Source organism: Telopea speciosissima, chromosome 7, assembly GCF_018873765.1.
Source record: "Telopea speciosissima isolate NSW1024214 ecotype Mountain lineage chromosome 7, Tspe_v1, whole genome shotgun sequence".
Taxonomy (NCBI): Eukaryota; Viridiplantae; Streptophyta; class Magnoliopsida; order Proteales; family Proteaceae; genus Telopea; species Telopea speciosissima.
In genome coordinates this window covers 4,344,144-4,412,875 of record NC_057922.1, presented here as the reverse complement: position 1 = coordinate 4,412,875, position 68,732 = coordinate 4,344,144, and the positions used below count along the sequence as shown (strand labels likewise).

At 37.2% G+C, this 68,732-nt stretch overlaps 5 protein-coding genes and 1 long non-coding RNA gene across 6 annotated transcripts; 2 read left to right on the top strand and 4 right to left on the bottom strand.

Moving 5' to 3' along the window:
- Positions 1-11,405: 11,405 nt before the first annotated feature.
- Positions 11,406-12,351, bottom strand: LOC122669083 (FCS-Like Zinc finger 6-like). Its single transcript, XM_043865734.1, has 3 exons — positions 12,075-12,351; positions 11,811-12,023; positions 11,406-11,593 (listed from the first exon to the last, which is right to left on the bottom strand). Exons 1-3 carry the CDS (start codon positions 12,173-12,175, stop codon positions 11,437-11,439), a joined length of 471 nt encoding a protein of 156 aa, XP_043721669.1. The 5' UTR covers positions 12,176-12,351; the 3' UTR covers positions 11,406-11,436.
- An 8,916-nt stretch (positions 12,352-21,267) lies between these two features.
- Positions 21,268-24,362, top strand: LOC122666587. The gene is made up of 3 exons (XR_006333687.1): positions 21,268-21,407; positions 23,614-23,619; positions 24,350-24,362. It is a non-coding gene; the product is annotated as an uncharacterized LOC122666587 (long non-coding RNA).
- Positions 24,363-27,541: 3,179 nt separating this feature from the next.
- Positions 27,542-31,594, bottom strand: LOC122667384 (sulfate transporter 1.3-like). Its single transcript, XM_043863648.1, has 13 exons — positions 31,207-31,594; positions 31,056-31,104; positions 30,762-30,969; positions 30,463-30,637; positions 30,310-30,375; positions 30,102-30,215; positions 29,906-30,022; positions 29,676-29,802; positions 29,249-29,535; positions 28,968-29,158; positions 28,554-28,639; positions 28,372-28,448; positions 27,542-27,685 (listed from the first exon to the last, which is right to left on the bottom strand). Exons 1-13 carry the CDS (start codon positions 31,543-31,545, stop codon positions 27,542-27,544), a joined length of 1,980 nt encoding a protein of 659 aa, XP_043719583.1. The 5' UTR covers positions 31,546-31,594.
- A 6,097-nt stretch (positions 31,595-37,691) lies between these two features.
- On the top strand, positions 37,692-54,960 carry LOC122667383 (uncharacterized protein At4g22758-like). Its single transcript, XM_043863647.1, has 4 exons — positions 37,692-37,981; positions 51,213-51,414; positions 54,073-54,082; positions 54,835-54,960. Exons 1-4 carry the CDS (start codon positions 37,774-37,776, stop codon positions 54,958-54,960), a joined length of 546 nt encoding a protein of 181 aa, XP_043719582.1. The 5' UTR covers positions 37,692-37,773.
- Positions 40,858-44,933, bottom strand: LOC122669626 (sulfate transporter 1.2-like). The gene is made up of 13 exons (XM_043866426.1): positions 44,592-44,933; positions 44,441-44,489; positions 44,147-44,354; positions 43,848-44,022; positions 43,693-43,758; positions 43,484-43,597; positions 43,288-43,404; positions 43,058-43,184; positions 42,569-42,855; positions 42,288-42,478; positions 41,887-41,972; positions 41,708-41,784; positions 40,858-41,001 (listed from the first exon to the last, which is right to left on the bottom strand). Exons 1-13 carry the CDS (start codon positions 44,931-44,933, stop codon positions 40,858-40,860), a joined length of 1,983 nt encoding a protein of 660 aa, XP_043722361.1.
- A 2,755-nt stretch (positions 54,961-57,715) lies between the features above and the next one.
- LOC122667382 (sulfate transporter 1.3-like) lies at positions 57,716-61,884 on the bottom strand. Its single transcript, XM_043863646.1, has 13 exons — positions 61,549-61,884; positions 61,398-61,446; positions 61,104-61,311; positions 60,805-60,979; positions 60,650-60,715; positions 60,442-60,555; positions 60,246-60,362; positions 60,016-60,142; positions 59,510-59,796; positions 59,229-59,419; positions 58,820-58,905; positions 58,638-58,714; positions 57,716-57,931 (listed from the first exon to the last, which is right to left on the bottom strand). Exons 1-13 carry the CDS (start codon positions 61,882-61,884, stop codon positions 57,788-57,790), a joined length of 1,977 nt encoding a protein of 658 aa, XP_043719581.1. The 3' UTR covers positions 57,716-57,787.
- Between the last annotated feature and the right edge of the window lie 6,848 nt (positions 61,885-68,732).

The window sequence follows — 68,732 nt, the reverse complement described above, 5'->3', positions numbered from 1 at the left end:
TTTAATACTACTTTTATATCGTTCTTCCCATAGTCCATTAATAACATTGAACCCTCAGTATCTCTAGTATTTCTTGCAGCCAAGATCTCATTACACCTCCGCCAACCCAATAATTGGAAAAGCCGACAAGGATAGTATTTCTTTCTTTTTTTTGGGGTGGGGGGTATATATAAATATGAAAAACCAAACCGAATGGACCAATAAGAACTCAGGAGAAAAGATAGAAAACCAGAATCGAACCAGACCAAAACTAAACTTCACCCTAGCTGTTCAGCTTCGGTTTGGGCCAACGCATGCCTAAAACTGACTCAAACCAAACCAACCTATTGACCACTACCTCAATATCCTACTGTATTTGATAATCTCTTATTTTCTTTCCTAAGCTTCCGATTTCATAGGAACAACTCATTATCAGAAGTCCTATATGTCTACTTGATTGTTTCCTGATAGTGGTGTCAATTTGGCCGGGCGAACCTGATCTAGACAGAGCCTCGGCCCATTTTTCAGCCCACAGGCCGGGATTGGGTTTAATTTTTTTTATGACCCTGGCAGGGGCGTATTGGGCCTGGGTTTAATGAATCTTAAACTTATATTTCACTTCAATTTGGCAGTGTTTTCCAACTAAGTCTTTCACAGCCCAGTCCAGCCCACCCCATCCACAAGCCCGGCCCAAGGTTATTTTGTGGGAACTCCATTACACCCTTGGGCTGGAATGCTGGATTGGGATCGGCTCGGCCCAATTACATCCTTTGTCAGAATTTGTGTTTTTTTTTTTGATCCCATATGTCATTTAAAAAATGGGTTTTCAAATAATATCTATCTCATTACAATTTTTTTTATTTTCTTAATTTTTAAATTTTTTTGACCAATACTGGCCGATACCAGAACCTATCTTGCAAAACCAAGCTTTTGGTCATTTTCTGCCGACATAGATCGATTTTGGGTGATTCAGACCGGTACTGGATTGGTATCAATTGAAACCAATCCCGATTCGATACCCAAGAACTTGAACCATACTTCCCATTGTTAGTATTAGGTGAAAGTTTTCATTTACAATAGGCGAAAGGAATCTTCCATCGGAATACCATAATGACCTTCCCCTAAGGGTGTTCATCTATTTGGTTTTGATTCGATTCAAAGTATTAAGGGTAGAAACAAGAATTGAACTGTTTATTAAATGGTTATAATATACCAAATCAAAACTAATTAATAAATATGGGAGGTTCTATACCTGGCAGCGTGGCCCCTACATCAGCGTGCAAACTAATCACAACACGCAAGAGAGCATCAACAGAGGTGGAATTTTTCATATTGATGGGCTGGGAAGGTTATTTCGCTTTCCTTCGTGTTTGGGTGCAGGCGCTGGCTGCACTACTAGACAAGAATCTTTTTTTCTTTTTTAGTAAATAATTTTGGATAAATATATATATTTTTTAATCTATTTTGACTTTGATTTTGTTGTTGATTTGAGTATACGGTAATTATCAATTTAATATCGGTTTGAGTAAACGATTCTAAGCTAATCCTTTCCATTATTTCAGATTCCATCCAAGCACTAAAACCCACTAGTGAAGGGATTCTCTTTCATCACAAGTGATACGTTTAACAGGATATATTTTTTTAATTTGTTAGGGAAGCAGTTTTCTGTACGGTAGTGTGGCCTACACCAGCACTCTCATGTGTCTATCTCTATCCTCCTTAAAACAATGGGGTAGAGATGTCTTTTCATATGAGGAGGACAGAGAGAAAGACTCATGGGAGTACTGGCATAGGCCACACTCTCGGATAGAGAACTTTTTCCCAATTTGTTAATAGGTCCTTATCAATCCATAATTGATTGAGATCTCGTTTTCAAAATTTCCCAACAAAACTTCCTTCAATTCTCCCTGCCACTCAACGGTCATAATCTTTCCTTCCCAGTTCCGAAAGGTCTATGCTTCGCCCCTCAGCTCTAGTCCTTCACAGTTGTTTGGGTAAAAAACCAACTGTGCTGGTATCATGGTTTCAACCTCTCAGGGCAACCCATCCCTTAAAGGTCTCAACTAAATTAAAGAGAATGAATTATACAGTTATACTTTAAAAGCGTTTGAAATCTTTTAGTGAACTTTTTGAAATTATGACTTTGTTTGGTATAATTTCATGGAATGCATATCAAAGGCAAACCTTACATTGCAAACTCTTGTCTTTCATTTGGAGTCCCAGCAATTCGCATGTATAAGAAGAAGAAAAAAATCAAGATTTATACAAAATTTATTTGATAACTTTTTTTACATGATTTTTATCTAAAACATATGAAACTTAAAAAGTGGTAAGAAAGGAAAGTTCTACCAGCTAACGAACATAAGAGCTTCGACGGTGGCTCTTTTCATCAATGACATTGTTAAAATGAACTAACCCTTAAAAATCAAGTTCAAAATATTGATAGTTTTTTATAAGAATGCATTTAGCTCTACTTTGATGATGTATATTGTATGAGTCAAAGATTGATTAGTCCAATAACTTAGTAAAATGAATAATATTAATTAGTAGATTATTATTTGTTATATTGCTTAAAATTTAAAAATTCAAATGAAAGAAATTATAAAGAACTAACTAAATTTCCATTTTTTAAAGTTACTATCCTTTTAGTTGAACATGATGGTATTTATCATGCCGCGTTACATGTAAATTAGGTTTAATAAAGTTCTTTTAGCATATGGTAGTCTATAATATTGGTGACATGTTACAAGATCCTTATTGAAGGCCCTTCATAAAAAATATATCATCTTCGTACATTGATGTCATGGAAAAGTTAATAATACAATTACAATTTCATTACTTTTCATATAATTTATGTTATTAATATTATTAATGTAACAATCACAATTACACGAGAATTAGGAGTAAAAAATATTTTTTTATTTGGAATTATTGTTGTTGCTTTTTTCTTCCATTTAGAAAATAAAAAGTGGCATAAGAAGTATAAATACTTTTTAAATCATGTAATATAGATTTTGTTTTGATCTTACTCCTTAGCCTATGACCTTGTCATGAGTAGCGACTTCTCTATCATGAGGTGAACCTAAGAGTGCTTCAAAACTTTCAACTTAGAATTAATCAGAACAAATAAATTCTTATTATACGCATATTAAGTCTGATCACGCTAGGCTAAGTGTGGCCGATTCAAATTTGATGGAGATCGATCTTGTACTTGATTGCAAATTTTTATATCTAGACATTCTAGAAGATTAATTTGTGTTAAACATTTTCCCCTCTACCTTCAATGATCAAGAATTATTCCAATATCTGTATTTCCTTAACAAATCAGTACAAGTTGGTAAGGGTGGACCTTTTAATGTTGAAACACCCTCTAGATGCTCTTCTCTTTAATGTAGTTGGAGCAGATCAGTTTGATAAGCATTAATTATATGGTTCCATTTGTTTTCCAAGTAAAAAGGTGGAAAAAGAAAACCTTTCTAGAAAATTCAGTCAAAGAAGAACAAAATCGCTTTAGAAAATTTTTGGAAATTTCAGTCAAAACAAGCAAACTGAAATGATTAAAGAATTGGAATCCAAGATATTTCAATGGAAACCAGAAGGAATTTATAACTTAGATCTGGTGAAATGGTCCTCCTTGTGTCCAACCCATTTCCTCTAGATTTTAAAACAAGTTGGGATTAAACTACTCAGAATCTAGGGGAAAAAACCAATAAACGTCATCAGCCAGGTTACTCTTTCGATCTCTGTGGTTTTGTGGGTAGAAGTTGAACTTGAAATTAAAGGGTCAACTTCAGTTGCAATGGGAGCAGAATTGGTACCCTGTAAATGGAACATGTCTAGCATTTAGATAATTAGATGCTAACAATAACTTAGTAATAATATTACTTAAGAATCAATTAACCTATTAACCTATCACCTATGTGTGCAAACTACAAAGAATAAGACAAGTTTGGTGATGCTTAGAAGAACTTTAAATGGTTTTTTTTTTTATATAAAAGATCGCCCAGGTTTCGAGTGGAGATTCCTTTCCACGCCCTATCACATGAAGAACTATGGGGTTTACACTGATATTGTATCTCATCGGACAAAATGTTGGTTGCTACTGAATGAATCCATCTCCTGTCTTCTCATTGTTGTTGTTTGTCTGTCTTCATGAGAGACCTCTAGATTTTTCTTACAAAATAGGATTTTTCATATTTTGTAAGAACGTAAAATGCAAAATAAAAAAAGCATTAAAAAAAATGGTAGAAAGAACGGTAGCTGGGCGTAAAGGTGTCAATGTGTACTGACTATCGTATAACGATACTATTTTTGTACCGAATTATCTATGCCGAACCATACTACTGTATACCGATATTCAGTATGATATCAATATGAGATACCTATATTGAGTCGGTATCGGTAAGGTATCAGTATGGGGTATATGTGTAGTGGACTGTACCGACATCCTGAAACTGTACTGATTGACATCCTTAACTGGGCAAGTGGGACCCTAGCGATCATTTCACGCGCACCTATGTCTGGCATAGGGATAGCGCACCGCACGTGCCTAGGTAGTGTTCTTTTTCCTTAAAAAAATTTACATCGAGGAAAATTTTCATATAAATTATTATTTGAATAGAAAAAAATTACAATTAAACAAACAGGATCTTGGAAAAAGAATCACCATGATGTCAGATAACTATTTCTCTCTCACATGTGGTTCTTTATTGTTTTCTTTATCTAGTTTTGACATGTGGGTCTCATGTGTATGATATCGTTCTCCATAGCATCATTGGTATGACATATAGATTCCATCTCACATGGTCGTTGTGGGAACTCTCTCTCTCCCTTTTTTTAATGAAAAAAAATTTAAAAAAAAAAACCAATGAAGGGAAGAAAAGCCTAGAGGAGAGCGAGCTAGGTCCAAACTAAAGAGAAAGAAGATGTGGAAATATAGTCCAAAGGGAGAGTGGGCCAAATGGGCAAGGGCCAATTAGTTAAATGTCCACAGAAATAGGAACCGTTAACCAGCATGAATCCAGCTGCGAGCGATTGACGTTCACGGACAACTTTGCAGACGAAGGAGCTTATGTGTAAAGCCAGAGATGATTGGAACTTGGGGGCCCATGTAAGATGTTGAGAGCCCACGAGGCCCACCCCACACACCCTGTCCTTTTCTCAGCCTTCGCTTTTATTTGTTTAACAACCTTGAAAATGATTTAGCCATCCTTACTAACTGTTTCTCTATTTCTTTTATTTCTTTTTTCTTCTTAAGTGATGGTTCTGTTAGAAAGGGTTAATCTATTTTCCTTTTTTTTTTTTTAAAGCATGGAAACAAAGGGTACCTATGTCCTATCCAATTAAAAAAGAAAAAAAAAAGTAATTTAGAAAAGGTCATGGTCAAGTAAAAAGAAAATATCTATTACTCAATTAATTTAAAATTCATGAACCTAAAATAAAATAATATTTATAGTTTATTTAAATTATTTTGTGTAATATTTTATTAAGTTTCTAGAAGTCATACATAATACATTATATTAAATAATTATCTTAGTACTCTTGGTTCAAAGGACAAATTTTTCTTCATTTAGGCCTTGTTTGGTTAAAAGTGAAGTCGAATTAAACAAAAATTTCTTTGTGAAAGTGAAGTGATATTAACTTTATTGGTATCTATGATGCTGAAGTAAAATCATGTCCAAATGGAAATTAATAGCTAAGAACAGAATTCACTTATTCAAGCATAAGGGAATCTATTAAATATCATTTGGGGAGGGAATAAAGTGTTTCTATCCTAAATAAATGGCATATTTAGGTATCAACTTCTTACATATTTAGGCATTACAAACCAAATTGGTGTATTTTTCACTACTAGGAAGCACATGCATTGCAGATACCAACTCAAGAAATAATTGGTAAAGGCTTCTTTACTATGTAACTTCAAAACTTTTTCTCTTTTCTTTTCTTCTGATCTATTTGTTTAGGAAGAATGTTCTCTGTGCTGGGGGTCGCAGGCTACGCCCAAACACATGGGGGTGACAGGCCCATATGTGTGAGCGCAGGCTGCGCTCTGCGGCACAAAGAACATCAGCCCATTTGTTTATTAAATCATCATCTTGACAATAAGGATTTTGTAATCTTCTTGGCGCGGGGGGAGGGTGTGGAGGTATATCAATCAAAGTTTCCTATAATATATGTAACTTCTAACCTTTTTCTTCTCTTCTTCAATTTATTTGAATATTAAATCATCATTTCAACATCAAGCGTTTTGTAATATTATTGGAAAGAAAAAATACTAATGTTGTGGTTCCAAGAGGACCACAAGTCATCATAATTGATGAATTCTTGGAAGGCTAGCTCTAAGTAAAATCTCTATTCTTTGATGTTCTTTATTCTTTTTTTTTTTGGATTGTCAAGTATTGAAAGATTTCATTTCGTCACAATTTAGATTTTGTTTACGTCTATAGGGTCCATATATATTTTCATTTTGTCTTATTATTTTTATTTCTTGCTTCAACAAATTAGTCAAATGAGCCCATTCATTTCTCCATCAGGCAGTAAGTTTCCTACATTAATACTAGCCATGTGGAAGAAATAAAAGCTTTCAAAATTGGTGATCAACCCAAATTTAGATTTGCTATATATGACTGAAAATATAGGAAAATTCAATACATGGTCAGCCATATGGTTAAAATGGAACCCAACGATTTCTTCAAATTTAGATAATCAATCAAAAAGTATATTACCTATCCATCGACATTCACGCTTCCCAAGGACATGTAAATAATATTTCTCCCAAATTAATTCATGTTCTCTTCTTCTTTCTTTAGTTGGATCTTTAATTGGGTCTAGGGAGAGAGTTTAAGTTATCTCCTTACATATGTTGAATTATTTCTATATTTTTTACAATGCATGATGCATTCCTTAATTATAAATCTTTTTGATTGTTAGGGTATTTTTTTTTTTTTCTAGTCTGATTTATGGGTGGTAGTATATAATTTTGAAATTGACATGCCATAAAATAATAGTATAGTATTTTTCATTTTTTATTTTAATGTTTGTACAATGAAACATGCTGTTTCATTGGTACATCGCACATGATCCCATCCCTTAGAAAATACTTGAGACAATGAAATATGAGTGAGGAGAGAGATAGACTCATGGGAGTGCTAGCGTAGGCCACACTCCCGAACAGAGTTCTTTTTCCCTATTTAATATTATCACAATTTTTTAATTGTCACTATACTTGTTTATATATAGTATGTATTATCTACTCCAACCATAACAAGGTCACAAGATCTTAGAAAGAAGAAATGTTAAAAAAAAAATCAGATGCTTCATTAAATAATAGATTCTCATTTATAGGATAATATAGATCCATGGGGACTCCACACTCCACAGCCAGTCTTTCCTTTTCAATCACTTGTTTTCTATTTTATTTATTTATTTTTTTGTGCAAGAGAAATTCCACTCAAGCACACCCTATATATAAAAGTTTAAAACATAAGTTAAGGGAGAGAAAAGAACTGCAAGTGGTTGCAAAGAGACAAGTAATTAAGATGTCTCCCTTGGCCTCCTCTTAGTCTCTTCCTATGCTTGGACAGCTCGAATTGAAGTGTGCCTAAGCTCCAAATTGTGCAATTAAATAGCAAGTATAAGTTTAAAATGGGACAACTTACAACACATTCATGCTTACTATCTTAGTTGGTCTCAACATTTTGTATTAGTTCAAAGGATCCAGAAAGGAATTTATTATACTCAATACTAATTTTTGGGTAATTGTTTGTTTTAATTAATATAATTTAGAATCACAGGATCAAGTTCATGGATTCATCGATGCGTCCTAATTAAAGTCGAAAACATGACAGAGATGTTACGAACAATGGATCCGACCCATTGGAGGAGGTGGGGTATACCAAAAGGTCTATGACACCATGAAATTGGAATTTTCTTTTGAAAGCTACTCTCAAACATGATAATGTGTATTATAAAATGCTAATTTAATTTTAACTTCAAAGATGTATGTATCTTTTCTCGGATTTACGTGGTTCAGCAAGATTGCCTAAGTCCATGACGAAATGAGATCTACTTCACTAACAATGAAAAATAGAGTTATAGCCGCTCGTCCTCACACCTCTCTTAGATTAATTCACTACAAATATATAACAAAACCCTATACAGGTAATTTACCGAAATACCCATATAACCTGATAGTGCAAGTTGATGGAATACAAAGACATCTTACCCCCAAAACTTCTCAAACCCAAGAAATAAAAAATGGAAATATGAGTGGTTGTCAAGTGATAGGGTTTTAATTAAGTTAGATTAAAGATATGTGGAGGTTGGAAGAAATTAAGAACTAAGTAATGTGATACTAAAGTGGTGGAGTGTGTTTTTATTAGTAGGGTTTGGGTGGGTTATTAGGTTACATATGCATGGGTGTGTGAGTTATATACATGGAGAAGAGTACGTAGCAGTTCAAGTAAAGGTTTGTAAAGCTAAAGCTCTTTTGTTGTAATTAACATTGTTTGTTAATTATTGTGGGGTGGGTGGGTGGGGGCAATGGCTTCAAGATCCTGGACAGCAAAGGCCGAAGAGAAATGGGGGTGACACCCCAACACCCAACACCAGCATTTGAAAGCAATCAAAAACCCAGAAACCCATTTGCCAAAGCAAGACATATAATATTGCTACTATGGTCATTACTTTATTCTTATGATACTATATCAACCACTTGTTTGATGTTTACAAGGAAAGAGTGAGAGAAACAAGAGAAAGAGAGAAAGAACTCCAAATTAAGACTTGGAAAAAGAAATGCTTTCCAAAGTATTCTATGATTCGATCCCTTCCTCATTAATTAAGCTTAGCCCATTGACTCCATTGAAGATTGACTCTCTCTCTCTCTCTCTCAAGTTTCTCTGAAAGTAGACCTCACCTTTATAAGCAAGAGGAGGGTGTCTGAATCCTAATAAGTTTTCACATCGGACTATTCATATCATGGATTAAGGTATCAGTATTAAATCAGTCAAAACGTATTGGTATCAGTCGAGGTCAATATCGATACTTGATCGATCCTAAATTAGTTATTGATATCGGATCAAGGGTAAAAGCATAAAAAAAATTCAATTTTTAATGCAAAGTAAGGATAAAATTGACCGATCTGGATCAATATCGACGATATCAATATATTCACATAAGATTGTTGCATTTGCATGAAACCCTAATAATTTCCCTCTTTACGTCGAAATTAAAATGTTCAGTCGAATGATTGTTGTTACATTTCGACTCTAATACCACTCGTTGAAACTTAGAAATAGACTGAAACTCATCTTCAAAAGGTAGCCACTAAAGAGAGGGTGGAAAAGAGATCATTGCTTTAAAAAAGTGATTACTCAAAACTTCTCAGTTTTGTGGTGGTGAATTTCTGATTTCATGGAATTGGAATAAGAACCAAAATCCCACCAAAAAGACGAATAAGAAGCTAATCTCATTAGCTTTCTCGGCAGAAATTTCCATTGCTTCTCAGTGTTAACAATAAACAATAAGGAGATAATAACGAGAAATTAAGAATTTCTTGTCTGTGAACATATCGTCTCGTTTGTAAATTCATTTCGCAGTAAATTTGTTTGCAATGGAGCACCAAGAGAGGAGACTTTTGTCTGTGTGTTTCCCCAGTGGTGAGGGATCCGCAGCCAAGTGGGTGGGGCCCCGATTGTGACGAAAAAGGATGGGGACTTTGAAATTGCATATCACGGGTCCCACCCACCACCCTCAGTGGACCCCACCCGTATAACACAATTAAAATTGAATCTCTTTCTACTTTTTATACTGCCCACTCCATGCAAGCTGAGAAGCCACGGATTCCATTATTACTATTCCATTTATACCCTTTTGGGGGTATAGGTATAGGTAGGATCTTTATCTCCTCCAGTTCTCTGTCCGACTTAGTTCCCCAGTAAGGGAGACTGAAATGACCACCCTACCCCTGCCTAAACACTCTGTCCGAATGGTTATCAAAATATTTTGCATTTTGTTTGAGGAAAGAGATTGTCAGTATAAATTTTACGGCTCATTATTTATATAACAGAATGTGAAAAAGAATCTCTACTCCAACGCTATGGATCCTTTTCCCTTAATTCCCACTTAGAACAAATAGAATCTACTTAATTATATCTATAATTAAATTTAAAATAAAGAGAGAAACCATCACTATCACCTTATATTTGATCTAATTAAAAAGTGGAAAGAGAGATCAGTGGAAATTATTTTTGTGTTATGATAATCAGCTTGCTTGTACTTTTAACAAATTTTTAATTTCTCATTCAGCTTCATGCTGTCGTATTAAATTATCAAAAAATAACCCTAAAGTACAAAATCAAAGTTAAAATAAGAACAAAGAATATTAAAGTCATATACTCTGATAGAGGTGTTTTATGTTATGATACCACACATACTCTGATACTTATGGGAGCGTGTGGGCAACCAGAAATCTCACTCATCCTGACCATTAAATAAGTGGGCCATATCAAGAATGAGGACATTATGAGCCAAGAATCAAGTTTATAAGGTAGAAGAAAAATATCTAAATACATGACAATGACATGTTATACTTAGAATTACACAACTCATATATTTTAGCTTAATTATAATCTTAATTAAGCTATTTGGGCCCCCATCTTTGAAAAGGTAAGTTGCCCATGTAACCTATTGAGTGGGCTTTTCCATCCCTTTATTGAGGGTCATTATTTGATTAAGAGAATGGATTTTTAAAAAACTTGAGACCAGTGTTCTATGTATTGGCATCGTATCGGTCAATACACATTAGTATCGGATAGTTAGAAACTGATTCAACCGATATCTATCAGTATTTTAACCCATATCGACGGTGACTGATACGATACGGTTTTTTGTAACCTTTGTTTGAGAAGAGGGATGTTTGCTTCTTGTCTTTTCACACACACGAGTGGTATGTGAATGTGATTTATGGTAATGGGTAGAGAGAGTGGTAGGTATCCGGGTATCCGTGTGGTTTACACATTAAAGCATTAAGTAAGGACAGTAATCAGGGAATTGACTAGAAAACGATGGGAATCTCGTGGAAAGTTGAAACACATTCATCCACAAAGCTGAGCAATGGAGACTATGGCGATCAATTTCTTGTTTGAGAAACCCAGAAAAAAAAAGTAATTAAAACCTGCAACTTTCTTCCATTCATGATTGAGAGAAGTGAAATATAGAAACAAACATAAGAGATTCTATCTTTGTATATGAAAATCTGGATTAATCATAGTAACTAAACTTAGCTCAGTTGCATGTTAAGAAAAAACTGAACTTTACCTTCTAATTTCATATTTATAAGTTTTTTCCCATCACAGAACATCTAAAAATCTTCCTTTTTCACAAATATATATATAGAAAGAGAAAGGGAAACAGATCATGCAGGGACTTTAATCTCTCTCTCTCTCTCTCTCTGCAAGTCTATGCAGCTGCGACTGTCTCTCCTTTAGAAGGGGAGGATTCTGATCCAGCGGTAGTCGATGCATCTTTCTTCGAAGCCAATGCACACTTCTCCTTGCGTTCGTCTAGGTTAATCTGCTGCTGTCGACATTCTAAACTGCAAAACGCGCTATCTCCTCTGCAAAATTTACAAAACCCAACTTTTGAAATTAGTATTAATGGTTTGTCATTAGAACTAAATATAAGTTAATGATGATAAATTATAATAACTCTCAGAAACGAAACTGGTTTATGATTAAAGCTTTAAAACCCATAAAGAGAAGACCCCCAAAAAAACTTCCAGATCTCTCTGCTGGGATTTCACACAGAAGGTGGAAAGATATTAAGATACAGACCTGTACATGTAGATGTCACGGCCAGGGCCAAGGCGGCGCTTGCAGAGGTTACAAGCTCTTAAGAAGTGAGGTGTTTCGATGAAATTGCTCGAATTCCTCTTATGGGTTGTTCTGGGAGAGATAGTAGCGGCCATGAGCCGGTAATCGAACCCATCTGACCCAAATCCACCACCACCACCACTACCCTGTTGGTTCCTTCTGGAAGAACCTTCATGGCCTACAGCTTTCTGCCGCTCTTTCATGGCGTTCTGAACCATAGAATCAGAGGTTGCCGGAGCTTCTTCTGGGTTGCTTAGATCCATATTGAATTCCGTCAAGCTTGTCGTTCTCCTCATCTGAGGACGAGGTCTCTTCCCCAACAACATATTTGTATTTTATGATCAAATCAAATCAAACCCACTAAGAGATTTAAACCCTTAACACCTAAAACCAAGAAACACAGAACAGAAGAGAAAAAGAGAGAAACTTGGCGAGCAAGAGAAAGAGAGAGTGAGGGAAAAGGGTGGAGAGTGGAGAAGGAGAGGAAGAGGGAGAGGGGAAGATAAACAGAGGGCCAGAAGATGGATTCATGGAGAAGCAAAATCTAGACCGTTCCTTTCGGGCCCTCCATAAAGTATTACACGTCAGCTTTCCAAGTTTATTTTTATTTCCATTTATATCCCAATATTCATTATAGAAACTAAGCACTTACATGGTAACCCGCTTCTGACCACTCAGATCGGAATCCCGAGGAATCCCATAATACGCGTCTCGTGACAGTTTAATTTAGATTCTAATCTAACAATTAGAAACTCACTCTCACGTGAAGACATTGCTAGTTACTCCTGTTTCTGTTTGTACAGTTGGGTCCACAAATACACTACATGTACCCGTTCTAACAACCATTACATTAGAATCTTTGTGTCCGTTCAATAAATTGAGATTTGCACTTTTCACATGCGACGCGGCTAAGAGTGTAAGACATACCGATTCAGTGTTACTTATGTGGAAATATATATCTTTAGTGATACAAATGCGGCACACACAATCCATTTCTAATTCTAAAAAATTCCGAAAGAGTGTTATTTTGTGAGGGTCCATTGACTTGATTGTGGACCTCGTATAATGAAATATTTTTATCAAAAAAACAAAAAAAAAAAACTTGATTGTGGACCCTGCCTCCATTCAATGAGACTACTAATTGGTCCCCAATTTAACCCACAGACCGGTTCGACCAACAGAAAAACAGAACCGCCTATATCTTTTCTTACCATAAAAGACAAAATAGACATTAAAATCGTCTCCAAAAATCAAGGAACCAATTATTTTTTTGCCATTTTCTTACCTTTATTTTCTCTTATTGTATATTCCCCAAATCTGGGGTCATAAACGTCAACCAATAAATAAATAAATAAAGGTATGAATTATATCACAATCTTTCATTCCAAAATTAAAATTGAGATGGATCCCTTGATTGTTGGAGACGTATTGGTATGGGCCGGTAACAGACGGTTTTGTCCTTAATGATATTTTTTTAAAATAAAATTATTTTTTGACCATTTTGCCCTTAATGCAAACTGAATTGATACATCATAGCGGTCAAGTATCGATATTAAGAACCAATGATATTGATCCTCTGTTGTTCGCTGCCCGAACAGCACAATGTTGTCCCCTCACATGGGGCGCGAAATGATGACTTAACCTCCCTCGGGCAGTGTGTTCGGGCAGGGAGATTAAGTCATCATTTCGCCCCCATGTGAGGGGACAGCAGGTATTATTCGAGCAGCGAACAATAGAGGATAACGATTCCAAGACTGAGCAAATGAATCAATTTAATTAAATGATTCTCATGGTCTAAAATGATCTTGTTTACCAAAAAAATTAAGATCTGAAAGGATCTTATTTTAATGAGAGGTATATGTATAGTTTTAAGTCATCCAAAGGAAACCAATCACTAATGAGAAATTGTATGTATATGATTGGACGAAATCCGAATCCAATGGTACATTTTGTAAATATTTACAAAAGGTTTTGAAAAAATATTAAATTGTATTAATTTTATTTTATAAAATTTTTGGGGTCTAATCAACGATTCATATTTTCAATTTAGAACAGTGACGGTCTAGGGTGGTGACAGTAATTGATTTCATGCCCTAAGACCTGTTATATAGTTTTGTTAAGTGAAGGGACTTAAGCATAATTAACCATTAAATTCGAGAGATGTATAAGAGTTATAAAATATCAATCTTAGGTATACTTATTGGTAAATATGTTTAATTGAAAATTAAAGATATTATTTGATAAACACCTTTAATGGATTATCCCAATATAATCTACATCTTTCTTAGTTTTGGCAATCTTTGATTGTATTTAGCAATTTTATCATGATACGAGAAAGAAAGATAACAATAACAACTCAGCCTCATCCCAATTGAATAGGATCAGCTACATGGATCTTTCCAAAAACAAATTAAGAGAAATGAAGAGGAATACAGGTTAACAATGAAGAATAGGAGAGAGACGGATGATTATCCTAAATCAAGGTAACCAATAAGGAACCCCAATTGTTGGGATTTACTAATAGAGATCATTAAAGGGATTAGCGGAGGTAGCCAACAATTAAGTCCCTTTTCCAACCCCCCCCCCAGGCATTGCATTTGTGATGCTCAAGGTAATTTTTCTGCCTTTCCATGAGATAGATTTGTTGAATGTTTTATACTTAAATGAAGATTGATCATAGGTTTAATGAGATTAGACACGTGAAATTTATTTTTATGTTGTATTCACGTTATAATCCAAACATTTCTCGTCTGCACCTATCTATGGTTGGATTTTCAAACCAATTAAACATACACATGTTCTATTATATAGGTTTAAAATAAGTTTGAAAAGTCCCACAAATGAACAAAACATAAACTCATTTGAAACTATTGAAAATTTAAAAAAAGAAAAAAGAAAAAAAGAAAAACTTATACATGGTGTGTTGTATGGTTGAAATAGATCACCATATTTGACAGATGTTTTATCTAAGTATCTCAAGATTATTCAATAGTCACCTTATTAAATCATCAATTTCATGGTTGAAAAGTTATAGGTATGACAGAAATACAGACAAGAATGGTGTGATAAGAACATTTTCCCTATCTTTAGGCATTTTAAATTATAGAAGATTGTACAGGATGTTTCCTAAATGGCCCAAATATCTACCATGTGACATATGAAGGTAATACAAATTGGTTGGCAAAAAAATTAAACTATGGCAATTTGGAGGCAACTTTAATTCAAAATAATAATAACAAAAAAAACAAAAAATAAAGAAATTTCAACATCATAGATTATACCATAGATATCAAGCTCAAAACTTGTTATGTACCTAATCAAATGAAAGATTTTTCTTATCCAAAAATTGGTTTGACCAAAGGAACTTTACTAGGGTTGTCAATAGATCGGATCTTGGTCTCAATCCAAGCTATTCACGAATGGTTTGGTAACTAAATAGGTCAAATTTCTATGTACCCAACTACACCTATCTCATCCAAAAATTAATGATCCGATACTCTTGGCTTCACATATTCATTCACAATATTTACATTAATATCACACGTATAATTATTATTTTTTTGGCCAAAAAAATGTAATTATTTGGAAAATATACCAAACCAATATACCCTCATATTTGAATTTGGGTTTCTATGTGAGTAATCCATGGATTCAATTTGTTAACAGTTCAATGACACTGGGTGGTTGAGTCGTACAAAGACTTGTTTTTTCCATATTTTGGACCTTAGCTCCATGGAATAGTTCTCAAATAATAAAGGTGACAAGGACTTATGATCTAATACTAAACTATCTTATTTGATAAAAATTTTGGGTGAAAAAGTAAAAATTCCAAATAAATTATAATCCCACACATGAGATTTGTATAATGGAGGGGAAAGGAGAAAAAAAAAACAAACAAAAAAAAAGAAAGAAAGAAAGAGAAAAGAAAAGAAAAATCAATACTACATGATTAAATCACACACCTTTAGGTAGGTATCCACAATCTACAATATATTTTAAAGTTAGAGATCTTATGATCTAATTCTTCCCATTGGGGTGCATCGTGCTCACTTGGTTCCATTCAATAAAATAGCTCATTGGTTTGTGGTTGTTATCAATCCATATTTTTAATATCATGGAAATTTTAAAGCAATAATTATCTCACAGTTAATAAAATAATAACATAACAATAAAGAAATTATCAAGGAACCAATTTGGTTTCATATTGTATATAATACTAGATTTTTTTATGCATTATTGGTTGTTAGAAAGTTAAATAAAATAATCAATTTATTATGAATTACTTAAATATTTTCTTTCTTTCTTTCTCTCTCTTCCATAAATAAGACTATTTTCCCATAATAATATCTCACATACTTGTGTGTATTTCTTTATATTCATATGCTTACATAATTTTTCATATTTGATTATAGGAGAAATGGTCTTTACATGGGACGGAGGGGACACGCCTAGACACATGGGGGGGGGGGGGGAATGGCCAGCGCACCCTCCATGAATGGTAGAAATTCCACCCCCAATGTGCTCATTGGCTGCCGTGAGTGGTGTGGCCCCTACGCCCCACACAGAGAACACTCTCCCTTGATTATATACTATATAATATTAGTTATGGGAAAAAGATCTCTACTTGGTGGTGTTTCCTATGCCTTCTCACAGGGCACCGTGAGATCACGCCTTTGCCCTCTAGGTAGATACCCAAGCGTGCTCACCCATTGTCCTAGACACTTGTGTAGAGACCATGCAACCAAGTAGAGATCTCTTGCCCGTTACTTATATATATAGTTATTGTAGGTACACTACCTACTCCTAGTTCTATCCCAAGGACAAGAAATGCAATATACGATTAATTAATTTAATAATTGTCCTAGGTGAATATTTAAAAATGAAATCGAAAATAAATAAATAAATAAAAATGGTTATTTATTAGCTGAGCTAAAAAATATATATAATTACATGTTTCATTTTCTTGCACGGCCCAGATAAGAAGGCTTTTTGTACGGCTTTGATATTTTCCATATCCAAATGAGAACAACCCTTATTTTATGGATAATTAGGTTCAAGATCCCTCTATATCGAATTAATTTCTATTGCATGCAAGATAAAATAAAGTTCTTAGAAATAGTTGAAAAATATTTGTATGATAAAAAATTAAGTACAGAGAAATACATCTCATGCATGCCTAAGATTCAGATCTTCTACTGCCAAGTTGTCCGGAAGGACCCTACTGTCAAGACACAGCAAGGCGGTAAATGACCACCTTACCCTCACTCGGGCAAGGCGCTCGGTCATGCCTACCATTTTTTAGCCCAATAATTTGACATCGGCTAACTATTGGATAGCTTTAAGAGCTCTGTAGTAAGTCTCTTATCAAATTTGGTGGACTATCTCAATTGTATGACAAACAATGTATGATTTTTTCTACTTAATTTTTATGATTCTAACTAATTCGTGATGAATCCACTTAATAGATTTTTCAAACTTGTTGATTTTGTGCATAACAATGCCGAAAACCAAACGCAAATCATCATTAACCTTTAATTTAGCTTTTGAACAGCTAAAGCAACAAGCACTCAACATGCTAAGTGATCTACCTAATTAGTACTTGGGCTCCAAGATCTCAAAGTTTTTCACTATATAGAACAACTCTTTGGATCCATTAATGTTAAACATGAGTTTAATGAAAAGCTTCTAGTTAATCTAATCATGTTTCATGTATCATTACCAACATGGGTTCCACAAGAGAAGTCACTTATTATGAACAATAGACTAGACACTCCCTGGTCCCTTCCTTGTCTGTTTGATGAATCATTTGAGGAGAAAACAAAAGGATGGTGGACCTTCTGTGTTAATTATTGGTTTCATTTTTATTCTTTTCTGAAGAGGAAAGGTTGAAAAAAAAAGTGAAAACAACTTTAGCAAACTTACAAAAATTTTACCTTTACATCTTGACAGTGACAAAGTTGGCTCTAAGATACACATATAAAAAACCTCGAACTAGCTACAAATCAATGACTAGATTCTCTTAAAACCAAGCCAACCAAGTATTCAAACTTCCAACTACCTCTGAAGAGAATTGAAGAAAGGTCCTTTTGGTCAGATTCTAAGGAAATAGTGTAGTACTATTTGCTGTCCTAAAATAATTTGTGTTGTCTTCTAGTTATCTTTGTCGCATATTGACTGAAAGATTTTAGATTTGTATTCAGGCAAACCATGGTCTGACAAATCTATCTATGGTTAGGTACATCTATTTTTTTAGTGTCCAATCGTTAAGTATTTGGGGAATGATTTGGATTGATCATATTTTAAATTTTAAATTTAATTTTACATATCTTCTATCAAATGGAAAAATATTTAGTTTGGTTTTTTCCGATCATTTCGATCAATTCGACTGGTTCGAGCTGGATGACACCTCTACTAGATACATAGTATCAAACACTTTGATGTCTTGTATTCCGTTGGTTGTATTAGTGGATTGATTCCAAAGGACCTTTAAGAGGTCGTAGGGCCCAAATTACGTGCATAGGGTTTCGCTAATTGGGTATTTCGGTAAGTTATCTGTAAAGGGCTTCGTTAAATGGGTATTTCAGTAAGTTACCTGTAAAGGTTTTCGCTATAAATTTGTAGCAAGAATTATTTCTCTATAATCAATCTGAGAGAGGTGTGAGGATGAGCGATTGTAACCCTATTATTCAACAGAGCCACACCCACTTCTTTATGGGTAAGAGAGAGCTTGCCAAAATTTTCTTTTCCATTTTTAATTACTATGAGATTTGGGGGGGGATCAAGTTAGGCAATTGAGATTTCTCTAGTGAACTTATATATAGCTTTGAAACAGTTAGAGTGAGGTGAAATTAGTTTCCTCAGGCTTTGGAAGCCCATGGTGATCGATGTTCCATCCATTATCCCTTTGGTGGGTCCAAACTCATTTCTACTGAGCTGCCCAACTTACATTTTAAAGGAAGGAAGCAAAGAGAGAAAAAGGGAGAACAAGAAAAGAGATGCAATGTAGGTAGGCTAAAAGGTGGTGTCGGAAGACACCATGATGACCAACCTCGTCAGGGTGCACTAATTTAAGTAACTCTCTCTTTAAGGAGTGGCCCAAAACAGTTGGTTGAACAATGCCCCCATTAGAGATCTAAGAGAGAGAGTCAAATTCCCTAGTAAAATCATCACTCCACCAAGCATGGTTACATGAAGCCATTAACCACTAATGTATTACGTATAAAACAAAAGAAAAGGATTCACCCTCGAATCTATGGTCATTATTGTTTATCCCTACAAGTTGAAATTATGAAATATCCATTTCACCCCTATTAATGCTATCGATGATGAGAGAATTGTTCTTTCACTGTGATTTGAATAAAACTAGATCTGAAGACAAGATATTATGAGGTTGATATTTTCATTATAAAAGGTGTCACTGTTCTCTGGGACGAGCGTGGCCATTATGTACACTTGGGGGGGGGTCAAATGAGAATCCACATGTTGACATCATGGAAGTAGGATTTTCGTTTTTCATGGGGGTGGAACTGTCATTTCGCCTTTCCTCTGTATTGAATGTGAGCCGTGCACTCCCCCACCGAGAATTCTCTTCTTTAAAAAAATATCCTTCATTTACAAATCAATCAACCACCAATTTGTCTTGCATGGCAAAACTGTCATATACTGAGAGTAAAAACCAATGTGAAAAATGTAATAATGGCAGTCAATTTTGTTTTATTTGTAATGCAAAAATTGTGGGGTCAGTGTAATCAAACTGTGGTTACACCAAACAAAACCCATGTGTAATAATAGCATAATGCATTCGCTATTGTGTATTGAAAAAAAATCCTCTCTAGCGCATCTCCAGACGTTTGATGTGCGTTGCACTCACTAGCGTGCTACAGAGGATCTGGGGTCAACTATCACCAGGCAAAATTTGCTCTACATAAATGTATGAGGATGGATTGTAGGAAGCAGAAATGCTGAAATGGTATAACACACTAAAATATTTGTATGATTAGATTACATAATTGTCCTGTCTTATTTGATCCATGTCAAATGATTATAATAATTCGAGTTTTATATGTATCTTAGCCTAAAAATTCAAAATTCAAAATTTATTTCTCATGTGAGAGGAAAAATTAGGGCTCAGAATCCCAATTGGCCTTTGGAGTAACTGGATCCCAAGTCCTTCAAAGAATGGAGGAGATTCCATTCGGTTGCATAACATTAATCCTTTTAATAATTGATGTTTCCCACCGATGAAGAAATTAAGAACGCCTAAGGTACCCCTGGCCCTAGGTAATTAAAAGCCTACATTCCCTCTCCATAATTGATGTTTCCCACCAATGAAGACTTGAAGATATCGACAGAATCGAATTGAAGTCATATGAAGAAGAAGAAGAAGACAGAGGCACCTGCATTGCTTCATTCATGATTCATTTGTGCGTTTCTGTCATGGATTCCACTAACTTTACAACGTTCCCAACCGAAAACTACTAGCTTTACCACAGATTCAGGAGATTGAGAATTTTTTTTTTAAAAAAAAAAAAAAGTTTGGTGAGATTCCCTTCTTCTATTCTTTTCTTTTTTCTGGTGACGTTTTTCAGGAGTCAGAATCAGCCAAGGCCGATCTCGTTTACTGTTCCAGAGCGAATGAGTTCCTTACTTTGTCAATTCCTGCAAAGAAGAAATTTTCACAAGAACCACCCACTTCGGGTTGCAGCATATCACCAATCCTCGAACCTGAGCCATTGCCTGGATCAAACAACCACATCCAGAATTACTTTCTTTCCAGGAGTACAAATAAAAAAGCCTAAAAAGAATATGAAATTTAGCATAAGACGCAATTTAAGCAACAAAGAGGGTGAGATTCAATTATAAATAAGAACCAGAAGAAACTGAAAATTTGGGAGCAAAGGAGCTGGGAATCCTTTTTGGTTTTGGGATCTGCTCCATTACCCTCTAGTCTACATATTCTGTGCTTCACTACAATTCCAACTATGCAATGGTTCGGAGAGTTCCTTGTAAGGCATTTCTCAGAAAATTCTTACTACCATAGTGATTCTATTTGGACCTATTGAGATAGAGAGAATTTCGTATCAGATATCACCAATAGTTGTTGAACCATAGCCCAATCCAGAGCAGGGAGCATCGACAACTTGTCAGAAAGGGAAAACTTCTAAGTAGACAAAAGACAAGGTCATACAGCCTTGTAGCAAAAAATCGTGTCCCACTATATCAGATCCCACCATTCCAACCTTTCAACTTTAGTAAAAACTTCAGAGAGTCCTAACTCATTGCTTGGGGTTGATATCGAATACGGTTGGAAATGCAGGATATCATGTCACAATCTCATGAATAATCCATGAAATTCAAGAATACAAACACTCGTCTACTCTTGCATAAGCCAATAAATTTGATAGAGAACATGCTCTTTTCGATGGGGAGAAGCATAGTGTCTGCATTGTCCATCCCTTTTGTAGAGAGTAACGAGTGATGGAGTTATTCCCGTCCTTGGATTCAATAGATGAACCACGAGATCTAGGGTTGGCAACAGAGATTCGAGGCATGGAGTTTGTTCGAATCTACGAAATTATGGACAACAAGCGTAGGATTTTCGCCTTTCATCTGGGGGTGGGGCGATCATTTAGTACCCCTCTCTGTCTGGGTCTCTCGGCACATACTACTTGATAGAGTTTGAAAACAAATGGGATTTGAATTGTCCTCACACCTTATCTGGTGGTTTCGGATATCTTGTATTTATAAACAATTTTAAACTTCTTTGTGACTGTTACAAGAGATAGAGATATACATGAGTTTGTTATCTACAAACTAGGAGAGAGACGTTTGAAGAGTTTTGTTGTTTGAAGACTCTTCTTTTGAATCCTTGGGTGACCGTTGAGATTGTGCGTTATCACACCCCCTCAAGCGCAACTGGGACTCTTGAACAGTAAGCTTGTCCCTGAGAAATCTGAACCGTGAATGAGATAATGGCTTTGTCATCACATCGGCCGTTTGATCTTGGGCGCATAGGTACCGAACATCAAGGGATTTTTTGGACACTTGATCACGAACAAAATGATAGTCGATCTCGACGTGTTTTGTCCGGGCATGAAGAACCGGATTAGCGGCTAAATACGTCGCACCAATATTGTCGCACCATATTAATGGTGGATTGGATAGCGTATAGCCCATATCACAGAGAAGATACTGTATCCATATTAATTCCGAAGCGGCATTGGCAATTCCTTTATATTCGGACTCAGTGCTTGAGCGTGCAACAGTTGGTTGCTTTTTCGAACTCCAAGAGATCAAATTTGGACCAAAGTAGACACAGAAGCCACTGGTTGATCTGCGATCATCGGGGCACCCTGCCCAGTCTGCATCAGTGAACGCAGTGATGTCAACCTTTTGAGCCGGTCTAAGTGAGAGTCCATAGTTGATTGTGCCTTTGATATACCAAAGAATACGCTTGACTGCCATCCAATGATCCGATGTTGGGCTGTGCATGTACTGGCACACCTTATTAACTGAAAATGACAGATCTAGCCGTGTCAAGGTAAGGTATTGAAGGGCACCAACCGTGCTCTTGTACAAGGTTGCATCCTCAAATTCAGACCCTGTGTCCCTTGTGAGCTTCGAACCCGATGGAGCCATAGGCATGGAGCATGGCTTAGAGTCCATCATGCTGGTTCGATTGAGCAAATCTGCGGCATATTTTGCTTGAGTCATATGAATACCAGTGCTGGAGTGACTCACTTCAATGCCAAGAAAGTAATTCAACCGCCCAAGATCTTTGATAGCAAATTCAACTCCCAATTTTGAGATTAGAGAAGAGATGCTAGGTGAATTGTTTCCTGTGACTATTATATCGTCAACATAGACGAGTACCAACAGTATGTGACCAGCCTCTCTTTGAACAAACAGTGATGAGTCGGCTTGTGAAGCTTGAAAATCGACTGACATTAGATATGAGCTTAACCGATGATACCAGGCCCTTGGTGCCTGTTTAAGCCCATATAGCGCCTTACGCAAGTGACAAACATGATTAGGGTGCCGGCTATCAACGAACCCTTGTGGTTGTACCATAAACACCTTCTCAGTTAGGTTGCCATTTAAAAAGGCATTTTGAACATCTAATTGCCGAATGTCCCAACTGTATGTGACCGCAAGAGAGAGAACAAGTCGTATAGTAGTGGGTTTAACCACAGGGCTGAATGTTTCATCGTAGTCAAAACCAGGCTCTTGGGTGAACCCTCTAGCAACCAAACGTGCTTTATATCAGTTAATAGTACCATCAGACTTGGTCTTGATCCGATAAATCCACTTGCACCCAACTATATTCATTGAAGGTTGATATGGTACTAATTCCCACGTCCCATTTTTAACCAATGCATTGAATTCTGCAACCATAGTTGCTCGCCATTGTGGATCCTTATTGGTTGTGGTGAAACACGTTGGTTCAGAGGGTGCAGTATTGGGTGATATAGGTGGACAAATAGTTTGTAACTCAGAGTTGAAGGCTCTTGGTTTTCTAATATTATTTTTGGACCGGGTTTGCATTGGATGAGTGGAAATAGGATTTGGCTGATGAGCTTCCACGGTTGTAGGTTGTGATGATGGTTGATTAATGATGGAAGTAGTGGGTTCAATTTGAGGTGATGGTGGAGAAGGAATAATTGCCAACTGATCCGTCTGGGTTGATGGTGAATTTGATTGTGGGTGGGCTGGTAGTGGTATTATGCTGGGAGATTGGTTAGGTAAAATAGATAATGGTGAACAGGTTGTTGTTTGCACCCCCTGAGTCACAATGGGTACGGGTAATGGTAAAATTACTGATGAATATGGTTTTGAGGTGGAAGTGGGTAATGGGGAAGGATCCACAAATGGGTACTTATCCTCATTAAACACTACATGGCGCGAAATATATATCCAGCCGGTGGGACGATGAAGACATTTATAACCCTTGTGTTGGATGGAATAACCAAGGAATACACATTGCAATGAGCAATTATCCAACTTGTGATGTTGATATGGGCGTAGCCAAGGGTAACATGCAGATCCAAAAACCCGCATAATAGTATAATCTGGTGCCTTCTTAAAGAGTTTCTCATATGGAGAAATATTCTTCAGCATTGGTGTAGGCATTCTATTGAGCAAAAATACTGTCGTACCAAATGCATGATCCCAATAGGTTTTGGGAATATTGGCTCTTGTCAAGAGCGCAAGTCCGGAATCCACAATGTGCCTGTGCTTTCTTTCAACAATTCCATTCTGTTCCTGTGTATGTGAACAAGAATATCGATGAAAAATGCCGTTGGCTGCTAAATAATCTTTGAATTTCTTGAATTCACCTCCACCATCTGACTGAAAGCTTTTGATTTTAACACCAAAATAATTTTCCACCTGTGTTTTAAAAACAACAAAAGTAGAGAGAGCTTCTGACTTGGTAGTTAATGGAAACATCCAAGTGTAACGGCTATAATCATTCACAAAAGAGATATAATATTTAAAACCAGTGAGAGAAGGCAGCGGAGATGGACCCCATAAATCTGAATAAATCAATTCCAATGGTGGATTACAACGAGAAACAGAATTATTGAAAGGCAAACGACTAGACTTGCTTAACTGACATGGTTCACAAAATTTAGAAGAGGATGAAGAAGGGTCTACAGGTAAGGCATGCTTTGAAATAATCGAGGACACTATACGTTGAGCAGGGTGTCCAAACCGATCATGCCATACCATTATAGGACCTCTTTCACCAACATAGGCAGTGGAGGAAGTTGAAGTACTTGACACAGACGATCTAACAGCAGGAGAAACTGATTTATTTGAAGCAGTTGCACCATTGAGAAGGTAGAGACCATTTTTACTCTGGCCGCGCATGAGGAGGTTCCCCGAGTGTCGATCCTTTACACAACAAAAATCAGGGTGAAACTCAAATATACAGTCATTATCTTTGGTAAATTGGGACACAGAGAGTAGATTTTTCTGTATATTTGGAACATGAAAAATATTTTTGAGTGCAAATGAAGACAAAGGAGTACGCAAAGTAGAGGAACCGACATGAGAGATAGGCAAACCTGAACCATTTGCTACCCGAACTTGATCGGTGCCATTATAGGTGGAAGGAATGGAGAGATTTGCCAGATCGGATGTGAGATGATGTGTAGCGCCGGAATCGTGATACCAAAGATCGTGCATGATTTGGTGAAGCAAAGATACATGGCAACAGTTGATTCTCGTTGTGTAATATTCGGATTGAACCTTTGATAGCATCTAATGGCTGTATGACCAGGTTTATTACACACTTGGCAATACACTGTGGATCGATGGTCCATGTTGTCATTGGAGAACCGACCACGACCTCTTCCACGGCTGCGTCCTCGTCCTCTGTAAGAAGGAGTTGTAGTGCTTTCTTTGACAGCAACATTGGCACTGGGAGCTGTTGGAACTACGTCAATTGCTCGACTTTGCAAGATAACTTCTTGGTTGTTGAGAATGCCAAGAAAATCATCCAACGGAAGGGGTTCAAGTCGTGATGTAATCGAAGTCACGAACCCATCATATTCAGGTCCTAGTCCATTTAAAATACTGAGCACCATTTGGTAATCAGGGACTGGGTGTGCCGCGGCAGCCAGATGCGCAGCCAAAGTCTTGGCTTGTTGAACATATTCAGCAACAGACATCGTTCCTTTCTTCAAGGATCGAAGTTGGAATTCGAGTTGCATAACCCGAGCTTGTGATTGGGATGCAAAATGCTTCTCAAGAGCATTCCAAACTTCATGAGAGGTATTTAAACCAACCACCAATGAGAAAACTGATTCGGTTAGTGTAGAGATGAGGCAGCAGAGAAGCATTTGGTCTTGCTGCTGCCAGGTCACATACTCTGGATTGTCCATGGTTGTTGAGGCAGCAACAGTGGTGTCGGCAGCGGGTGGTGCCGTGACAGTGGCGAGTGGGCAAGGATACGTTCCATCAACGTATTTAAGATATCCATGAAGTCGAAAGAGAGGTAAAAACTGAGCTCGCCACAACAGATAATTATTTTTGTCAAGTTTGATCTGAAGGATATGAGAAATATTTCCTCCAAAACCAAATGGAGTTGATGGAGAAGAAGAGATTAGGGAAGATGAGACAGAGGAAGCCAAGGAAGGAGAAGTGGCCATTACGAGAGTTTGAAAATTTGAAAAAAATAAAAGGAGAGAAAGAAGGGAGGATCGAGTGCTTAGGCACTTAGGCTGATACCATGATAGAGTTTGAAAACAAATGGGATTTGAATTGTCCTCACACCTTATCTGGTGGTTTCGGATATCTTGTATTTATAAACAATTTTAAACTTCTTTGTGACTGTTACAATAGATAGAGATATACATGAGTTTGTTATCTACAAACTAGGAGAGAGACGTTTGAAGAGTTTTGTTGTTTGAAGACTCTTCTTTTGAATCCTTGGGTGACCGTTGAGATTGTGCGTTATCACTACTATCTTGCTCCGGATAATGGATTTAGAGTTAACAGTTCATAAGCGGAAGGGGGGTCGAGAAATTGAAGAAAGGAGAAGAGCTCGTCCAGAATTGCTGCAAGTTCTATTCTTGGAACCTTAACCTGAAGATACCGTTACTCCAGTAAGATCATCAATTTTGGATGAAGCTATTCTTAGTTTCTGCCAGCGGGAGTTGCAGGTCGAAATCTGGCGCGACAATAAACAGTTTCTGTGCGAAGTCCAACAGTTGTTCAAAGAAAATGTGACGGTGCTTGCTTGGATGCTATGGTATATGAACTACGGTAAGTATCCATGCTTAGTCGATTCTGTCTGTATATCTGGTATTCAAAATTTATAACAACAAAGTCAATGTCCATAACACATTCTAACTAGGACTCTCTGCGATTTAAAAAAAATTGCAAATTAATGTCCTCCATTCTTCCCTTCTCTTTTTTTCGTTTTTGTTTTTGTGTAGACAGTGAGATATGGCAGTCGAAGCTAAAACCCAGAGGCTCAAGAAGTTGTCAGAGCTTCCAGATGATTTGGTTGTAAGGATCGGTGATTGTTTCACTCTGTTTTGAGAAGTGAGATACTCAAGTCAAAACACCTATACGTTTCAAGCAATATTTTTGCATGCTTGAATTTGACCCAGAAATCTAGATTCCCTCTTACTATAATCTCTATTGAGTCTCATATTGGGAGTTCCATAAATTTGTCCTAACATAGACAAAGGCATGCTAAGCCAAGCAATTAAATAATGCTAACAAATAAGATTCTCAACTTTATTATAGATTCCGTCAATATCTTTTGAATCTCAGGTACAAGATTCCGTAAAGTCATAAACATTACCCAAATGTGGCCAAAGATATGCTTAACCAAAAGAATTTGTACATTCTTTTAATTTCAAATTCAGTTCCTTTAAATCTTGGTGTAACTATGAGAACAGCATCCGAAGAGTTTAATTGCAAGGCAAACCTTTCATATCCATCTTTATTATGTTAAAAACAAACGAATGACGATGTAAAGACTCATACATCTCTACAACCACTCAACCATTATACCTATTGTGATCACCAATTTTCTTTTATTCACTGTCTCACCACATGTAAACACTCCTCTCCTCGATTATAATCATGTGTTATTACGTGCAAAGCTTTCCGCTTCTAGTATTCCAAAATGCGAAATGCTTCAGCAATGTATTGAAAATTTGTTCGCATCAATCTTTTTAGGCTTCTTCTAACATCAGAGGAGCACATTTTTTCACAGCATCTTTGACTGTAAGGAAGATATTCTCATCGCCGATCAAGTCTGTAAACTTGGATGTGTGAAGCTTTTCCATCACCTTCGGCCCAGGATTTGCCATGACAAGCTAAGGAAGACATGGGAATAATAATACACTTTAGTTTAAGAGTATTTATCTCTTAGAAATAAACAATATGACAATTATTTGCAATAATGTAGTAAAGGATCATGAAAAATGCAGTCCAGGCATAAAATACTTGAATTTTTGTGTGTTTTATTGAATTCCATTTGGTATGTTAAGAAATATAGGATCGATCTCAATTTAATTACAAGCAATGGTTTCATAATTTGGGGTGAAAGCATTGCCAGTAAGGGAGGATATTTCCTGGGAATGATGGGCTTGCTCTATCTGTCCCTAAATATTTCTCCACTGTTCCTTGTTTTTCCCCCTCTTTTGTAGATACTAATTTTCTGAACGAAATTTAAGAAAATGACTTCCTTCTTTTATAAAGGGAGAAAGTTTCTGTCTCATTCCTCCTTGGGAAAAAATTTAGAAAATACCACAACATTTAATAGTCAGAGTCTAACCCATGTTTGGCAGAACCAAGAATTGCACCTATTTCCTGGAACAGATAGAACCTGAGACCCGAGGGGGGTGGGATTTTGGTACTGTACTGCCTATATTCTTAGTTGATGCCAAAGATAAAATAGATGTATTTGTAGTGTTACCAGTGTCTTTTTTTTTTTTTGTTGTTGCAGGGGGGGTGTTGGTGGTGGTGGGATAGAGCACAGTGGAGTTATTTATTTGCTTACATTTACTTTTTTCTTCTGGAGACTCCTGTTTAGCTCTTCCATGGAATGGATGCCACTAGTATCAATGTCGACGACCGCTGTAACAAAATTACACAATATTAAGAAGATGAGTTTCAAAAGAATATGTGCTGAACAAGAAGTCTGATAGAAAGAAAAAAAAAGATCAATTGTTGATTGCTTACGTGACATCTCAATTATTAAGAACTGGATTCTTGGTAGGTTTTTTGCATTCAGTTGTGTGTCCTCATCTGTTAACCACCTCAAGATCCTGCAAGAAATTTGCTTTTGATGAGTTTGTTCCTGATATCTTATTTTGTTTGTCAAAGCAGTGGGAAATTCGACTGTATCAAGAGATCTAGAATTACTGGTACCCAGAGACAAGGGTGGTTGCCTTTTATTAAAAAGTGACCTGTTCTGTTATAGGATAACTGTAATACTCTAATTAAACAGGAATTATTGGAGGTGTGATAGCCCTACTGGATGTAGCACCATCTTCCTTAGAATTATAGACATAGTGAATTGTTACAAATTACAAATACAAGCTGAAGGAAGATACAGAGTTAATAGATTGCTGTTTGTATCAGAAAGCACCTTACCTCTCCCTGACATAATTGGAGTTGGAAAAGTATATTGCAGAATCAACTCTCACTATAAGTACTCCGGGAACCTTGGTCGCCTCCGGATATTGTTGGATGTCCCTGTAGACTGTTGTTGTGGGGATATTTCCAAGTATTGCAGTCTGTGGCCTTGTGAATGGTAGGAGTATTTTTGCAAAGGATATTATAACCTACCACAAAGAACAATGGAGACACCATGAAGTTGATGATACTAGAATGATGCTGTCAAAATATGAGTAGTTATAAATCCAAATCCTTACTGCAATCAAGAGTCCAATCTCAACAGAGTCAAAAACTGTGCCAATAAATGCTCCTAGGCAAGCAAGGAAATCAAATTTATCTGTCTTCCATATTTGTACTGCAGCCTTAATGTCGATCAGGCTAAGTACAGCTGAAATAATGATAGCAGAAATGACGGCATTTGGGGTATACGCAAAGACGGGTGTGATCAGTTCTAAAACTAGTAAAACGATGATTGCCATCACAATGTTGGAGGCAGCAGTTTTGCAACCTGCCATGTAGTTCACAGCTGTGCGAGAAAAAGAACCTGCAAGTGAAGAAAAGCTTATTAATCTCACAGGCAGAAACATTTAGTTTGAGACAACTGATATCCTATCCTAAATTAAATTTTTGTGTTCCTTGAGGAAGTCTGTGCTTACAATGGAATGAGAATAGTTCTTTTAATACCTGTTGTTACATAACAAGAAGTCACTGAACCAATAAGATTCATCACTCCTAATGACATCATTTCTTTGTTTCCATCGAGTTGATAGTCGTTGACCGATGCAAATGTTCTTCCAATTGCTATTGATTCCTAATAAACCCAAATTAAGCATTTGTAGTCAGATGCAAGCAAGAAACATTCAGACATTTAAATGTGTTGAGAATTTGAGAGATGGGCATCATAATTTGCTTACCGTTAAGGCTATCATACCAGCTACGACGCCAATCCTAATACCTGAAACTAGGTATGTCCCAGTGAAATATAGTTGATTTGCAGATAGTGGATTGATACCTTTCTGTATATTGCTCACCTGCATACATTACTAGATTAGTCAGTTTTTGATATTACTATTGCCTTTTGTGTTGAAAATTCAAAAGCTTATTACTTACGGTTTGAACACCATTTTGCTGTGCATGGGTAATGTACACAAAAAAGGTGGCTAAGACAAGAGATGTAAATGGCGCAATTGCAGACACCCAGAAAAGCTTCTTATACTTCTTTCCCTGTTTTTCTCTCATACCATAATGCAAAGGTCAGAGGACTTTAAACACTATAAAATCCTGGGTAAATAGAGGGTACATGAATGGGGACACTTACGATATACTTGGTAATTAGAAGGAAAATCAAGAATGATGCTCCAATGAGTATATTCTGCCAGCTCCACTGCAAAATATAGTAGATGACTTAGTGATCTGTTGTATTAGAAATTATGTTTTACTTGAAGAATGAAAGGACTGCGAGATTGCCTACCCCATGAGGCGCTGCGACAAACACTGAGGTCATAACAGATACGATGTCACCATTCGGTGTAAAGTTTACTATGCCCAGAAAACCTTTAAGTTGTTGAAGACCAATTGTAATGGCAGCTCCACCCATATACCCAATAATAGTGGCATGGGATAGGAAGTCAATCAAGAACCCCAATCTAGAGATATAAAGGACCACAAAATACATTTCAGTATTGTATGATATCTTCGTCATGAGTTGTAAAAATATCAAATAAACAAACAAAATCAATAGGAGATCAAATAAACATAAAATTCACAAACCTAAAAAACCCAAGTGCAGCTTGAGTAATTCCAGCAAAAAAAGTTGCTGTAAATGCCAGTCGAGTATACTCAGCTGGATTAGCAATGGGATCAATCACACTCCGGAGCATGGTTCCCATCAGGAGAGACACCACAGCAACTGGTCCAATGGCTATATCTCTCGAACTCCCCAGGAAGGCATAAACCAATGGTGGTGTAAAGCTAGAGTCTGTAGAAAACCAACCTCAAATCGATAAATGCATGAAAGGTGCAACAATCTAAATCAATTGTAACTCAACAATGCAAAAAACTTACAAAGCCCATATTGGGGAGAAAGATTTGCAAGCTTTGCGTATCCAATCCCCTGTTGTACAAGTTAAAAGAAGGGATTGTTAGAATCATTTATATGTTGAGATTATTTGGTTACTCTTATCTTAACATTATTGCTTTACTGTCTCTTAGCTACCTGGGGTATGGAGAGGCTAGCAATGGTGAGTCCTGCGATGAGATCTCCTTTCAACTTTATTAAATTGTAGTTTCTCCCCCATTCTATAATTGGGAAAATTGATTGGAGGCCTAACATAAACTTTTTTGATCCGGGTTGGCCTTTGAATTCGCGTAAAGGGTCATCTGGAAAGAACATTTCCTTTGAAGCTGCTGTTATTTCCTTGAAGAGGTTCTGTTTGATAGGCATTTCCACCTTGGGAACATATGGTACTTCCTCTGCGTAGATGCGTGAGGATTGCAGGCGTGCAACATCAATCTCTTTTGTCTCAAGCTCCACATCCATGGAAGAATGAGCCATTGGAAACAGATATTATTGATGATGAAGTTTTAACACAAATGCTATATTTTCACCTGTACAACAGAATAATTAACTGTCACTGATTCAAAATTTGCAATGATATGATACACATTCAATGACTACATCGCGAAAATATGGGGCGCGGGGGAATAAAACAAAATGTACAACACTTAAAGAGAGAGAGAATCCTTTTCATAATTGTGTTTATGGGTTTTGATTTAAATTGGAATACCATATAATCCAAGGAGAAATATACTAATTTAGCAACATACCCTAGTTTGGCTGATAAGAAATTGTTAGTAAGCAGCTCTGATGACTACACACTTATTAGTGTGGAGTCTTCTATCATATATGGTTCAACAGAAGCTCTTATTTATAATGGTTTCAAGTTACTTTGAATTGGAATTCTATTTCAAATTACTTCTGAAATGATCAGTAAGGATGACCCTAGATGATCACTTGTACATGTTGCACATAAGACTTAGATTAGAATTTAAAATTATGATATATAGCTAAATTCACATTGTTAGGAGGAGACGTAGCTGAGTTGAGTTGGGTTGAGTGGAACTGAATTCCTATTACACTGAACGAAACCAGCTGAATCATACAAAGCCAAATGATTCATGTAGGTGGTGGCTTACGACTTCAGGGGAGGTGTTTTTTTTTTTCAATTTGATCTGTTTGTCATCTTAGATATTTTCCTGAACAGTTCACAAATAAAATACATCATGGATTCTGACCAAAAAATGCATACGTCAGTGCCGAACCGAGTGGATTATAGGGGCAGTTTTGTACTTTCTAGGATTAGGGTTTTCATATATAAATATACAATGTTGTTATCTTTTTTAGAGATAGTGTGAGACGGTTTTGTATTTTGCTTCACAAATTAATGGATTCGTATTATCGCTCGGCCGTGGACATAGCCTTCCTTCTTGGGGGTGAATCATGTAAATCTTATCTTGTGTGTGGGTGTTTCTCTTTCTCTTTGCATTTTCTTCTGCAAAGCGTCATTCTATGGGTTCTTTTCTTAATAACCCTTCTCTTGATGTGCACTATAAACTAGTATTTGAAACCTATCTAGAGTCAAATGCATGTAAACGAGGTTATTAGATTCTTTGAGTGTATAAATACAATTTAGATTCTCTAGACTACTTTGAATATTCAATTTCAAATTCAGTAATACGCAACAGGAGATATGACCTCAATTAAACATATAATAAATTTGGTATAGATGGAGACTCTTCCCCCTTGTGTAACGATTTAGATTCTATAGTCTACTTTGAATCTTTGATGTCAGATTCAGTAACAAGTAGCCTTACTTAGATATAACCTCAATTAAACATGACCAAGGGATCTTTTGTCATCTTCTACGCCATGCTAATGGGTGCTGAGGTGCCTTGCAATTCGTATACAAGGTCCGGAACCACATTGTCAGGAAAGGGGAGAGAGTGTGAAAATGATGTATACACAACATGTAATACATTACATTTGATCTACACACTTGACCTGTGTTCAAAAACCTGCCTTCATCTACTAATTAGTAACTGTCGATATTAATCTTGCTTATTTTAGATTGGGCCCCTCTCCCTCTCCACCCTTTTATGGTAAGTGTCAAGATACTTGCTTATCTAGATGGAGACCATTCTAAACCTATGTTTAGAGTCCAATGCGTGCAAACGAAAAATTATTTGATTCCTTAAGAATGTGCCAAAATTTGGATTCTATAGTCAAACTTGAATCTTAGATTTTAAATTCAGTTATATGACCTCAATTAAATATATCATAAATTGGATTCTTCATCTACTAACTGGGAAATGCTGATATACTTGCTTATCTGATCATAATGGTATGTGATAAACCCTATTTGGCCCGACCAATCACCTATAGCCACGTGTCCCATAAAGAATCCTGAAAGGCCGAACCGATCTAGGTAATCGAGTTGACTCAAATGATGCGAGTGCTAAAACCAATCGTTCCACAGGTCATTCGTTCAATTGCCAAGCCGACCAGATCATAGACAGAGTCCAAGCACGTCCAGATCAATAACTCAGCCATGGATCAGAACCACCTTGTCTAGGAGGATAATTTGAGACGAACTCAGCCCTATAAATTTTCAGGCATCACAAAGGTAAAGGAGCAACTCACTTCATATTTTTCTCTACTTTGAGATTATTTGTTGTGCAAGATCTAATTTAAGCATCGGAGTTATTCTGCCGGCTCAAATTGACACTCCTTAGCCACCTTCGTTCTTCTGTGCAAGACAGCTCGGATCCAAAAGAACTCAGCCAGATCTCGTCATAACAGTATGCTACTAAAAAACCAAATTGAATACTCGAACCTCAATCATCACTATGGTAATGCAGCATGGGCGCATGAGTGACAACCCACTTCCAATGGTGATTAGCAAAATAAAGAGGGAAAATATTTTGGGTACCACAGGGAGAAAGTGCCAACTCCCTTTCAATGGACCCATTGGGTCTCATGTAATAAAAAGTTGGGAAAAAGATCTCAATTTAGTGGTGTTTCCAATGCCTTCTCACAGGGCATCTTGAGATGGCGCCTCTGCCCCTGGATAGATACCCAAACGTGTTCACCCATTGGTCCAAACACTTATGTAAAGACTATGCAACCAAATAGAGATCTCTTGCCCTAAAAAATTAATTAAAAAAAATGATTAAATAAAAGATATTGGCCGATCATTCCTTTTTATATACACTACACATGATTCATAAATAAATATATATATATATATATGCAAGACCCACAATAGAGCTGAACAAGGACCCACAAACTGGGACAGACAAGGACCCCACAAGGGTCCCATTGGGCCCGCTTATTGTTACAGGTAACTACTAACTAGTACAATAAACTCTAATTCTAAAATACAAGGTTCATATCACATATACTCTTTAAAACTCAATATAATGGGTGGTTTTTTGTTTTTTGTTTTCATCCAAACAAAAAAAAGGGCTGGTTTTTAGCGTAACAGACAGTTCTAAATTTTCATGTGGCAGTTTTTGTAGTGCCTCATTATGGTGCATAGGTAGGCCCTACTATAGTAAATTTATATCGCGTCTTACCTTGATGACGCTTTTCATGCGTGGTTTATTTTATTTTATTTTATTTTATTTCTCTTATTTTTAATTGGAGGATAAAGAATTTAAGTCTTTTGTTGAATATATTTGTTGCGAAAGAGAATATTACCACGGTGTGTGCAGAACATTGCCCCCTGTGTCCAAACATAGGGGTGTGGGAAATGATCGTCGTGCTCATGAAAAATTCCACTTTTCCATGGGAACGCACTGGTCACTTCACTCATTCTTGTGTCTGGACAAAAGGGCAATGCACTACACACACCCAAGTAGCGTTTTTTCTCCCATATTTGTTATTCATAAAAAAAAAAGACTTCTTCATAATACTAAAATTGACACATGTATCATTCAAACCAATATGCATTTAGTAATACTGCTTCATATGATACAAAATAAACTGGTCTTTTATCAATCTAATTGATTTGATTTTTAAGTTCCATCCAAGAAATCATTTGGATTAAAAAAAAAAACCTTAATTAGATTATGCTTACATCTTGCATATTGGATTTTTATAGGGAATCGAGAATACATTAAAGACAATTTCTATAACAATAACCGAAGGGAAAATCTTGTTGTAACCAAGGTTGGTTACAATAAGATTGTAATCTTATTTTTTTTATTATTAACATAACACACTTTTTTTTTTCCATGAAGGTAAATCATGTCATTTTATTTGGACAATGATAACTATTGAAATTGATATAATAATAAGTCATTTTATTTTATTTTTTTACCAAGGTCTAGTTTTTCTTGCAAGCATTGCTCAATTGAACAATTAGGAGTCAATGCAAACCTTCCAATCTTTTCCCACTTATTAATTAGTTCTTCTCAATCTGTGTAGCCCCGACCCAGAAGGTGCAATGCAACATATTCCATACGTATTTCGGCCATGTGGGTTAGGACTAGGGCAAGCTTAATCATCCTAGTTATTGTTTCTTCTGGGACTATTATTCATTTATATAAAACTTGTGATCCTGTTGTAGGATAATGTAGTTACCAGTGACCTAAAAAAAGGGGAAAAGACATACTCACTGAAGAGGCTCCTACAATTGGGGGTTTGCGGAGGGTTATAATGTACGTAGTCTTACCTCTGTTTTCTCGAACTGAACCAACCGTTTGATACCACGACATTCTTTTTTGGGAAATTACTCTCCCCTCCCCTATATAATTGACTAATTACACTCTCCTCCCCTTTAAGCTTAAAATGAAAAGAATCTATCAACCGTATTTAAGTCCTTAAAAAAATAGTACTAAGGGATTTTTTCATTTAGGGAAATTTACGAAACACCCCTTGAAAATGGGTCGAAACTCGGATCACCCCCTGGAATAGAGCCCAATACTCAGATTCAACCCTACCGTTGGTGGTCCACCGTTAAACGATGAAGTCATCCATTTAAATAATTTTAAAAACCCTAAACTACCCTTGTGCAATGTAAAGTTACAATATTACCCTTGCTGAGAAAAACCCCCCAAAGTCTAATGTTATCTTCTTCGTTCTTCACTCTCTTCCCAAAAAACCTGCAACTCCAAAAGTGAACTTCGCCGGACTGAAGAAAGACAACGAATTTCCTCTTCTTCCTATTTGCTTTTCTTCTTCTTCTTCTGCCAGCACCACCATCATCGCCACCACTGCAACCGTCGATCCTCTTCCACCGCCATTGCTACCACCAATCAAACCCTCTTCGCAGCAGCAACATAAGAGCTTTTTTTGATCTGCCATCCAATCCCTCACCCCAGCTACTGTACATCACCACAGTCCCGCCATCATCCACCTCAATCACCCACCACCAAACATCACCTCTGTACACCACCGCAACAAGCCTAGCTCTATCCCGTCCCTGTGCATCCCATGTGCATTGTAAATCTGTGGCGAAACAGAAACGAAATCCCTCAAACCCATCTGAAACTGAAACCTAATTACCACTAGTGTCTCTGATAAATATAAAAATAATCCACAAAACCATTTTCAAAATTGGTGGAAACCATAACGATGAGATGCATACAGAGTTTGCAATAGGAACAAGAGCAATGAATTTAATCGCTAGTCAAAGAATCCAAAAGTGAAAAAACAATCGAACCAACAAAACCCATTCCAGATTACTCATAATATGGAATCTTGAAGAACAAAAACGAAAGTAGAAAAATCAGGCTTTATTGTTCATCTTCCAAGCACAAGTGCATGTTGGTGTTTGATTTGTTCAATAACAAAGAACGAAGAAATGAACTCCAAAATCAAACGGGTTCTGCCAAAATTCCAGGGACGACGTAGGTTGAAGGGCTTGGTGATTGTGACGATGCAGCGAAGGAGGCCACTGTGCTTGCACTTGCAGACCAATGTTATGGCTTGTCCCAGATTCTTAGTGACGTCGAAGAAGAAGCAGTGGACAGGCGCTCGTACAAGGAAGAGGTGGGTCAGTGGGTGAGTGCTTATTTGTCTCTCTCCCTCCTCTGCTCTCTTTGTCACCCAAATTCCTGAAAAAATCTAACCAAGCGACTTGGGGTGGAGATGAACAGTGACTCTCCTATCCTTTACCTTTCCTGTCTTTTAGCCCTAGAAGAAGAAGAAGAGGAGATCTGTGTTGAAAGAAAAAAAAAAATTAGAACACCAGAAGAAAGAAGAAAAAGTATGAGGTTAGCCAATTAAAGGTTTCTTTTCAGCTTCTCTTCTCGGGGTTATTGAAACCCTAAGTCGCGGGGTTATTGAAACCCTAAGTAAAGAGAAACAGTGGCAGCAGCGGCGGCGACGGCGGTGGTGGTGGTTATGCTGCAGGGAAGGGGTGGGGTATCTTAGGTTGAAGATAAAGGAAAGGGCAGTATTGTAAATTTAATTCTAATGATGTAGTACAAGGGTAAAATAGTCTTTTTACACTAATAACTAATAGCAGACTAACACCGTTAGTATAGAGGGGGTGATCTGAGTATTTTCAAATTTTAGGAGGTGATCCGAGTTTCGACCCATTTTCAGAGGGTGTTTCGTAAATTTACCTTTCAAAGAGAACTAAATAAGTGAAACGACGAAGTTCTTCTTCGTTCGAACTCTCTCCAGCGAACCCATGTGATTGAGGCTGAGATTCACCGGCCGAAAACGGTCCCAGATCTGCTTTCTGCTGTAAAATTGCAGGAAATTTTACCAGAGATGGCAGCCAGGCTAACGAAGTTGCTGCTGAACGTGATGATACAGAGGAGCTTGGGAGCTGTAAAGGTGGTGATGTCACCGGAGTCGACGGTTGGAGATCTGATTGCGGCGGCGGTGAGGTTGTATGCCAAGGAGGGGAGGAGACCTTTGCTACCCATGACGGACCCCGCAGATTTCGACCTCCATTATTCTCAGTTCAGCTTAGAAAGTGAGAAATCTTAAATCGGATCTCTCTCTCCCTCTCGCTCGCTCGCTCTTTCTTTTTGGTGAATTAGGAATTCTGATACACTTTGGAACAGGTCTGAATCGGGAGGAGAAACTGAAAGAATTGGGGTCGAGGAATTTTTTCCTGTGCCGCAAGAAGCCAAACGAATCTCCGGTGGATGCGTCTTCCTCTTCGTCGTCGTCGTTGGCGGTGGCATCGTCGTCTTGTTCGAATCAGGCTGAGAAGGTTTCGAAGATCGCTGTTCCCTGGGTTAGGTTCATGGACTTCTTGCTGTAGTGTCTTCATGAGAGAGAGAGAGAGAGAGGCTGTTTCAACTTATTATATATTTGAATCAAATCGAACCTTATTATGGCTTGATCATCTGTAAATTAGTAGGAGATAACTATAAGAAGAAAACCATTCAGCCATTATAACCCAAAGAAACAAGAAAAGTTCATGTTCACAGCTATAAGGATGTAATGCAATTTGTAAGATTCTTCCACTATGACCATCTAAGACTTAAAACTCCACAATTATAAGCAGATCATGTGCTTTCCATACTGTTTTAAAGATCCATCAAAGAAGGGTCTGAGGTTAGAGATGAGGATATTATTGTTTTTTTCACTGCATTTCTAACACTGTCAGCCAATATGGGTACGGTTGATAGAATCTTTTTAGGAGAGGGGAGTGTCATTAGTCAATATATAAGAGAGTGGAGAGTCTTTAAAGCAAAGTATAAGCAAAGTATAGGGAAGGGGAGTGTAATTTGAATTTAGCTCGTCTCCGGGGAACCCAGCATGCCCAAGAAGTTGCCAGCCATTGGGCTGTGCCGCACACATTCTTAGGCGTGCATCGAAATGTGTGTGGCACAGCTCAACTGCTGGATGCCCCCTGAGCATGCCTTGGGTGCCGGGCTCCCTATAGACGATCTTGATCCGTGTAATTTCCCCTTCTTTTATTTTTTTGTAGAATACCTTTACATTCATATATCCTAAATTAGGACTCAGTTCGTATTCAAACTTGTGATATCATCCTTAGATATCATTTCCCTCCTGTTCCATCTGAAAAATCTCAGGTTAACACCCTTCTACACCTCCTGTAAGCTGTAACCCCCCTGCCCTGCTGTATCCGAGATCCACAACTTAGCCACTTGCACCACTCATTCTTTTTGGGTTTTCAGCGTACTTTGGGATTTAGTTTGTTAGACCTGCAGAAAGGCAACGACTTGAGTTTCAGCCCATTATAACCTCTGGTTTGTGAGCTACAGAAAATTTCATATAAGTCCTAAGCTGCACTATATATATAGATAGATGGATAGATTTTGGCCATGCAGGAAGTGCACAAGAGACAGAAACTTGGGGACTGCTCATGGGACGACAAAAGGCCAAATCTTTAGGCGTCGACAGACTAGACATTAGGACTGATTGTGAGGAACCTGTAATGTGGGCAACAAAAGATACACCTCACTGGCCATGGGAAGTATTCACCTTTTTGTTAGATATCAGATCTATCATGAAGTCATTTTCACATGAATGTATTGTTAAGAAGAATAGAACTTTTATTGAGTTAGCTCATATATTAGCTATACAAGTTGAATTGGTAGAGTCAAATCTGACAGTATGGACATTGTATCTTCCTTTTTGTCTTAATGAATTTTCTTTTGTTATTACAAGCTAGAATTGCTAGACTCAAATCTGATAGTTTGAACATTATATATCTTCCTTTAGCTCATATATTATCTATACAAAGCTAGAATTGCTAAAAATAGACTTCCTTTTAGATTCCAATCAAAAAGAGGGAGAAAAAGAATAAACTTTAATTTTGTGTTCTCTTTTGTAATGAAATAGTTTTTTTTTTTTTTTTTCTTGTTTTTGTGACTTTTCAGTTCCTTTAAACCTTGGATCCTCAAATCCAAAAAGTATATCACTATGGGCCAAAGACATGCTCAGTCATGCTATTTCCTTTTGACTCCCTGCTGATTCCAGTAGGCAGCTTTAAGATACTTAGATCTTGGACAAGGCTTGGGATCCTCTGGATAATCGTCAACCACTCTCCTTTCATTGGCACATAATCAGGGATAGGAATCCATTCAAAATGAAATGAATGGGAAAAGTGCAAAATATCTGTTATCATCGTTTTTTTTAAGGAATATTTTTCTAAGTACCCATGTAAGGTTCTTGGAATGCATTCTAGGTTGATTTTACATTCTCAGACGATAAAAACAACTATTTTCATCATCCAAAAATGCAACATCGACTTAGAACGCATACCAAACGCTATCTAAATCTATAACTATTCGATGTAAATCACATAAGACAAAGGATACTTAAGATTGTAAAATAGAAGAATTTATGCATTACCATTTATGCCCCTTACATAATAAAGAATATTGTTCCTCTCCTATATTGGTATGAAAGAGGAAAAATTTAATATGATGACAGGCTCAGTGTAACTAATCGCGAACAAAATCATTTTTAAAGTTGAAAATTTTGAGTTACGTACCGAGGGCAAATCTTTAACATGAGGGGATGAGAGGATTGATTTTAGGCATCTAGCTCATTTCAAGAAGAATTTTTTTTTTCTTGTTTATCAAACTTCAGAACATTGTCAACAATTTGAGAACAGCATCTGAAGAGTCTAAATGAAAGGTAAATCTTTCAGATCCATCTTTATTAAGTGAAAAATGAATCAATGACAATGTAAAGACTCAAACATCTCTACAACCACACCACCACTATACCTATTCTCACCACATGTAAACACTCTTCCTCTTCTCAATTCTACTAATGTGTTATTTACGTGCAAAGCTTTTCGCTTCTAGTATTCCAAATTGCAAAATGCTTCAGCGATGTATTGGAGATGTGTACACACCAATCTTCTCAGACTTCTTCTAACATCTGAGGAGCACATTTTGCCACGGCATCTCTGACTGTAAGGAAGATATTCTCATCACCGATCAAGTCTGTAAACTTGGATGCGTGAAGCTTTTCCATCACCTTCGGCCCAGGATTTGCTATGACAAGCTAATGAAGACACAGGAATAATAACACACTTTTAGTTTAGGAGTATTTTCATCTTAGAAATAAATTATATGACAATTAGTTGGAAAAATGTAGTAAAAGTAAAGGCATAAAATACTTGAATTTTTTTTGTTTTTTTATAGAAATCCAGTTTGTGTGTTAAGAAATACAGGATTGATCTCAATTTAATTACTAGCAATGATCATAAGTGGGGTGGAAGTACTACCAGTAAGGGAGGATATTTCCTGGGAATGATGGGCTTTCTCTATCTGTCCATAAATACTGCTGCACTGTTCCTTCCCCCCCCCCCCCCCCCCCCTCTCTTTTATAGATACTAAACTTTCTGTACGAAGTTTAAGAAAATGACCTCCTTGGGAAAATTTGATAAAGGTAATAATTTTCTGTTACTTTCCTCCTCGGGAAAAATTTTAGAAAATACCACAACATTAAATAGACAGAGCCTAGCCCCTGTTTGACAGAATCAAGAATTGCACCTATTTTCCTGGAACAGATAGAATCTGAGAGGGGAGGGATTTTACTGCACTGCCTCTATTTTTAGGTGTATGGCAAAGTTAAAATAGATTATTTGTAGTGTTCCCAGTGTTAATTTTTATTTTTTTTTTCAGTTTTTTTTTTTTTATTTTTGGGGGGGGGGGGGGGGAGAGTTTAATAGTGGGATAGAACACAGTAGAGTTATTTATCTGCTTACTTTAACATTTCTCTTCTGCAGACTCCTGTTCAGCTCTTCCATGGAATGGATGCCACTAGTATCAATGTCGATAACCGCTGTGACAAATACACACAATATTAAGAAGATGAGTTTCAAAAGAATATGTGCTGAACAAGAAATCTGATGGAAAAATAAAGGACCAATTTGTGATTGCTTACGTGACATCTCAATTATTAAGAACTGGATTCTTGGTAGGTTTTTTGCATTCAGTTGTGTCTCCTCATCTGTTAACCATCTCAAGATCCTGCGAGAAATTTGTTTTTGATGAGTTTGTTCCTGATATCTTGTTGTGTTTGTCAAAGCAGTGGAAAATTCGACTGTATCAAGAGATCTAGAATTACTGGTACCAAGAGAAAAGGGTGGATGCCCTATATTAAAAGGTTACCTGTTCTGTTATATGATAAAAGTAATACTCTAAACAGAATTATTGGAAGTATGATAGCCCTACTGGATGTAGCACCATCAATTATTGACATAGTGATTTGTAACAAATTAAAAATACAAGCTGAAGGAAGATACAATGTTGATGTATTACTGTTTGTATCAGAAAGCACCTTACCTCTCCCTGACATAATTGGAGTTGGAAAAGTATATTGCAGAATCAATTCTCACTATAAGTACTCCGGGAACCTTGGTCGCCTCCGGATATTGTTGGATGTCCCTGTAGACTGTTGTTGTGGGGATATTTCCAAGTATTGCAGTTGGTGGCCTTGTGAATGGTAGGAGTATTTTTGCAAAAGATATTGTAACCTACCACGAAGAACAATAGAGACACCCTTAAGTTGATAATACTAGAATGATGATGTCAAAATATGATAAGTTATAAATCCAATTCCTTACTGCAATCAAGAGTCCAATCTCAACAGAGTCAAAAACTGTGCCAATAAATGCTCCTAGGCAAGCAAGGAAATCAAATTTATCTGTCTTCCATATTTGTACAGCAGCCTTAATGTCGATCAGGCTAAGTACAGCCGAAATAATGATAGCAGAAATGACGGCATTTGGGGTATACGCAAAGACGGGTGTGATCAGTTCTAAAACTAGTAAAACGATGATTGCCATCACAATGTTGGAGGCAGCAGTTTTGCAACCTGCCATGTAGTTCACAGCTGAGCGAGAAAAAGAACCTGCAAGTGAAGAAAAGCTCATTAATCTCTCAGGCAGAAACATTTAGTTTGAGATAAATTAAATTTTAGTGTTCCTTGATGTATATAATATGCAATAATTTTCTTTCTGGGACTTTTACTACAACTACTAGGGAGTTAGAAGGTAAGAGGGAGAGGGAGGAAGCCTGTGCATACAATGGAATGAGAATAGTTCTTTTAATACCTGTTGTTACATAACAAGAAGTCACTGAACCAACAAGATTCATCACTCCTAATGACATCATTTCTTTGTTTCCATCGAGTTGATAGTCGTTGACTGATGCAAATGTTCTTCCAATAGCTATTGATTCCTAATATACCCAAATTAAGCATTTGTAGTCAGATGCGTGCAAGAAATATTGAAACATTTGAATTTGTTGAGAATTTGAGAGATGAGCATCATAATTTGCTTACCGTTAAGGCTATCATACCGGCTACGACGCCAATCCTAATACCTGAAACTAGGTTTGTCCCGGTGAAATATAGTTGATTTGCGGATAGTGGATTGATACCTTTCTGTATATTGCTTACCTGCATACATTACTATACTAGTCAGTTTTTGATATTACTATTGCCTTTTGTATTGAAAATTCAAAAGCTTATTACTTACGGTTTGAACACCATTTTTCTGTGCATGGGTAATGTACACAAAAAAGGTGGCTAAGACAAGAGATGTAAATGGCGCAATTGCAGACACCCAGAAAAGCTTCTTATACTTCTTTCCCTGTTTTTCTCTCATACCGTAATGCAAAGGTCAGAGGACTTCAAACACTATAAAATCCTGGGTAAATAGAGGGTACATGAATGGGGGACACTTACAATATACTTGGTAATTAGAAGGAAAATCAAGAATGATGCTCCAATGAGTATATTCTGCCAGCTCCACTGCAAAATATAGTAGTTGAGTTTAGTGACTTGATTGTATAAGAAATTAAGTTCTGCTAGAAGAATGAAAGGACTGCGAGATTGCCTACCCCATGAGGCGCTGCGACAAACACTGAGGTCATAACAGATACGATGTCACCATTCGGTGTAAAGTTTACTATGCCCAGAAAACCTTTAAGTTGTTGAAGACCAATTGTAATGGCAGCTCCACCCATATACCCAATAATAGTGGCATGGGATAGGAAGTCAATCAAGAACCCCAATCTAGAGATACATAGGACCACAAAATACATTTCAGTATTGTATGATATCTTCTTCATGAGTTGTAATAATATCAAATAAACAAACAAAATCAATAGGAGATGAAATAAACATAAAATTCACAAACCTAAAAAACCCAAGTGCAGCTTGAGTAATTCCAGCAAAAAAAGTTGCTGTAAATGCTAGTCGAGTATACTCAGCTGGATTAGCAATGGGATCAATCACACTCCGGAGCATGGTTCCCATCAGGAGAGACACCACAGCAACTGGTCCAATGGCTATATCTCTCGAACTCCCCAGGAAGGCATAAACCAATGGTGGTGTAAAGCTAGAGTCTGTAGAAAACCAACCTCAAATCGATAAATGCATGAAAGGTGCAACAATCTAAAGCAATTGTAACTCAACAATGCAAAAAACTTACAAAGCCCATATTGGGGAGAAAGATTTGCAAGCTTTGCGTATCCAATCCCCTGTTGTACAAGTTAAAAGAAGGGATTGTTAGAATCATTTATATGTTGAGATTATTGGGTTACTCTTATCTTAACATTATTGCTTTACTGTCTCTTAGCTACCTGGGGTATGGAGAGACTAGCAATGGTGAGTCCTGCGATGAGATCTCCTTTCAACTTTATTAAATTGTAGTTTCTCCCCCACTCTATAATTGGGAAAATTGATTGGAGGCCTAACACAAACTTTTTTGATCCGGGTTGGCCTTTGAATTCGCGTAAAGGGTCATCTGGAAAGAACATTTCCTTTGAAGCTGCTGTTATTTCCTTGAAGAGGTTCTGTTTGATAGGCATTTCCACCTTGGGAACATATGGTACTTCCTCTGCGTAGACGCGTGAGGATTGCAGGCGTCCAACATCAATCTCCTTTGTTTCAAGCTCCTCCTCATCCATGGAAGAATGAGCCATTGGAAACAGATATTATTGATGATGAAGTTTTAACACAAATGCTATATTTTCACCTGTACAACAGAATAATTAACTGTCACTTATTCAAATTTTGCAATGATATGATACAAATTCAAAAACTATATCGCGAAAATATGGGAGGCAGGGGAACAAAACAAAATGTACAACACTTAAAGAGATAGAATCCTTTTCAACAATCACAATGTGGCTCTAAAACAAACTAATTGTGTTTATGGGTTTTGATTTAAATTGGAATACCATATAATCCAGGGAGAAATACTAACTTAGCAACATAACCTAGTTTGGCTGATAAGAAATTGTTTGCAAGTAGCTCTGACCTTAACAAAAGTTGAAGGTGGGAGCTAACTTAGATGACTACACACTTCTAAGTATGGAGTCTTCTATCATATATATATGGTCCAACAGAAGCTCTTATTTATAATGGTTTCAAGTTACTTTCAATTGGAATTCTATTTCAAATTACTTCTGAAATGACCAGTACGGATGACCCTAGATGATCACTTGTTCAAATTGCATATAAGACTTAGATTAGAATTTAAAATTATGATATATAGCCTAATACACGTTGTTAGGAGGAGACGTAGCTGAGTTGAGTTGGGTTGAGTTGAACTGAATTCATATTACACTGAACGAAACCAGCTGAATCATACAAAGCCAAATGATTCATGTAGGTGGCTTACGACTTCAGGGGAGGTGTTTTTTTTTTTCACTTTGATCTGTTTGTCATCTTAGATATTTTCCTGAACAGTTCACAAATAAAATACATAATGGATTCTGACCAAAAAATGCATAAGTCAGTGCCGAATCGAGTGGATTACGGAGGGGCAGTTTTGTACTTTCCAGGATTAAGGTTTTCATATATAATATTGTTATCTTTTTGCGAGATGGTGTGAGACGGTTTTGTATTTTGCTTCACAGATTTATGGATTTGTATTATCGCTCAGCCGTGGACATAGCCTTCCTTCTTGGGGGTGAACCACGTAAATCTTATCTTATTGTGGGTGTTTCTCTTTCTCTTTAAATTTTCTTCTGCAAAACGTCATTCTATGCGTTCTTTTCTTAATAACCCTTCTCTTGACATGCACTATAACTAGAATTTGAAGCCTATCAAGAGTCAAATGCATGTAAACGAGGTTATTAGATTCTTTGAGTGTATAAATACAATTTGGATTCTCTAGTCTACTTTGAATATTCGATTTCAAATTCAGTAATAAGCAACATGAGATATGACCTCAATTTTTTTTTCCAGTAATATATATGACCTCAATTAAACATATAATAAATTTGGTATAGATGGAGACTCTCCTCCCCCTTGTGTAACAATTTAGATTTTATAGTCTACTTTGAATCTTTGATGTCAGTAACATGTAGCCTTACTTAGATATAATCTTAATTAAACATGAGCAAGGGATCCACACGTCACGAGCATGTATTGTCATCTTCTACGCCATGCCAATGGGTTCTGAGGTGCCTTGCAATTCGTATAAAGGGTCCGGACCCACATTGTCAGGAAAGGGGAGAGAATGTGAAAATGATGTATACACAACATGTAATACATTACATTTGATCTACACTCTTGACCTGTGTTCAAAAACCTGCCTTCATCTACTAATTAGTAACTATCAATATTCTTGCTTATTCTAGATTGGGTCCCTCTCCCCTTCCACCCTTTCATGGTAAGTGTCAAGATACTTGCTTGTCTAGATGGAGACCATTCTAAACCTATGTTTAGATTCCAATGCATGAAACCAAAAATTATTTGATTCCTTAAGAATGTGCCAAAATTTGGATTCTATAGCCAAACTTGAATCTTAGATTTTAAATTTAGTTATATGACCTCAATTAAATATATAATAAATTGGATTCTTCATCTACTAACTAGGAAATGCTGATATACTTGCTTATCTGATCATAATGGTGGATGTGATAAACCCTATTTGGCCCGACCAATCATCTATAGCCACGTGTCCCATAAAGAATCCTAAAAGGTTGAGCCGATGTAGGTAACCGGGCATGAAGTTGACTCGAATGATGCGATGTGAAAACCAATCGGTCCACAGGTTGGTCGCTCAATTGCCGAGCCGACCAGATCATATACAGAGCCTAAGCACGTCCAGATCAATAACTCAGCCATGGATCAGAACCACCTCGTCTGAGAGGATAACTTGAGACAAACTCAGCCCTATAAATTGCCAGGCATCACACAGGTAAAGGGGGCAGCTCACTTCACATTTTTCTCTGTTTGAGATTATCTGTTGTACGAGATCTAATTTAAGCATTGGAGTTATTTCGCCAACTTAGACCAGCACTTCTTAGCTACCTTCGTTCTTTTGTGCAAGACAGCTCGGATCCAGAAGAACTCAGCCAGATCTCGTCATAACAGTATGCTATTAGAAAACCAAATTGAATACTCGAACCTCAATCATCACTATGGTAATGCAGCATGGGCGCATGAGTGACAACCCACTTCCAATGGTGATCAGTAAAATACAGACAGAAAATATTTTGGGTACCACAGAGAAAAGAGAAAGTGCCAACTCCCTTTCAATGGACCCACAAATTTGATTGGGTCTCATGTAATAAAAAATTGGGGAAAAGATCTCAATTTGGTGGTGTTTGCTATGCCTTTTCACATGGCACCGTGAGATGATGTCTCTGCCCCCTAGATAGATACCCAAGCATACTCACCCATTGGCCTAAATTCTTATATAGAGACCATGCAACCAAGTAGAGATCTCTTGTCCTAAAAAATTAATTAAAAAAAAACGATTAAATAAGAGATATTGGCAAATGATTCTTTTTTATATATACTACACTATATATATGAATCATGGATAGTGTATATAAAAAAGAATGATTCATAAATATATATATATATATATTTATTTTTATTTTTTTTATGCAAGACCCACAAACTGGGACAGACAAGGACCCCACAAGGGTCCCACTAGGCCCGCTTATTGTTACAGGTAACTACTAACTAGTGCAATAAACTCTAATTTTAAAATAAAAGGTTCAAATCACATATACTCTTTAAAACTCAATATAATGGGTGGTTTTTAGAGTAACCGACAGTTCTAAATTTTCATGTGGCAGTTTTTGTAGTGCTTCATTATGGTGCATAGGTAGGCTCTACCATTGATAGCAAAAACGGGATCGGTCATAAAATGGTGTTTTATGATACGGGTTTTAAATGATAAAAAATTACAAACGAAAGGTCAAATAAAATGGTAAAAAACGAAAAACGGACGGTACGGGTTTTAAACATTTATATTTCAAAAAAACACCACTATTCTCGTATAAATTGAGGAATTTTTATTTGAAATACATGCTTCTATTTCCGGTATCTATGCATTGACTTTGAGTTGAAGGTGATATCATGAAAAATGTAACCCTTCGAGTCATCTTTACGTTGGTGAAAGGATCAAGCCGATCAGAGTTCGAGAGAGAGAGATATGGTCAGTTAAGTCCAAGATCTTAAAAAACGCCAAAAAAATGAGAACGTGTTTTAAATGCGTTTAAAATGAGAATGCCTGCCGTTTGCCTTTTTTACCGTATGTTTGGGAAGCATATGGCTAAACGTGTTTAAAACAATAAAAAACGGGAACGTGTTTAAAACGGAATTTTAAACGCGTTTTTACTAACAGTGGGCTCTACTATAGTAAATTTATATCGCATCTTAGCTTGATGACGCTTTTCATGCGTGGTTTATTTTATTTTATTTTTCTTTATTTTTCTTATTTTTAATTGAGGGATAAAGAATTTAAGTCTTTTGTTGAATATATTTGTTGCGAAAGAGAATACTACCTCGGTGTGTGCAGAACGTTGCTCCTGTGCCCAAACATAGAAGTGTGCGAAATTGATGAACCCAAATTCACACCAACCAATCGGAGATCGCCATGTGGCACGACCCAGAAGAGTGGGCCAAAACAGAGTCAATGAAGCACCATCCACCAACACCCATGGGCGCGGCCACCCTTGGGCGCCAACCCCCTTGGGGGCTTGGACCTCCCTGGGAGCCAACCCCCTTGAGGCACGGACCCCTTCTCTGAACACGTCATCCCTGAGCACGGCTTCCCCGAACATGTCATCCCCGGGCAAGTCTCCCTCGAACACGGCAGTCACCGCAGCCATCAACAAGGCACAGATCGCATCACCAAGGACTCTAAGCCACCGCCTATCGAGTCACGTAGTCTGAACGGACTCATGCACCAGAAACCCCATCTACCACGTAGATGAGATCTATCCACCAAGGACGCCAAGTCTATCAGGATACTACTTCTTACAAGAAGACAACTACCAAGTCTATCAAGGACACCACGTCTCTCCGGAAGACGACTATCAGGTCTACCGTAACACCACGTCTCAAGGGAAGACAACCTATCAAGGATAAGCCCTGCTACTCAGGGACTCTATCACCTACGGCAAACACTCTACATCAACTGGGACTCTCCACACCGCCATACACTACTATAAAAGGCAAGGTACATAACCCCATCAAAGGACATCTGAACTCATATTGAATACTACTATTCATCTGTTTGTTCAAAGAGATCTAACGTAGGCATCGAAGAGTCCCAAGCCGAAACCACACCGGTTCTCCTTTGTCACCTAGGATCTTTTGCAGGTTATGGCACTTGAAGGACCGTTGAGCGATTTCTTGACGCAATAGAAATGATCGTCGTGCTCCTGACAAATTTCACTTTTTCATGGGAACGCGCTGGTCATTTCACTCATCCTTGTATCTAGGCACAAGGGCAGTGCACTACACACACCCAAGTAGCGTTTTTTCTCCCATATTTGTTATTCATAAAAAAAAATAAAAAAAATAAAAAAAATAAAAAAGACTTCTTCAGAATACTAAAACTGACGCGTGTATCCTTCAAACCAATATGCATTTAGTAATACTGCTTCATATGATACAAAATAAACTAGTCTTTTATCAATCTAACTTATTTGATTTTTAAGTTCCATCCAAGAAATCATTTGGATTAAAAAAAAAAGGCTTAATTAGATTATGCTTACATCTTGCATATTGGATTTTTATAGGAAGCGAGAATACATTAATGACAACTTCTATAACAATAATTGAAGGGAAAATCTTGTTGTCACCAAGGTTGGTTACAATAAGATTGTAATTTTACTTTTTTTGTCATTAGTATAACACACTTTTTTTTCCCATGAGGGTAAATCACGTCATTTTATTTTATTTTATTTTTTTACCAAGAATTGGTTTTTCTTGCAAGCATTGCTCAATTGAACAATTAGGAGTCAATGCAAACCTTCCAATCTTTTCTCACTAATTAATTAGTTCTTCCCAATCTTTGTAGCCCCCGACCTAGAAGGTGCAATGCAACATGTTCCATACATATTTCGGCCATGTGGGTTAGGACTAGAGCAAGCTTAACCATCCTAGTTATTCTTTCTCCTGGGACTGTCATTCATTTATTTCTATTGCTGTAATTGGGAGTATAAAATGATGTACTGGGCAGAACTTGTGATCCTATTGTAGGATAATTTAGTTACCAGGAACGTAGAAAAAAGGGAAAAGGACATACTCAGTGAATGAGGCTCCTGCAACTGTGGGGTTTGTTGGAGGGCCATAATGTACGCAGTCTTACCTTTGCTTTCTCAAAATGAACCAACCGTTTGATATCAAGAGATTTTAAGAAAATTACTCTCCCCTCCTCTACATAATTGACTAATTACACTCTCCTCCCCTTTAAGCTAAAATGAAAAGAATCTATCAACCGTATTTAGTCCTTGAAAAAAACAGTAGTAAGTAATATTCTAAGATTACCCTCCCCAATAATAAGAGAGCTATATAAGTGAAACGAAGAAGTTCTTCGTTCGAACTCTCTCCAGCGAACCCATGTGATTGAGGCTGAGATTCGCCGGCCGAAGACGGTCCCAGATCTTCTTTCTGCTGTAAAATTGCAGGAAATTTTACCAGAGATGCCAGCCAGGCTGACGAAGCTGCTGCTGAACGTGATGATACAGAGGAGCTTGGGAGCTGTAAAGGTGGTGATGTCACCGGAGTCGACGGTTGGAGATCTGATTGCGGCGGCGGTGAGGTTGTATGCCAAGGAGGGGAGGAGACCTTTGCTACCCACGACGGAACCCGCAGATTTCGATCTCCATTATTCTCAGTTCAGCTTAGAAAGTGAGAAATCTTAAATCGGATCTCTCTCTCTCTCCCTCTCGCTCGCTCGCTCTTTCTTTTCGGTGAATTAGGAATTCTGATACACTTTGGAACAGGTCTGAATCGGGAGGAGAAGCTGAAAGAATTGGGGTCGAGGAATTTTTTCCTGTGCCGCAAGAAGCCAAACGAAGCTCCGGTGGATGCGTCTTCCTCTTCGTCATCGTCGTCGTTGGCGGTGGCATCGTCGTCTTGTTCGAATCAAGCTGAGAAGGTTTCGAAGATCGCTGTTCCCTGGGTTAGGTTCATGAACTTCTTGCTGTAGTGTGAGAGAGAGAGGCTGTTTCAACTTGTTATATTGTTGAATCAAATCGAACCTTAAAATGGCTTGATCATCTGTAAATTAGTAGGAGATAACTACAAGAAGAAAACCATTAAGCCATTATAATCCAAAGAAACAAGAAAAGTTCATGTTCACAACTATAAGGATGTAATACAATTTGTAAGATTCTTCGATTATGACTATCTAAGACTTAAAACTTCACAATCATAAGCAGATCATGTGCTTTCCAGACTGTTTTAAAGATCCATCTTTCGTATCATTTGATGAAAAAACGAAGGGTCTGAGGTTGGAGATGAGGGTATTATTGTCTTTTTAATAATATTTCTAACACCCTCACCAATATACGTAAAGAATCTTTCTATTTTAGGAGAGGAGAGTGTCATTAGTCAATTCGTAAGAGAGTGGAATATTTTTAAGGGAAATTTACACATAACACCCCTGAGGTTTAACGAAAGGATATTTTCACTCCCTAGTTTTGGAAAATTCTGCGTACTCCCCTGAGGTTTGCAAATGGTAACAAATAAGTCCATTCCGTCAGTTCATGACTAACACTGTTAAAAATTAGACTTGAACTGACGGAATTATCCTTATAAGAAAAAAAAAACACCTGCAACTCATCTTCCCCAATCGATTTTGAGGAAGATGAGTTGCAGAAATGTGATCCGTATCGTACATATCAAATGTATCTTTCAACTCTTTCATCCCATTATCGGCGTTTGCATCACCGATGGAACTTCCACAATGAAAATTGACAAATTCTTTGAGATCGATGTAGCCATCTCCGTCGATGTCGATCTCCGTCATCATGCTGTGAATCTCCTCCGGAGAACTTTCAGAGCCTAGGGCATTGAGAACATTGCCAAGTTCCGTGGACAAATCGATTGAATACCCTTTCAATCCAAATTTACTTAATTTATTTGCAAAGACAACAATTTATTATGAAAAATTTACACATACCACCCCCGAGGTTTGACAAAAGGATATTTTCACCCCCAGTTTTGGAAAATTCTGCGTACCCCCTGAGGTTTGCAAACGGTAACAAATAACCTATTCCGTCAGTTCATGACTACCACTGTTAAAAATTAGATTTGAATTAACAGAATTGCCCTTCTAAGAAGAACCCAAAAAAAAAAAGGTGAATGGACAAAATTACCCTTACAAAAGAAAAATGAGTTAGTTGCAGGTTTTTTTTTTTTTTCTTCCTTTGTAAGGGTAATTTTGTCCATTTTACCTTCCCCTGACGTTCTCAACCTCATCACCATCGTCATCGTCATCGTCTTCAACTTCAACGACGTCGGTGGCGTCATTTGCTTCTTAAGACTATCGAAGCTGAAAGCGAAGAGGTCGCTACCACCACGACGCCTGACGTGAGTGGAGCAAGAGTTCTCGTCGCCTCCATTGCTGGAAGCTTCAAAATTAACGATAGAAGAATTCGAAGTCCCGGAGTCGTCCAATTGTCTACCGAAACCATCGGGAAGCTTGTCCACCATCATCTCATCTTCAACGCAGGTTGAATTAGCCGAAACAACATTAAGATCCGGCATAACTCCTATAAATTCGTGAAATTCCCTTCTTTCTATTTCTGATTTTCTGTTTTGGCTTTGAAGATTCCAGAAACTGGGTTTTATCTGTGAAAGAAGAGCCAGAGCCGGTAAAGGTTTCGGCAAGAAAAAAACAGAGAGGTTTCTATAGAGCATTGGTGTTTGGGCTTGTAGAAACCTCAGCCCTTTACAAGGCATTTACTGATGCGATCTTTCTACCCAGAGAAAATTACAGATGAAAGTGAGGAAATGGATCGATCAGATCTGAGAATTCAAATAGTGGGAAACGATCAAAACCTAAAAAGCAGACAATCGAGCGGAAACCTTCTCCATGCATTCTTAATTTCACTGCTTCAAATTACACTCCTAAATTAGGAAAATTTGAGGGTGTTATTCCAATAAAACTAATTCTCTCTCCTTATCCTTGCGTAATTCTTTTCCAATTCCTTGTCACAGCTTCCTAAATTCTTTCGCGTGCTTTCCATTAAATGAAATGTTTATGCTTTCAATCGTTTAGGATTTAGGTAGTATATTTCATGAGCGAGATTGCATCTAGGAATTAGGGATTTCTTGGAATCCGAAATTTGCAATTTTTCACTATGCACATATGGAATTACAGGTTTCACACTCTCATGAGTCGCCTTTTAAGCCAGAATCTTGAACTTCAGAGGGCCCTAGGGAGAAGAAGATCGAGTGAAACAAGATACCCAGTCTGCAACAGTCGGAGACCTCACACAGGGAAGAAAACGACGTGATGGAGAGAAAACCTGCAACTAACTCATTTTCCCTTTGTAAGGGTAATTTTGTCTATTCATCTTTTTTTTTTGAGTTCTTTTTAGAAGGGTAATTCCGTCAATTCAAGTCTAATTTTTAACCGTGTTAGTCATGAATTGACGGAATGGGCTTATTTGTTACCGTTTGCAAAACCCTGGGGGATACGCAGAATTTTTCAAAACTGGGGGATGAAAATATCCTTTCGTCAAACCTCAAGGGTGGTATGTGTAAATTTCCCATTTATTATTACATGCAAGCAAATTGTACGGCCGATCTCATCACTTGTTGCCATCATCTCACTGTGAATTACATTGAATACAGGAAGCTTATTGACAATGTTGAGTGATACCCCTTTGATTCCATCAACATCGTAAATGTCTGAGGTTTCTCTGTAGCTTGTCTCCATGGAATTAATCTGAAATTTCAATTGCCTCCATTAACTTGTTAATCAAAAGAAACAAATTTTGCTCATTACTGTCAAGAAATTTGGGTAGATGTTACTGTCAATGCACACTCACTTGCCATTGATAAGCCTTCAGCATTGCAGGACTCACCCATTCCCGGAAATTTTTCCCATTTATTGGACTACCAAAGAGGGCAATCTGCACAGTTGTTTCACAAAGCAAACAAACAAACAAAAAGCTGTGTCACATGCTCATCAAAGTTCATACAAACATAAACACAAACAGAAGAAGGGCAAGGGGGGGGGGATGTATGGGCAGCACAAAAATGGCAAATTTTTAAAAGCTTGCATTAGATGCTGGACTGACGCACCAAATTTGGATTGTAATCATCAGTAACCTTTGGAAAAAAATTTAATACTCAACCAAAATTCACCAAAAGAACACATGAAGATGACCATCTTTTCACCCAACTACTCCATATTACTCAGAACTGTTCAATTCGTGGACAATCTTTCACCATTTGCATCAAATCGATTGAATACCCTTTCAAGCTCTTCCATATCTTCCAGATAAACTAAAGATTTGAGACTAGGGCTTTCAGAAGTCATGGAGAATTAGTTTCTAATGCCTTTGATTCGTATTCTGATGTGGTTTCGAAGGTACGTGTGCGCACGCGAGAGAGAGCGAGAGAGAGAGAGAGAGAGAGAAGACTCTATCTAAAATACGGGCAGGCCCTGATGGTGGTTGTTGTGTTGCCCATGGCAGTGTTAAAATCATGTCCAGAGAGCTCCTGCTGATTCTATAGCTGATGGCATGTAGAACTTGCAAATCAATCGACCCCCTTTCTTGAAAAATCTCTCTTAGAACAAATTAGGTAAAAAAGGGTATGAAAATAAAGAATTGCAGAAAAAGAAAATATTCTCACAACAAGAATGTCAAGTAAGAGCCCCTCCAAACAACAAGAAGATGTATAAAAAACGCTTTATATGAAAAACCCCAAAGCATTCAATTCTAAAACCAATCTTGCAGTACTTGGTAGCACTCTTCAGGATCGCTGATGAAGAACTTTTGGCTGTGGAGAATACCTGGGCTTGTGCTTGATATTTCAGATTTGAGATCCCTCTTGTATGGTTTTGCAATAAAACTAGAATTTTATGATGGAAAAGTGCCTAGGGATGGTTAGGTACTCATCTTCCCCAAAATCGATTGGGGAAGATAAGTTGCAAGTGTTTTTTTTGTTTTTTTTTTCTTGTAAGGGCAATTCTATCAGTTCAAGTCTAATTTTTAACAGTATTAGTCATAAATTGACGGAATGGGTTTATTTGTTACCGTTTACAAACCTCAAGGGGATACGCAGAATTTTCCAAAACTGGGGGTTGAAAATATCCTTTCGTCAAACCTCAGGGGTGGTATGTGTAAATTTCCCTATCTTTAAAGCAAAGTTCAGGGAAGGAGAGTGTAATTTGAATTTAGCTCGTCTCCGTCTCCTCCGGGGAGCCCAGCACGCCCAGGGTGCTGCCAGCCGTTGGGTTGTGCCGTACACATCCCCTGATGTGCGCCGACATGTGTGTAGCACAGCTCAACCGCTGGATGCCTCCTGGGCGCTGGGCTCCCTGGAGATGATCCTGATCCGTGTAATTTCCCCTTTTATTTTTTTTTAGAATACCTTTGCATTCATATATCCTAAATTAGGACTCAGTTTGCATTCAAACCTGGGATATCATCCTTCGATATCATTTCCCTTCTGTTCCATCTGAAAAATCTCAGGTTAACACCCTTCTACACCTCCTGTAAGTTGTAACCCCCCTGCCCTGCTGTATCCGAGATCCACAACGTAGCCACTTGCACCACTCATTCTTATTGGGTTTTCAGCGTACTTTGGGATTTAGTTTGTTAGACCTGCAGAAAGGCAACGACTTGAGTTTCAGCCCATTATAACCTCTGGTTTGTGAGCTACAGAAAATTTCATATTAGTCCTAGATTTGCCTATTTGATTTACTCCCTTAGCAATTTAGCCATATATAAATCCAAAGTTTCTTTAAGGTTTCCTAGATTTTGGCTATGCAGGAAGTGCACAAGAGCCAGAAACTTGGGGACTGCTCATGGGACTACAGAAGGCCAAATCCTTAGGCGTCGACAGACTAGACATTAGGACTGATTGTGAGGAACCTGTAATGCGGGCAACAGAAGATACACCTCACTGGCCATGGGAAGTATTCACCTTTTTGTTAGATATCAGATCTGTCATGAAGTCATTTTCACATGTATGTATTGTTAAGAAGAATAGAACTTTTATTGAGTTAGCTCATATATTTATTAGCAATACAAGCTAGAATTTGTGGATTAGAGTCAAATCTGACAGTATGGACATTGTATCTTCCTCTTTGTCTTAATGAATTTTCTTTTGTTATTACAAGCTAGAATTGCTAGACTCAAATCTGATCATTTGAACATTATATATCTTCCTTTAGCTCATAAATTATCTATACAAGCTAGAATTGCTAAAAATAGACTTCCTTTTAGATGCCAATCAAAAAGAGGGAAAAAGAATAAACTTTAATTCTGTATTCTCTTTTGTAATGAAACAGTTTTTTTTTTGTTTTTTTTTTTTTGTTTTTGTGACTTTTCAGTTCCTTTAAACCTTGGATCCTCAAATCCAAAAATATCACTATGGGCCAAAGACATGCTCAGTCATGCTATTTCCTTTTTTGACTCCCTGCTGATTCCAGTTGGCAGCTTTAAGATACTTAGATCTTGGACAAGGCTTGGGATCCTCTGGATAATCGTCGACCATTCTCCTTTCATTGGCACATATTCAGGGATAGGAATCCATTCAAAATGAAATGAATGGGAATAGTGCAAAATCTCTGTTATCATCATTTTTTTAAGGAATATTTTTCTGAGTATCCATGCAAGGTTCTTGGAATGCATTCTAGGTTGATTTTACATTCTCAGACGATAAAAGCAGCTATTTTCACCATCCAAAAATGCAAAATCGACTTAGAGTGCATTCTTATGATGCATACCAAACGCTGCCTAAATCTATTACTATTCGATGTAAATCACATAAGACAAAGGATACTTAAGATTGTAAAATAGAAGAATTTATGCATTACCATTTATGCCCCTTAAATAATAAAGAATATTGTTCCTCTCCTATATTGGTATGAAAGAGGAAAATTTTAATATGATGACAGGCTCAGTGTAACTAATCACGAACAAAATCATTTTTAAAGTTGAAAATTTTGAGTTACGTACCGATGGCAAATCTTTAACATGAGGGGATGGGAGGATTGAGTTTAGGCATCTAGCTCATTTCAAGAATTTTTTTTTTCTTGTTTATCAAACTTCAGAACATTGTCAACACTTTGAGAACAGCATCCGAAGAGTCTAATTGAAAGGTAAATATTTCAGATCCATCTTTATTAAGTGAAAAATGAATCAATGACAATGTAAAGACTCAAACATCTCTACAACCACACCACTACTATACCTATTCTCACCACATGTAAACACTCGTCCTCATCTCAATTCTACTAATGTGTTATTTGCACGCAAAGCTTTTCGCTTCTAGTATTCCAAATTGCAAAATGCTTCAGCAATGTATTGAAGATATGCACCCATCAATCTTCTCAGGCTTCTTCTAACATCTTTGGAGCACATTTTGCCACGGCATCTCTGACGGTAAGGAAGATATTCTCATCACCGATCAAGTCTGTAAACTTGGATGTGTGAAGCTTTTCCATCACCTTCGGCCCAGGATTTGCTATGACAAGCTAATGAAGACACAGGAATAATAACACACTTTTAGTTTAGGAGTATTTTTATCTTAGAAATAAATTATATGACAATTAGTTGGAAAAATGTAGTAAAAGTAAAGGCATAAAATACTTGAAATTTTTGTGTTTTTTAATAGAAATCCAGTTTGTATGTTAAGAAATACAGGATTGATCTTAATTTAATTACTAGCAATGATCATAAGTGGGGTGGAAGTACTACCAGTAAGGGAGGATATTTCCTGGGAATGATGGGCTTTCTCTATCTGTCCATAAATACTGCTGCACTGTTCCTTCCCCTCCCCCCCCCCCCCCTCTCTTTTATAGATACTAAACTTTCTGTACGAAGTTTAAGAAAATGACCTCCTTCTTTGATAAAGGTAGAAATTTTCTGTTACTTTTCTCCTTGGGAAAAATTTTAGAAAATACCACAACATTAAATAGACAGAGCCTAACCCCTGTTTGACAGAATCAAGAATTCCACCTATTTTCCTGGAACAGATAGAATCTGAGAGGGGAGGGATTTTACTGCACTGCCTCTATTTGTAGGTGTATGCCAAAGTTAAAATAGATTATTTGTAGTGTTACCAGTGTTAATTTTTATTTTAATTTTCAGTTTTAGTTTTTTTTTTTTTTTTTTTTTGGGGGGGGGGGGGGGGGAGTTTGATAGTGGGATAGAACACAGTAGAGTTATTTATCTGCTTACTTTAACATTTCTCTTCTGGAGACTCCTGTTTAGCTCTTCCATGGAATGGATGCCACTAGTATCAATGTCGATAACCGCTGTGACAAATATACACAATATTAAGAAGATGAGTTTCAAAAGAATATGTGCTGAACAAGAAATCTGATAGAAAAAAAAAAAGAGACCAATTTGTGATTGCTTACGTGACATCTCAATTATTAAGAACTGGATTCTTGGTAGGTTTTTTGCATTCAGTTGTGTCTCCTCATCTGTTAACCATCTCAAGATCCTGCAAGAAATTTGTTTTTGATGAGTTTGTTCCTGATATCTTATTGTGTTTGTCAAAGCAGTGGAAAATTGGACTGTATCAAGAGATCTAGAATTACTTGTACCAAGAGACTAGGATGGATGCCCTATATTCAAAGGTTACCTGTTCTGTTATAGGATAAAAGTAATACTCTAAACAGAATTATTGGAAGTGTGATAGCCCTACTGGATGTAGCACCATCTTCCTTAGAATTATTGACATAGTGATTTGTAACAAATTAAAAATACAAGCTGAAGGAAGATACAATGTTGATGTATTACTGTTTGTATCAGAAAGCACCTTACCTCTCCCTGACATAATTGGAGTTGGAAAAGTAAATTGCAGAATCAACTCTCACTATAAGTACTCCGGGAACCTTGGTCGCCTCCGGATATTGTTGGATGTCCCTGTAGACTGTTGTTGTGGGGATATTTCCAAGTATAGCAGTTGGTGGCCTTGTGAATGGTAGGAGTATTTTTGCAAAGGATATTGTAACCTACGACAAAGAATAATGGAGACACCATTAAGTTGATGATACTAGAATGATGATGTCAAAATATGAGAAGTTATAAATCCAAATCCTTACTGCAATCAAGAGTCCAATCTCAACAGAGTCAAAAACTGTTCCAATAAATGCTCCTAGGCAAGCAAGGAAATCAAATTTATCTGTCTTCCATATTTGTACTGCAGCCTTAATGTCGATCAGGCTAAGTACAGCCGAAATAATGATAGCAGAAATGACGGCATTTGGGGTATACGCAAAGACGGGTGTGATCAGTTCTAAAACTAGTAAAACGATGATTGCCATCACAATGTTGGAGGCAGCAGTTTTGCAACCTGCCATATAGTTCACAGCTGAGCGAGAAAAAGAACCTGCAAGTGAAGAAAAGCTCATTAATCTCACAGGCAGAAACATTTAGTTTGAGACAACTGATATCCTATCCTACATTAAATTTTAGTGTTCCTTGATGTATATAATATGCAATAATTTTCTTTCTGGGACTTTTACTACAACTACTAGGGAGTTAGAAGGTAAGAGGGAGAGGGAGGAAGCCTGTGCATACAATGGAATGAGAATAGTTCTTTTAATACCTGTTGTTACATAACAAGAAGTCACTGAACCAACAAGATTCATCACTCCTAATGACATCATTTCTTTGTTTCCATCGAGTTGATAGTCGTTGACTGATGCAAATGTTCTTCCAATAGCTATTGATTCCTAATAAACCCAAATTAAGCATTTGTAGTCAGATGCATGCAAGAAATATTGAAACATTTGAATTTGTTGAGAATTTGAGAGATGGGCATCATAATTTGCTTACCGTTAAGGCTATCATACCGGCTACGACGCCAATCCTAATACCTGAAACTAGGTATGTCCCAGTGAAATATAGTTGATTTGCGGATAGTGGATTGATACCTTTCTGTATATTGCTCACCTGCATACATTACTATACTCGTCAGTTTTTTATATTACTATTGCCTTTTGTATTGAAAATTCAAAAGCTTATTACTTACGGTTTGAACACCATTTTGCTGTGCATGGGTAATGTACACAAAAAAGGTGGCTAAGACAAGAGATGTAAATGGCGCAATTGCAGACACCCAGAAAAGCTTCTTATACTTCTTTCCCTGTTTTTCTCTCATACCGTAATGCAAAGGTCAGAGGACTTCAAACACTATAAAATCCTGGGTAAATAGAGGGTACATAAATGGGGACACTTACAATATACTTGGTAATTAGAAGGAAAATCAAGAATGATGTTCCAATGAGTATATTCTGCCAGCTCCACTGCAAAATATAGTAGTTGAGTTTAGTGACTTGATTGTATATGAAATTAAGTTCTGCTAGAAGAATGAAAGGACTGCGAGATTGCCTACCCCATGAGGCGCTGCGACAAACACTGAGGTCATAACAGATACGATGTCACTATTCGGTGTAAAGTTTACTATGCCCAGAAAACCTTTAAGCTGTTGAAGACCAATTGTAATGGCAGCTCCACCCATATACCCAATGATAGTGGCATGGGATAGGAAGTCAATCAAGAACCCCAATCTAGAGATATATAGGACCACAAAATACATTTCAGTATTGTATGATATCTTCTTCATGAGTTGTAATAATATCAAATAAACAAACAAAATCAATAGGAGATAAAATAAACATAAAATTCACAAACCTAAAAAACCCAAGTGCAGCTTGAGTAATTCCAGCAAAAAAAGTTGCTGTAAATGCTAGTCGAGTATACTCAGCTGGATTAGCAATGGGATCAATCACACTCCGGAGCATGGTTCCCATCAGGAGAGACACCACAGCAACTGGTCCAATGGCTATATCTCTCGAACTCCCCAGGAAGGCATAAACCAATGGTGGTGTAAAGCTAGAGTCTGTAGAAAACCAACCTCAAATCGATAAATGCATGAAAGGTGCAACAATCTACAGCAATTGTAACTCAACAATGCAAAAAACTTACAAAGTCCATATTGGGGAGAAAGATTTGCAAGCTTTGCGTATCCAATCCCCTGTTGTACAAGTTAAAAGAAGGGATTGTTAGAATCATTTATATGTTGAGATTATTTGGTTACTCTTATCTTAACATTATTGCTTTACTGTTTCTTAGCTACCTGGGGTATGGAGAGACTAGCAATGGTGAGTCCTGCGATGAGATCTCCTTTCAACTTTATTAAATTGTAGTTTCTCCCCCACTCTATAATTGGGAAAATTGATTGAAGGCCTAACACAAACTTTTTTGATCTGGGTTGGCCTTTGAATTCGCGTAAAGGGTCATCTGGAAAGAACATTTCCTTTGAAGCTGCTGTTATTTCCTTGAAGAGGTTCTGTTTGATAGGCATTTCCACCTTGGGAACATATGGTACTTCCTCTGCGTAGATGCGTGAGGATTGCAGGCGTGCAGCATCTATCTCCTTGGTTTCAAGCTCTTCATTGGAAGAATGAGCCATTGGAAACTGATATTATTGCTCAAGTTTTAACACAAATGCTATATTTTCACCTGTACAACAGAATAATTAACTGTCACTGATTCAAATTTTGAAATAGTATGATACAAACTCAATGGCTATATTGCGAAAATATTGGGGGAGCGGGAACAAAACAAAATGTACCACACTTAAAGAGATAGAATCCTTTTCAACAATCACAATATGGCTCTAAAAGCAACTACCTTCATAGTTGGAAAATTAAAGACCCCAATACCATATAACCCAAAAACTAGAAATATCTCATACAATCTACAAAGGGAAAAAAAAATTATACTAACTTAGCAACATACCCTAGTTTGGCTGATAAGAAATTGTTTTGTAAGCAATTCTCACCTTAACAAAAGTGGAAGCTGGGAGCTAACTTAGATGACTGCACACTTCATAGTGTGGAGTTTTCTATCATATATGGTTCCAACAGAAGTTCTTATTTATAATGGTTTCAAGTTACTTCCAATTGAAATTCTATTTCAAATAACTTCTTAAATGACCAGTAATGATGAGCCTATATGATCACTTTGTGCTGCATATAAGATTTATATTAGAATTTAAAATTATGATATATAGCTAAATTCACATTGTTGGGAAGAGACGTGGCTGAGTTGAGTTGGGTTGAGTGGAACTGAATTCACATAACATTGAATGAAAACAACTGAATTATGCAAACCCAAATGATTCATGTAGGAGGCTTACGACTTCAGGGGAGGTGTTTTTTTAATTTTTATTTTTCCTTTGATCTGTTTGTCATCTTAGATATTTTCATGGATAGTTCACAAAGAAAACACATTATGGATTCTTCCTGCCCATATGGTTTTTTTCATAATAACTAGTATTCAAAACCTATCTAGAGTCGAATGCATGTAAGGATCGGGATCCTTTGTTGCCGCCTGCCCGTGCGACCGGCGTACAGTCTCACAAATGCAGGGGCGAAATGACCACCATACCCACTGCCCGAGCACCCTGCCTAGGTGGTTTTCATGCCCTGCCTGTATAAGGCTGCAAGGCGGCCACACGAACGGGCCGCAGTAGACGATCCAAATTGATGCATGTTAGATTCTTTGAGTGTATGTGTACAATTTGGATTCTAGTCTACTTTTGAATATTGATTTTTAGATTCAAAGTTAGTAATAAGCAACATGAAATATGATCTCAATTAAACATATAATAAAGTTTGTCTAGATTCATTCACCCAAAAAAAAAAAGTTTCTCTAGATTCTAGTCTACTACGAATCTTTAATCTCATTTTCAATAACAAGTTGCCTTATTTTATTATCAAAAAAAATTAAGTTGCCTTACTTACATATGACCTCTATTAAACATGGGTAAGGGATCTACATGCCACTCGCATGCATTGGCATTCCCATGCCATGCCATGCCATGCCATGTCAATGGGTGTCGAGGTGCCTTGCAATTCATATACAGAGTTCTGGACCCATAGGGTCAGGAAGGAGGACAGAGTGTGAGAGTGATGTATACATCCATCGTGGCATGTTCATCCTTTTCCCATTAATCATAAAATAAATTTGGTCTTGACACTGTAGACTTGTGTTCAAAACCTGCCTTTATTTTAGACTGTGTCCCTATCCTCCCTCTCCATCCTTTTATGGGAAGTGTCGATATACTTCCTTATACTATATTAAGTCTCTCTATCCTCGACGCTTTTATGATAAGTGTCAAGATACTTGCTTAGTCGATTAACCTTTTGGAATTGGCGTGTGGTCTGTGTGATTACCAAAATGTCAAGATACTTGCTTATCCATGGAGACCATTTTAAACGTATGTCTAGAGTTTAATGCATGCAAATATAACTTGTTAGATTCCTTGAATGTATGTATCTCAATTTTCTACTTTGAATTTTTTTTATTTCAAATTCGGTTAGAAGTAGCTTTACTCAGATATGACCTCAATTAAACATGCGCAAAGGATGTATATGTCACTCGCATGTATTGGCATCTCTCACACCATGCCAATGGATGTTGAGGTGCCTTGCAATTCGTATACAAGGGCCGGACCCATATGGTCAATAAAGAGAGAGACTGTGAGAGCAATGTATACACCTCGGAACGTATAATACATTTGGTTTAGACTCTAAAATTATGTTCAAACACATGCCTCATCTATTAACTAGTAAGTGTCAATATTATTGCTTATTATAGACTGGTCCCTCTCTACCCTTTTTATGGGAAGTGTCAGACATAATTTCTTAGATTATATTAAGTCCCTCCATCCTTTTATGGTAAATAACAAGATACCTGCTTAGCTATATGCCTTTATGGAGGCCTGATTTGGTATGATTTTTATTTCAATTTCATAGGGTGATTTTTATTTTGAAATTTGTTTTATTTGATTTTGCACCTTATTTCAATGAAATAGAAATCAAATGAAATGATAACTGAGGAGTTGTTTAAAATAGGGCGAGACCCACGATCAAAAGAATCCCACACAAGGATGAGATGCACGAAGCCCTAAAATAAAAGGGAACCTCAGAAATGGAAAGTTGGGAAACAGAACCGGAAAACGACACAGTTCTCGATTTCTGGAAGATCTGGCTAGTCACCATCCAACAAGAGAATCCCGAGGCGGATCCGAAATAGGGATGTAATGTTAAAAATAAAACATCACTCTTCTTCTCCCGATGGTCTCACCACCACCATTGCCACCACCTCCCCACCATCACCACTGCCACTACCATTGTCACCACTACCCCCTTCCCGGCCCTACTTCGCCACCACCACCCTCTTCCAAAGAAATATTCTTAGAAATTAAGCTACCAAATGAATTTTTTATTCTTGAAATATTTTAGATTGATGCAACCAAAACAATTTCTATTTCTTGACCAAAAATCTATTTGTTGACTATTTCAGGAAATCAAACCGAAATTGAAATAAAAATCATACCAAATCTGGCCGGAGACCATTCAGAACCTAAGCTAGAGTCCAATGCATGCAAAGAAAATTTGTTAGATTCCTTAAATGTATGTGTCTCAATTTGGAATCTATATAGTATATACTTTGAATCTTAGATTTCAAATTCAGTTTTATCCTCAATTAAATATATAATAAATTGGATTCTTCATCAGCAATTTCCTTTTTCAATTAAAAAAACTCCTAACAAGTAACCACAAACCAAACCCCACGAATACCGCCATTTCACGATCTTAAAAGTCGGTTAACCTTTTGGGATTGATGTGTGATTTGTGTGATTACACTTTCATCCAAAAAAAAAAAAAAATCCCACGAATAACCAAGGCATTAAATCAATCAAAAACTCAAAGAGTCCAACTTAAATAATTTGTTGAGTACAAGATTTATCTGACCAAAATGGTATGCAACCAGAGGGAGAAAGTGCCAACTCTGTATTGATGCAAGACCCACACAACAGGGCCAGACAAGGACCCCACCAGGGCCCAACAAGGGCCCACTGGACCCATTTGAATATTTATTCATAATTGACACACATCTGGGACATACTTACGATACACCATCAACTGTTTAAATTATCAGGAAAATATGATTCCATAGAGATATGAACTAATATATGTTTGAAAGTCGAAAATATCATAATAAAAGACTAAAACTAAAAACGGCACTTCAATTACGGAATTGAATTTCTTATAATTATTAGAATTTTTTTTTTAATTTTTTAGAAGATGCCGTCATTTGGACTCGAATGTAATACGGTGGTAATGATATTACTAAAGTAATTCTTAAATTCATATACACTTAAGTATTTAATATGGAATAATGTTTTCTGTGTCGGGGGTGCAAGTTGCACCTAGACACATGGGAGTAGGCGAAATGACCACCCTATCCTCTGAATGATAGGCTCATGTGTTTGAGCACAGACTGCGCTGCGACACAAAGAACATCAACCCATTAAATATTTATTCACAATTGACACACATATGGTAATGGGTTTAGCAGGGCAGCAGGTATCCGGACCATTATCACCTCCAATTCTGACACCCTCCAATTCCCCTCCAATCCCTCACATGGGAACTGAAATGATCACTTACCCACTGCCTGGACACACTTCCTAAGGTAGTGGTTAAGTGGTCATTTCACTCCCATGTGAGGGATTGGAGGGAATTGGAGGGTGTCAGAATTGGAGGAGATAAAAATTCGCAGGTATCCTCCATGGTTGGGCCAACGAGTTGATCCATCAAACCTCTAACGTCACACAGAATGTCATCACCACGCAACAAGTGCCAGATCTTGTCCGAATGGCAATTCACACCCACTATGCAACTGGCAAAGAACCCTAAACTTAGTAGCTCCAATTTCAGTATTGTAAGCTTTCTCTCTTGTAATTAAATCAGGTTGGACTCTGAATCTTTGTATAGTTGAAGATTTTATTCTTTGATGGGATAGAAAAACTCGGTATTAGTTGGAGGAGATGCTGCGTGCCATTTTAGTAAGTGGTAGAAGGAGATATCTATTAAGGAATATTGATGCCTTATATTCTGTGGTTTGGGTTGTGGGTTATTCCGGAAGAACCATTACAAGACTATAGGACTTGATATTTTGTATTCATTGAGGATCATGGCGATCATCTGGGAAGCCCATGCTGGAGTTTGGAATGAATGGAGGGGGAAGAGTTACAATTCCAATATACATCCAAACTCCAACCCTAGCATAGCTTTAGATCATTGGTGAGTATTGATCGAATTCTCTAAAACTATGCAGTGCAGCAGTTCGAGATGGAGATGTCGACACGTGGTAGCTCGGACATCCAATGGTGCCGAGCTCAAGAAAGAAAAAAAAAAAAAAAAATAGAAGTCAATGAGCTCAGACCGTTGGATGTCCGAAATGCTAGAAGTCAACATCTCCACCCCCCCACACCACCATACTTTAGGGAATTGGGGAAGATTAAAATCCATTCAGTTATGCTCTCTCTCTCTCTTACACACAAAATCACACATACCTAATTAGGCCATTAGGGTAGGAAATCATGAATGCTCAGGTTATTTTATCCATTTCTTACAAGTGAGGTGAAAATTTATAAAGAAAACAGGATTTTATTAAATAATGCACAACAATTAAAAATAGAGAATAAAGAGTTCAATCTAAAATATTTCAAAAGAAATCCTACTAGATTTTATTCTTTCTTATTTATCTATTTTGAATTCTTAATTAAAAAAATACCTTTTATTCTATGATAATAGTTTTGTATTGCATTAAAGAATAGATTTTTTTGGTAACACATTAAAAAATAGATTATAACAACATGAGACGTACCCAATAATAGAAAATATCCGGTGCCAATGGACTACGACTGGCTTATGACAAAGAGGTCTGTCTCCCTTCTAGTTTTTTATTTTTATTTTTATTTTATTTTATTTTGGGTAGATACTGACTCCGTTTTATTAGTAACAAGAGAGTTAATAAGACTTCTAGTAAGAGAAAAGAGGGATGAACTCAAGCCACATCCTCTCACTTTCCTCTCTTTCTTTTCTTACAATCGATCGGCTCTCTAATCAATGGAGGGGAAAATTATCTCCTCCAATTCACTATTCGGCCCAGTTTCCAGTTCCTCTAATGGAGAATGGTGGCAGAGTGTTTGGGCAGGGGTAGGGTGATCATTCTACCCCCCCCCCCCCAACCCCCTTGTTAGACGAACTAGGGAACTGGGCTGCCGGACAGGGAATTGAAGGTGATAAAGATCCCACTGAAGAGTTTCTTACTAGAGATACATGGGTTCTTTTCTGTTTTTAGGGAAGGTTGATAAAATTATCACTTTGCCCAATGATATTTGAAACTTTTTTTTGGATAGATAATATTAAATTGGGAGAGAGAATGCTGCTTGGTCATGTGACGTGGAGACCAATGGGAGTGTGCACTCCCATATCCAATATTGGGACAGGGTGATCATTTCGCTAACTCTATGTCTGCACGTAAAAGCCCACAATCAAGCAACGTTCTTTTTCCCTATCAATTTATTGCAAACAAAGGGAAAGAGAAGGTGGAATGTACAAAAACCTAGTCAAATGGCTCACAATCTACAACTCCCAGTAGTTACGCTCAAGAGAAGAAACAAAAAGACAATACAATACAATCAGCAGTACACACCCACCCCACCCCACCCCACCCAATCTTGTCGGGCGCTTGTCTTCGAGGGGGAGCTTTGCATTTATCTCAAACATCCACTATAATATCTCAAACTATCAACAGTTTAAGCCTAGTCTTGTTTTGGAGTAGTCTCAAATTTCTCTCCTTTCACAATTGGTCAATATTTGAGCAAAAAGCCAACTTATCAATTGATCAGATGGGATCCCCTTCAAATTCTATTGCTTCCCGCTGAGCTTTTGACAGAACATCAAAATCAACCTGAATGCAGGGGGAGCAAGGCTCCTAATGTCTCTGCAAATTCTGCCCGTTAAGGGACAAAGAAGAGATGGTTCTGTGATTTGAGACCCATCTCAACTCTCCGTTTTTTATCCTACTTATGTTTTGGACAATTCTTCTCTATAAGACCTCCGGCCTCCTTTTTAATATTAACAATTTATTTTGTAACTTTTAGATTTTGAGTGACCTCATCTAGATTCTCATTTGATCTACCTTTGCCCTGACCACCACATATAATTAAGGCAGTAACCTCCTTATCAAATAGCAATATAGTCATAATATGATTAAATGAATGAAGTTGTGAAACCAATAAGAAAGGTGTCTTGTCCTCCTCTTTGATCTTAACATCTAGAGTTGGTAATTTCGTCAATATCCTATTTAACTCATCCAAGTGTACCCCAAAGGTGACATTTAAATAACTTATGAAAATTAATTCTTAAAACTATTTAAATAATAAGTCCTTAAGCA

Excerpts from the sequence above, each read along its gene's own strand:
- LOC122669083 (XM_043865734.1), bottom strand. The coding sequence starts at position 12,175 with ATGTTGTTGGGGAAGAGACCTCGTCCTCAGATGAGGAGAACGACAAGC. Across the intron at positions 12,024-12,074 it reads GAAGAAGCTCCGGCAACCTC|TGAAGGTTCTTCCAGAAGGA; the intron begins TGATTCTATGGT and ends AGCTGTAGGCCA. Across the intron at positions 11,594-11,810 it reads CGTGACATCTACATGTACAG|AGGAGATAGCGCGTTTTGCA; the intron begins GTCTGTATCTTA and ends TAAATTTTGCAG.
- LOC122669626 (XM_043866426.1), bottom strand. The coding sequence starts at position 44,933 with ATGGCTCATTCTTCCATGGATGAGGAGGAGCTTGAAACAAAGGAGATT. Across the intron at positions 43,405-43,483 it reads AGAAAAATGGTGTTCAAACC|GTAAGCAATATACAGAAAGG; the intron begins GTAAGTAATAAG and ends TAATGTATGCAG. Across the intron at positions 41,785-41,886 it reads CTTAATAATTGAGATGTCAC|CGGTTATCGACATTGATACT; the intron begins GTAAGCAATCAC and ends TATTTGTCACAG.
- LOC122667383 (XM_043863647.1), top strand. The coding sequence starts at position 37,774 with ATGGCAGCCAGGCTAACGAAGTTGCTGCTGAACGTGATGATACAGAGG. Across the intron at positions 37,982-51,212 it reads TTCTCAGTTCAGCTTAGAAA|GTCTGAATCGGGAGGAGAAG; the intron begins GTGAGAAATCTT and ends ACTTTGGAACAG.
- LOC122667382 (XM_043863646.1), bottom strand. The coding sequence starts at position 61,884 with ATGGCTCATTCTTCCAATGAAGAGCTTGAAACCAAGGAGATAGATGCT. Across the intron at positions 61,312-61,397 it reads TTCTCCCCAATATGGACTTT|ACTCTAGCTTTACACCACCA; the intron begins GTAAGTTTTTTG and ends GGTTTTCTACAG. Across the intron at positions 60,363-60,441 it reads AGCAAAATGGTGTTCAAACC|GTGAGCAATATACAGAAAGG; the intron begins GTAAGTAATAAG and ends TAATGTATGCAG.
- LOC122667384 (XM_043863648.1), bottom strand. The coding sequence starts at position 31,545 with ATGGCTCATTCTTCCATGGATGTGGAGCTTGAGACAAAAGAGATTGAT. Across the intron at positions 31,105-31,206 it reads CTAGCCTCTCCATACCCCAG|GGGATTGGATACGCAAAGCT; the intron begins GTAGCTAAGAGA and ends CTTGTACAACAG. Across the intron at positions 28,640-28,967 it reads TCCAATTATGTCAGGGAGAG|GATCTTGAGGTGGTTAACAG; the intron begins GTAAGGTGCTTT and ends AATTTCTTGCAG.